General features: G+C 38.9%; 3 protein-coding genes across 3 annotated transcripts; all 3 read left to right on the top strand.

Annotated features, from left to right (window-relative positions):
* The first annotated feature begins 6,578 nt into the window (after positions 1-6,578).
* Positions 6,579-24,734, top strand: LOC118594279 (cell surface glycoprotein CD200 receptor 2-like). The gene is made up of 5 exons (XM_036204114.1): positions 6,579-6,642; positions 16,435-16,752; positions 16,867-17,115; positions 24,422-24,540; positions 24,669-24,734. The coding sequence occupies exons 1-5, from the start codon at positions 6,579-6,581 to the stop codon at positions 24,732-24,734; spliced, it is 816 nt and encodes a 271-aa protein (XP_036060007.1).
* Positions 24,735-38,500: 13,766 nt separating this feature from the next.
* Positions 38,501-48,879, top strand: LOC118594280 (cell surface glycoprotein CD200 receptor 2-like). Its single transcript, XM_036204115.1, has 5 exons — positions 38,501-38,564; positions 42,781-42,927; positions 44,582-44,899; positions 45,008-45,256; positions 48,758-48,879. The coding sequence occupies exons 1-5, from the start codon at positions 38,501-38,503 to the stop codon at positions 48,877-48,879; spliced, it is 900 nt and encodes a 299-aa protein (XP_036060008.1).
* A 10,523-nt stretch (positions 48,880-59,402) lies between these two features.
* On the top strand, positions 59,403-69,546 carry LOC118594281 (cell surface glycoprotein CD200 receptor 2-like). Its single transcript, XM_036204116.1, has 5 exons — positions 59,403-59,531; positions 62,325-62,397; positions 65,737-66,054; positions 66,163-66,411; positions 69,425-69,546. Exons 1-5 carry the CDS (start codon positions 59,403-59,405, stop codon positions 69,544-69,546), a joined length of 891 nt encoding a protein of 296 aa, XP_036060009.1.
* The last annotated feature ends 2,543 nt before the right edge of the window (positions 69,547-72,089 follow it).

The following is a 72,089-nucleotide window of genomic DNA, read 5'->3' on the forward strand; positions in this document are numbered from 1 at the left end:
GAGAGTGTAAACTGGTGTGGTTTCTATGCAAGTAAAGCTGCCATATAACCCAGCTATACCACTCCTGGGCATATGTCTACAGGAGTCAATATCGTAACAAAGAGGTTTCTACATATCCGTGTCTATTGCTGAATTATTCATAATAGCAAAGAATGGAATGGGTCTTGATGTACACCAACAGAGGAAGGTAATGGAAATGATTCATGCATGCACAATGGAATTTTATTCAACTACAAAGGCAAATGAAATTTTCTTGAGTAGGGATCTGGAAAGTGGTATATTAAATAAGGTAACTTAGAAAACAACTAGTTTTTAATGTTTAAATGTATGTAAATAAAGGGGCCTGACTGTGAGTATGTAGGGATAGGAGACTATGGAAGGGAACGGGTAGTACTGAGAATGTGTGTGGGGGGTCACATGTGACATGAGAGTGGAAAGGAGCTTCCTGGGGGTGGCAGGATAAAAGAGGATGAATAAGAGTGCTGTGGAATGTCTTTCTGTGTGCTGTGAGTATGTGTTGCTCTGATTGGTTGATAATAAAGCTCCATTGGCCTATGGCAGGGCAGGATGGAGCAGGGTGGGAAAACCCAAGAGAGATGGGGTGGGGAGAAAGAAGAGAGGAAGGAGTTGCTGTGAGCTGCTGGCAGTTGAAGCAAGATGTGAAAATATCGGTAAGCCACAGCCACATGGCATCTTATCGATGCATAGAAATGGGTTAATTTAAGATATAAGAGCAAACTGGCAAGAAGCTTGAGCCATAGGCCCCTCCAGTTCATAACTGATAGAAGCCTTTGTGTGGTTACTTGGGGCCAAGCAGCTGGGGGATGCGGGTGGGAGAGATTCGTCCCAACCACAGGCCGGGCAGGACACAGGAAAACTTTTGACTACCGAAGAGGAGTGGAGGGAGGGGGAAACATCCAAACAAATGTTGTTTGAAAACCAACATAATGAAACGTAGTTCTTTGTATGATAATAAAAAATAATAATTGTGTTTGTGTATGTGACTTCTCTGGTAGCTCTCTGAGGAGTTGGCTCAGGATCTTGCCTTTATTTCTTCTGCTTTAGAACAATCCCAGGACTGAATCAGCCCCCTAAATTACATTGTGAAAAGCTGTTTACAGGTAGCTCTGTGGGTGAGGGATTAGAAATCCAGGGTAAGCAGGAGACAGATTAAAAAAATATGGGAAGGAAGAGGCTGGGAATTGAGAAAGCAAGCAGGAAGTGGAATATCAGGCACACATATAAACTTTCTAGTGACTAAGAGAGACACTGCCCACCTATAAAGGCTGGAAAATGCTTTCTTGGGATGGAATTGTCTAAGGAAATCATTGTCAAATCAGCAGCTGATTGGCCAGCTAAACAGATATGTCAGCAGGCACAAATAAAGAGGAGTATAAACTTTAAAACACAATTTAGAAAATTCACTAGACAAAAGGTACTGACCACAGCAACAAAAACCCCAGGGAGAGAGAAGAATTTGAATTCCAGGCAGCTGCATTATAACATAATATGCAAATGTTTGTTTTTAACAATTAAAAAAATGAAGAAGGCAAAGAAACAGGAAATCATGGCCTATATACAGGGAAAGAGGAAGTAGAAAATGTCTCTAAGGAAACACAGATAATTTACCTAATCATCAAAAAAATTAGTTTAAGCATTTTGAATACATTTAAAGAGCTGAAGAAAGCCACAGAGAAACAAAACCAGAAGAGTACAAAACCAAATGAAAGAACAAATGTGACAGACTTTTCTGTGAAGCAGGATTTTCTGAAGGGCCTTCCTACCTTGTCTTGGCAAGGTTCAGCAGTTTTTTCTTTTATGTCCTGCTTGTCCATTTGGATAGCATACTGTCAGCAGTCAAGTCAAAGGCACTTTCTTGCCCAGTGGCTAACTTTAGCCACAAAGAAAGTAAACTCCATATGGAGTTTCTTTGATACCCATCATCTTCTCTGAAGTAGATTGGTGCTGCCAGGAATAAACATGTCTCATTGTCATAAAAACAAAGAATCTATGTTATTAACATAACATCTTAAATGCCATATTCTGTAAATCTCTGAAGTGTTGACCTGTCTCTCTAAAATATATGTTTGACCTTGAAATATCCCTAACCTGACCACAAGTTTGATTGTAGTAGATGACTAACTACTAACCTGCGTTTCTTTATATCCTAATTAGTTTGTAATAATAACTTTCAAGGGCTGGAAATTTACATTACATTTTTAAATGAGCTGTATAGGTACAATACCTTGAACAAGATTAGAAGTGTATGTGCAGTATGTTCTAATGAAATTAATCTCAAACTTGTAGCAATATACAAAATTGTATGTAATATGTAAAAATCCAATCCAATGTAAAATATTTAAAATTAGTAGTTGCTTTTTAAAAGTAGATTCAATAATCTACCTTTTTATCTTATCATATCCATTTTTTTTCTTTCAGAGTAGATTAAGTAATCTATCTTTAGAGTAGAAATATATGTCTAGCATATCTAACAAAATTATTTCAAATTTGTATCAATATATAAAATACAATTTGTAGACAATATACAAAAATCCAATCCAATGTAAAATATTTAAAACTAGCAGTTGCTTTTTAAAAGTAGATTCAATAATCTACCTTTTTATCTTATCATATCTATATCCTCTTTTTTTTCTTTCCAAAACAAGAAACCTGAATCTAATTTCCTTTGTATAACTTTTTTCCTGACCATTGTCAATAAGAGAGTTGGCTCAGTGGTTAAGGGTACTTACTGATGTCCCAAACAACCCAGGTTCAAAACCCAGAGCCCGGCTAGCTCAGTCAGTAGAGCACAAGAATCTTAATCTCAAGGTCGTGGGTTTGTGCCCCACATTGGGTGCCAGATTTTGGTGAAATTATTAAGGCCACTCCACATAGTTAAAAGGGAGGTTTATTTTGTGGGGCAACTTTCAAGTGAAGGGATAGTTTACAGAGTCTGGGAAAGGTGTAGCACAGTCTGGCAGTGTTCTCTGGAGAACTCTGCTTGGTCTACCTCCAGCAGTGGTCGAGAGAAAGCCTGATCTGACCTAGTCTGGTGATCAGATGGCCAAACACCCTGACGGTCAGGCTGGAACTCTCATCCAGTGACTGATGGAAGTGGATGCAGAGATCCTCAGCCAGGCCCCAGGTGGAGCTCCATGTGTCCAGTTGTCGAGAAGGAGGTGGGACTGTGGGAACGTGAATTGTTGAGCCCAGGATTGGAAAAAGCATATGGACGAAAGGCCAGACAAATGGAAGCACATGAATTATGAACCGAAGGCTGTGGAGCCCCCAGCTGGATCAGGCCCTCTGGATAAGTGAGACAGTTGAGTGGCTTGGGACTGTTTGGGAGGCGTCCAGGCTGTGGGATCTGGACCTGTCCTTAGTGCATGAGCTGGCTGTTTGGAACCTGGGGCTTACACAGGGACACTTTGCTCAGCCTGGAAGAAGGGGACTGGATCTGCCTGTACTGAATCCACCAAGTTTAAATGAATCCCCAGGGGAGTCTTGGCTCTGGAGGAGATGGGAATGGAGGGGAGGAGATGGGGGGAAGGTGAGGTGGGGGCGGGAGTGGGGAGGACAGGGGAACCCATGGCTGATGTGTGAAATTAAAACACAAATACAAGAAAAAAAAAGTGAGAAAAAAAAGAAAAGTTTTAAGGAGTCAAAATAAAACCAAAGGAACATGAGATTAGTAGCAATAGAACAGTCCCTAATTTTGGTTTTTCTTCCGTCCCATATCATGTCCCACATCTGACACAAAACAGAGATTTTGCAGTTCCCTTTAACAAGCACCTTGGGTTTAGAGAAGGAGAGAGCCACACTCTAACTCTAAAGCCAGCTTTACTTTTTAATTGAACTCAGACTACATAAAGACCATTTCTGTTATGTGTCTCTGGAGAACAGCAGAAACAAACATTTAGGAATATTTATGAGATTTTATCCTCTTAGATATGTGATATACCAATAGGCCAATTTACTTTTATTTTCAGACTTTTTTTTTTTCTGGACAATTTGTCCTTTTTCTCCAGATGTCTCATTTGCTCAATGTTCTTCAGATTCTTTAGCCTTCATTATCCTGAAAGACAAAAACAAAAACCCTTCCCCAATCCTAATTTCAGGGAGGTTCTAAATCTAATCTTTATCAATTTTTATTTATGGTTTCTCCTGAAGTTTTTGTTCTCTCTTGTTCAGCTGTTCTATCACCCAGAGCAGTACAGTTTTTTTTACAATAGGCATTAGGTTCTTTAATTGCTCTGTGAAGGAGTTTCTTCTAGGACGACAGGAAAAGAATGAGTAGAATTTGACATGGGGGCCTTTGAGAGGCTCCTAGGGTGTTTCCACGATGGCAAAGGGAAAGGATTACCTTCTCTGTCCCTTGTTGATCTACATACACTAGTCCAGTGCCTGCCTTCTCTACACCTTCTGTATAGTCCAGAAAGGGGTAGGGGGAGTTCTATTGGGATTATTCCTTGAAAAAAACAAATTGTTTCTAGGAATGCCATTTACGGTCTCTTTTTAGATCACCTTGCTTACTACAATTGAAACATGACATTACTCTTTCTCTGCAAACCTCTGGAAGTCACCTTTCCTATCCAAGCATCATCATGGTCATAATGTTCAATATTGATTGTATCTTGGATCCACTCCTCCAAGGGTGCTGATCTTCCCTTTGCATTGTGCATTAGCATTTTCAAAAGCTAGAGATTCAATTATTATTTGTCTAGCTTCTGAATTTGGTATCATTCTACTTACTTCTGAAGTCAATCTTTGTAAGAAATCAGTGAAGGTTTCTTTTGGGCCTTGTATAACTTTTGCAAATGATTCAATTTTTTTTTTTTTAAACCGAGACTGAATCATCAAGTACAAGGCTACAGGGTCTTCTGTGTTTATATTATAGCTTTCATTTTAGTATTTTTATGGGATTTCTGAATATATGAACAAGTAGGTCTCTGATTCTTGTATCTTCTCTTGGGACTCTTTTCCTTCGGCTGATTGCCTTGTCCAGCCTCAGTGTGGTGGTTTTTGGTTTATCTTATTATATTTTATTTTGTTATGTTTTGTGGTTATCTCTTAGAAGCCTATCCTTTTTTAGTGAGACACAGAAAGGAAGTGGATATGGTTGGAAGGATGGGTGGGAGGAACTGGGAGGAGTAGAGGGAAGAGAAACTGAAATCAGGATATACTGTATGAGAAAGTAATCTATTTTTAATAAATGGGGGGAAATACTATCCTAAAGACAACCATGCCTAGGATCTTTTGAGGTTATTGAAATTAGACAACCCTGCAGACCTACTTCTCATCCCTACCCCTTGCTTTTCACACATAAGCTATCCGCTGCAGATCCAGCTTGCTGTTATCCTGCTGTTTGTGATCCTGCATTGCAGCTTTCTCTTTTTTGGAGTTATAAGTAAGTAACTCTCTAAGTGCCTTTATGCTGTGGTTTGTCATCACAGGACTCTAAATTTTCTAATACAGGAAGGAAGAATCTGATCTTTGCTTTTTTTCTAGATTCTGGGGGCCTGATGACAATCTTTGTTGGTTCTTAACTTGTAGAAAAAACACACCTCTGTCCTTGCCCTTGTGTTCACATGAATGTTTCTCTATATGTATGCTGATGCCCATTCTTCTTTACAAATGGATACCAGTTACACTGGACTATAGGGTCCAAACTATCCCAATTTCATTTTCATTACTTATAGATGAAATTACCTCATTTAAGAATAAGGACACATTCTCATGTATTGATACACAATTTTAAAATATAAAGGAGACGGCAGACAGGCAAGTTAACCTGTGACAGGAAGGATTTGTTTAAAGTCACACTATCATATCCATCACCTTTATTTATAGGTTTATATCCAAGAAAATGGGCACCATAAAGACCAAAAAGCTTGTGCAAATCAAGTATTCTCATAGAATCTTTATATATGTTATTCACCAAATAGAACAATTTAAATTCATAGAGAAGCTGATGAATGAATTATGATATATTCCTTGGTAAGTCCAAACCAGCATGCAGGGATGAACTCAGCAGTGCATTTCATTTATGTGGAGCTCAGTAACTGACAAAATGGGCAAATGGTGATAGATATTAGAGCTGTGTTTGCTTCTTGAGAAGGAAAACCAAGGAGGAGCATGTTGGAAACTTTGAGTAGCAAAATGTCAGCACCTTGGTTTGGAAATGTTGCAAATACTTGTCCAATTTTATGTAGATGTACAGATTCATCAACTCTACACACAGTATTTGCTCATTTTTCAGGACATGATTAATTCTATAAAAACTGCACTACAAGAAGGATTATCATAAAGTGTATCTTAATGTTTGAATATCATGAGAGAATGAATGAGTTAAGCATTGGCTTCTTTATCATTCAGAAAACATCATTGCCAATTTTTCCTGTGCAGGCTTAATCATCCAGCAGCATGTAGAGTGGAGTGGAAGATAAAGAAAGGCGAATGAGGAAAAGTCACCCTTAAATCTGGTGAACTGAGAACAAGCACGGTTGACATCGAGCAACAGCTCACTGAGTCCATCCAGGGATTCATGGTGACTTGTGTTTAACTAGAAACCACTCTAGATGTATGCTTTCGGGAGGACTCCGGCTTTGGGGTTACTGATCTTCATTTCTATTCTGGTGCCTGGTAAGTGTGACATTCTGAGGTTTTTAGGAAATGAAACCATTCTTCAGGCTAACTTAGGACTATGATAATCCTTCTGCCTCAACCTTCTGACTCCTGGCATTACAGACACACACATTTGGTGCAGGCTCACAGGGCCACTTTAACACTCTTCAGGTTACTTTAAAGCTGATTACTTTTAATAAGCAGGTTTTCTAAACATATTCCATGGAGTAGATTATTTTATTAGTTGTCATAATGAATTTGAAGATGAGTGACTGTCTGAAAAGAAATGTCTTACTGGACTTCTTGCTTGTCCTGTCTTTAAGGTTGACATATATAAAAAACAAAAACAAACAAACACACAAAACCCCAAAACAAACAAACAAATAAAAGACTAGAACAATCTCTGAGAAGGGAAGCAGTGGGATCCAGAGTAAAGTGGAGGCACTGAACTTAGACAGGAAGGGACAGTCCTCCTTTATTGTAAGGGATAGAGGGACAAGGTGGCCCGTAAGTGGGGCAGCTCATGAATTGGTGTCATAGTTACAGAGTCTGTCTTAAAGCATTAGAAATAAAGCTGTTAGAAGTTGCCAGCAGAGAGAGGGGGCAAGATAAGGACCAGAGTCCATGAAACACCATTACCCGATGGACATGCCAGCCTGCTGGCTGAGGTGGTAGAACTCTACTCTTAGTTCTATTTGAGCAGAACCGTGGTTCTTTAGAAAACTGACCAACGTGAAAGCAAATTTACTTTTCCACAAATACAAAAATACCAGCGTATTTTCTTCTACTTCAAAATGTAAAAAATATGTTTGGTGTAAAGTACACCATTAACGGTCCATTTCCATCAGTTAAGAAAGCATGAGAGGTCTTTATATGAGTTTAATTTAACCGTCTTCAAATTTTTAAAAAACTACATATGTATGTATTTGTGTGTGTGTCGAGGTCACAGCCTTTGTGTGGGGTCACAGGGCAACTCTAGGAGTTGTTCTCCTTTTCTATGTAGGTTCCAGGGTTCAAACTCAGGCCCCTAGGCTTGGCTGCACATGTCTTTACCTGCCGAGCCATTGCTGGCCCCAACTTTAAATGTAGAGATTTGTTTTGTGATCCAGCACAAAATCAGCTTTGATAAATGTACCTAGGTCACTTTAAAAAATATACATTATGTACATTGGAATTGTTTTATGAATGTCTCTTTGGTCACTATAATTGATACTGTTATTAATATATCCTATGTCTATACTACGTTTAAAAGTTCTGATTGCTTGATCCATTTCTGAGGAAGATGTTTCAAAACCATCATCCGTGATGTGAAACCACCTGCATGTCTCTTTAATGTAGTTAAATTTTGCTTTATGTGGTTCGAAGCTTCATTACTAGGTATGTACTTCATCATGACAATTAACACTGTGTGATTTTTAAAGTGACTAGAAACATTTTTTGGATAATTTTTCTGTTGTTAACACAGACTCTAGTTTCTTTCTTTCCCTCTCCTTCTCTCTTCTCCTTCCTTCCCCTCTCCCATTTGTATATAGTTAATTTTTTATTTTATAATTTAATTTAATTTTATATATCAGCCATGGATTCCCCTGTCTTCCCTCGTCCTGCCCCCAATCTTCCCAGCCCACCCTCCATTCCCATCTACTCCAAGGCAAGGACTCCCCTTGGAGATTCAGCTCAACCTGGTAGATTCAGTCCAGGCAGGTCCAGTCCCCTCCTCCCAGACTGAGCAAAGTGAAGTGGGGGAGGGACGGGGAGTAATCACAAGGCAGGTCTAGGGACTGGAGCTGAAATACCATGTAGTCAAGGTCTTGACCTTCAGGGAGCAGCCTGGACTTTTGATGGTCTTTCTGAGGGGAGCAGGATTTTGAGAGGGTGGAATGGGGCTGGAGTGGGGCTGAAGTGGAGTTTCAAGGTGGAGGTACCAGATGAACATCCCAACCTTCTTGGATGTATGGGCACTGGTTCAAGTCTGGCTACTTTCTGTTGGCATGGCGGGGGAGGAGTCAGGAGTTGGTGGGCTTATGCTCAGCAGGAGGTATGGGTGAAGAAGTATTAACTGTCAGGCCTCAGGAATCTGTTTCTTAAGGAAGCAGGGAAGGCAAGTTGCTAGGAGAAAAAGTAGATTACTAACACCAGCCTTATGAATGGGGCTAGCCATGGGAAGAGTGAAGACTGCCAGAAAGAATGGAATGGAGATGTGCCCTGGTTATACAGAAGAGGCAAGGGTGAATGAGCTAGACACAGAGCAAATATGCCCTTTATTGGGGACATTTGTAAAAACCTGGAGGGTGGGGGGGGGTCTCAGTTGCTAGACAGACCATTTATTCTGGATAGGTGCTGGCTTGAGCCTGGAGAGGTGGTATCAACATTTATGTTCCAGGAATTTGGGGGGATGGCATGCCAAATTGGGGGATGTGTTCCAGGAGAACCTGAACCATCACATTTGCTGTTTCCTTGGAGGTGAGGAGTGCCTCCATCTATTCTGTAAAGATGTCAGCAAGAGTTATAAAAGATAATGGAGCTTTCTATGAGTGAAGTCAACCTACCAGCCCTCAACAATTGGTATCCTTGGAGCTGGTGCAGGAGCTGGCCTATCTGGAGGGCCCCTATGTGTGGGTCTTGGCATATGTCTGGCAGAAGAATTGGACCTATAAAATATGAACTCAAAGATGAATGGGGTCCAAGGGGCCTCTAGAGAATATTAGTATCTACTAGGCCAGATTCCTTGATACAGTAGCAGATTCTTTCCCCAGGAACATGCAGGTGTCTGTAAAACAGCTGGAACAGACTTACATCTTGGTGTTGTAGTAAAAGACTATGGCTTTGGTTAAAACATTTTTCCTAGGGCCTGTTTTTAGCCTGATGAAACATGCAGTTCATTGCTTTTAAGGTCTTTTTCTTGTGCTTCAGATATGTTCAAATATTCAGGGCCTGCTACGGTAGGAGAGCTGGGCTCTAATATGGACATATTGTCCTGTCTGTTATTGATTGTGCTCTTCTTCTGGCAACTAGGCAACTGGGTTTGGGGTGAGTATAGGTCCAGGTGCTTATTTTTGTGTTTGTCTTTGTTGGGTGGCTATTTTTTCTTTGGTTTCTGTTTTCTCTCTGGGTTTTCAGAGTGTGATGATTGTGTGTTGCCTGTTTTACTGGCCTGCTTGGCTGGTGTGCTCACAGGGCATGTCTGCTGGTGTGGGAGGCTGGGTTGCAGTAAGGATTTGGGGAAGGGAGTCCAGGAGGGCATGGTCAATGGAATCCACAGAGGCATAAACCTGGGCATAGGGAGGCTGTACCTGGTGTTCTATTATAGTGCTAGGGAGGAACCTGAGGCATTGGGTTTTGGAGAACAGAGTGATAGGGTTTTGTTGTTGTTGTTGTTGTTGTTGTTCATTTACTTTTATGTTTTTAATAGGAGATTTGTGTACTTTTGTTGTCTCTTGTTATTTAGCATAAGAGTTCTTTTCCTTTTATACTTGAGAAGTGCATTTATAATTAGTTCAATTCTACTATTAAAAAACATGATAGTGCTTCATAGTAGCATAAGTACATTAGGATAACAAAATAATTCTATTCTTTTCTTCTTGTCTCTTAATTATTTCTTGGAAAGCATTTGTCTTAGCCAGTGTTCTATTGCTGTGAAGAGACACCATGACCATGGTAGCTCTTACAAAAGAATGCATTTAATTGAGACTAGATTTCAGTTTCAGAGCCTTAGTCCATTATCTTCATGGTGGGGAAAATGGAGGCATGCAGGCAGACATGGTATCTGGGAGTTCTACATTTGGATCTGGATCCAAAGGCAGCAGGAAGAGGGAGGCACTGGGCCTAAGTTGAGCTTTTGAAACTCCAAATCCCACCCACAGTAATGCACTTCTTCCAACAAGGTCATACCTACTCCAACAAGGCCACATCTCCTAATTCCTCTCAAATTGCCCCACCCCCTAATGACCACTCATTTAAATATATGAGCCTCTGGAGCCATTTCATACTCAAAGCACCACAGCATGAGGTGTGGTAGATCAATTTTTCAGAAATGGAATTTGAAATTAATAAAGACTATTTTTTGTTTCTTTTCCTAAAATAGTGTATCACTCAGGCTGGCCTCAAATTACTATGTGGGCAGCTACTCTGAAATTCATGATTTTCTTGCTGCTGTCGCACCACCCTGCACAAGCCTGATCTTGTCTTATCCTGTAAGATGTTTAGGCCCATCCTGGTTAGTACTTGGAGGTGAGACATTTTAAAGCAGCGATTCTCAACCTTTGGGTCTCAACCACCGGAAAACACATAATTTCTGATGGCCTTAGGAACTGAGACACTGCTCAGTAGCAAAATACAGTTATAAAGTAGCAATGAAAATACATTTATGGTTGGGTTTCCTAAGACCATCGGAAGTATGTGTTTTCTGATGGTCGTGACCCACAAGTTGAGAACTGTTGGGTCCTGCCCCAATTGAAACTTAGGTCCCCTGAGAAGGGAGACCTGGAACCCAGGAAAGATAAGTGTTGCTGCTTGCCTGTTCTCCAGCCTCCCTATTTCCCGGGGAGACATTCAGAGGAAGCAAGGAGCCAAGTCAGGCAAGGTCTCATTTATTTAAAAACAACAAGTTCCTTTTAAAGCATAAAGAAAACAAGAGGGGAGGGGCAAAGACCCATTGGGCCATTAGCTTAAAGATTACCCAATCACACACCTAGTCTACAGTATTTACAGTGTTGTCTATGAGGGAATCATGGACTGACATCATCTTTCTTCGCCTGAAGCTCCAATCATATCTTTTTGTAAACAACTTGGGTTCCACCTTCTACACTTTCCCTGGGGCCAGCTTTACTAGCATCCACAGAGAACTGCTGTTTTATGGTATTATCTAGATTATGTTCTTAGTGTTTAAGAGTGTTGACAAATTTTTCATTCTGAAAAATTTCAAGAATGCAATCATTAAAAAAAAAAATCATTGCATGTTTGTAACATAGATTAGCCCAGAATACTTTTGAACAATGAGAAGCTAGTAGTTTATTTTCTGTTCTGCTATTTCCAAAATTTTTGTTTGGAGGGGGTAACTTTGAAATTAAACTTAGACATTAATAGATTTTTAAAGAGCAGTTTTAGATTCACAGAAGAATTCAGTGGAAGGTACAGAAAATGTCCACATCTGTTTCCCTGCCCCTGCCTCTGTACGTGGGAAGTCTTCTAGTTATCTGCAGTCCCCACTAAAATGATGCATTATTACAGCTCATGAATTTATACATTTGCACCTTAGGGTTCACCCTTATGCTGTGTATTCTATGGGTTTAAGACAGCAATGTCTAAGATCAGAACATCATATGGAGTCATTTCATTGCCCTAAAATCATCTTTGCTTTGTGTGTTCATCTTTTCTGTTCCTCTAAACCCTGTTGTTCACTCTAGCCACAGCTTTGCTTTTCCCACCAAGCCATGTGGCAGCAGTAAGTGTGCAGCTTTTCTGGTTTTTCTTTAAACTTAGTTGTGTGCATTTAATTTCTCTTTGTGTCTTTTAATGACCCAATAGTCCTCTCCCTGCTTTCTGTAACTTAGGATTTCCAAATGTGGCCAAGGGTGCCCTTGAACTTTCTAGCTGTCCATCATCTACCTCTGAATTGCTAAGATTACATGAGTCTATTATGTCCAGTTGTGGTGGTATTGTGTTCCCCAAAATACTGTGCACCTTAATAAATTTATCTGTGGTCAGAGACAGAACAGCCCCAATATTAAACGAAGAGGTTGGGCAGTCGTAGCACACGCCTTTAATTCCAGAGGCAGAAATCCCATCTGGATCTCTGTGAGTTCAAGGCCACACTGGAAACAGCCAGGCATGGTGACACACACCTTTAATCCCAAGTAGTGAGCCTTTAATCCCAAAGAGTGATGGCAGAAAGAGAAAGATATATAAGGCGTGAAGACCGGAAACTAGAAGCATTTGGCTGGTTAAGCATTTGGCTGGTCAAGCTTTCAGGCTTCTAGCAGCAGTTCAGCTAAGAGCCATTCTACATGAGGACTCAGATGCTTTCAGTCTGAAAGAAACATGATCAACTGAGGAACTGGCAAGGTGAGGAAGCTGTGGCTTGTTCTGTCTCTCTGATCTTCTAGCATTCACCCCAATAACTGGCCCCAGATTTGTTTTTATTAATAAGAAATTTTAAGATTCATGCTACATCCAGTTTCATGCAGGGCTGGGGATTGAACTCAGGGCTTTGTATATTCTAAACAAGCTCTCTACCCACTGAGCTATGTCCCCAGCTCTGATAATTTATTTCAAGCACTGAGTGATAGTGTCACTTCCAAATGTGACATAATATATTTGCCTATTTGTTTGCTAAAGAATGTCTTGTTACTTTCCAAATTTTGGCAATTATGATGGGAGCTAATTCACATTCTTAGCAGCAATATATAAGGGCTCTCTTTTCTCTGTATCCTTATCTGCATGTGTGTGGTTATCTTCCTTTTCTTTTTTGTTAAATTAAAATTTCTATTTTTTATTCATTTAAAATATTATTACACTATTTCCCCTCCCTCTTCTGCCTCTAACTTGTAATTGTTTTCTCGATGATTATCATTCTGACTAGTATGAGATTTAATCTCAGTATGTTTTCAATTTACATTTCTCTGATGGCTAGTAATAGTGAACATTTTTTATAGGTTTATTATTTATTTGCACTCCTTTTTTTGAGAACTGTCTGTTCACTTCATTAACTCATTTCTTAATTGGGCCATTTAAATTTTGTCAATTTTTTTTATATTCTATGTGTTAGTCCTCCATTATATATCTAGTTAGCAAAAATGTTTCTCACATTCTGTATGCTGTCTTTTCACTCAATTATTTCCTTTGCTATACAGAAACTTAATTTAATAAAAATCTCTTTTGTCAATTGCTTACCTTATTTCATGAGTGATTAAAGTCTTTGTCTATTGCTATATCTTAAATGTTTCTTTTACTTTTTCTTCTAACTTTTGTGTCTTTGTTAGAGTTTCTATTGCTATGCCATGACCATTCTTAATAAGAAAGCATTTAATTGAGCTGCCTTACAGGTACAGAGGTTTAGTCCATTATCCTCATGGTGGGAAGCATGGCAGCGAGCAGGCAGACCTGATGCTGGTGAAGGAGCCAAGAGTTCTATGTCTGGATCATCAGGGCTGCAGAAAGGGGGAGTGACACTGGGGATGGCTTGAGCATTTGAAACCTGAAAGCCCACCCCCAGTGACACACTTCCTCCAACAAGGCCACACCTCCTAATAGTGCCACTCCTTATGAGACTATGGGGACCATTTTCATTCAAACCTCCACACAGCAGCAGTGTTCCAGAGGTCATAGTAATGTCATTGCTCTATTTGAAGTTGATTCCTGTAAGAGGTGAGAGATTGGAATCTGCTTTTTCTCATTTACATAGGGATATCCAATTTCCACTGCACTATTTCTTGACAAGGTTATATTCCTCCAATACATATTTTTGGCATGTTTGTTAAAAATCATGTGGCTGTATTGCTAAGGCTGTTGGTTGATCTCCACAAATTGACAGTAGGCTTTATTGCTGAAGAAAACATTCATGTAACTCAATGACCATGCAGAAGTTGAGCTCATGCTTACCTAGAGCCTTCACCCCTATTGACTAGTGTTCGTGTTACTGGAAGGTAATCTGCATGATACCCCAGGAAAAATGTAAAGCTTAGTCTTAAATGGGTTGTCTCCATCAAATCCCTCCTCCCAGGGCTCAGGGAACTGTGGAAGAGGAGGCAGAAAGAGTGCAAGAGCCAGTGGAGAGGGAAGACACCAAGGAAACAAGGCCTTCTTGACACAGAGGGACTGCCACACATATGAACTCACAGAGATCGTGGCAACATGCACAGAGCCTGCACAGGTCTAAGCCACATGGGGTCCCAACGCAGAGAGAGGAAGTGGATAGATCCCCATCCCTAACCCAGAAGCTATCTCCAACTGATAACCACTCACAAAGGAAAATTCAATTTTCTCCAATGAAGTCTCACTGGGTATACAAACCATACTTCAGAGTGGGCACCATGCCCAGCCAACACATCATAAACTCAATGGTATTTTTGGAGGGTTTTATTTATTTTTGTTTTGGTGTCTTATAACTTTGGCTGGGCATTTTTTTTCCTTACATGTCTTTTGTTTATATATTATGGTTTCATCTTTGTGTTTTTATGAAATTCTGTGTGTGCAAATGTGTGTGTCTCTGTGTCTGTATGTGTTTCTTGTGATTTTTCTTTGGCTATTTTTTTCCAGTTTGTTTTGTCCTGTTCTGACTTATTTGTTTTTATTTTATCTTACTTTATTACTACCAATAATTTTTAGATGGCGGCTGTTTGTTTTCTAATGATAGAGAGCAGGAAAGGGTGTGGATTTGGGTAGGCGGGAGGACCTATTGGGAGTTCAGGAAGGGAAAAACCATAATTAGAATCTATTTTGTGAAAAAAAAAAAAAGCTGCTTTCACTGGTTTGGGACTATTATAATTCTGAGACAATCTACAGAACTCAAGGAAGGAATACAAACAGGTTCCAGGAACTGTATAACAAGAAAGTGGACAGAGGAAAGGACACATACCCTGTTCCTACCTCTGTTCTGCTTCACTTCTGTTGATCATTCTCAAGGCAGAAAGTAGGAAGAAAGAGAGAGGGTGAACTCTTTGTGCTTCTGTTTCTACAGTTCTCTAGAGTGGCTCTGTTTCTTCGTAGTGTGAAGTGTTCATTATTGGACCAAACGTCTTTAACTAGGTGATGGTATCTGGAGAAAGGAGTTTAACCAAGTCAGCTCATGTGGTATGCCTCCACTGGACCTGCCAAGGGGCTGGAAGAAGAACGGCAGAGCTACCCTACAAATGATTTGGCTAAATAAGGTCACTCAAAAGTGGGAATAATTGATTAATATCCTATAAATGTAATTTTCAAGATGATGACATATCAGTGATAATTAAACTTGGAATTATTATCTTAAAATCATGTAAATATTTAAGTGCTCTTATTTAAATATTTTCTAGTGTCAAGTTGTGTGAATGGGAATCAAATGGCACAGAAAAGTTCATGGCCTTTGCCAGAAGGTACAACTCTTCTTTATCTTTTGGACAACATTTTGGAAATGGGGAATTGACCTTGCTTAGAAATGGTAACTAATGCTTTGGCTGCTTGACAGATTCAGGATAAATGGAAGAATCTGGTGATGTGAGGGGTATGGTATGAGGGACTCTGAACAGTTGCCTCTAAACCTTAGTTGTCTTAGAGTAAAAAAGGCTATGGATTTAGCACCCTTCCAGGTCTGTGTTGAAGAACTCTTCATCATCTATTTAGATGACCTTTATTGGATGTGATTTGTGAGGACTTAAGGAGTCCAAAGAGGCAAGTGACATAGAAACAGGATAATTGAGATAGTTAATGCAATGTTTTTCAGAAGCAAGGCTTATTCACAGAGATTTCTGTTCCTGTTATAGTGATGACATTATTGACCCTTTTGTCACAGGTGATTGTAACAGATAATTCTGTTGAGTAATCACCACTCAGTAAACTTGTATCCATCATGGACTCTTTACGTCAGTGTACAGGCAGTGTGAGGTTTTATTGTGCAAAATATATGTAACCCACAGGCCTTGAATTTTTACTCTAGAAGGTGAATGATGTACTTAATTCTGATAGCTTGAACATACATAAAGTAGAAATGTGAGAATAATCTGATATTTCTGGAATACACTCATTAGTCAAGCAATGCTCTAGTGTAACTTCAGACAAGCTGCTGTGGACAGACTTAACACACAGGTTTCCTTCTCTCCTTCTCTTTGTGTGTGTGTCCAGTTAGCACTCCAGTGTCTGTACAGATGGGTACAAAGGCTCTGCTGTGTTGCCCTGCTATTCCACTGATGAAAGCATTATTAATAACATGGGAAATAGCCCCAAGAGACCAACCTCCTTGCAGAATATCCTACAGAGCAGAAACTAGGGAGACCAATAAAACCAACTGTACAGACAGGAGAATCACCTGGGCCTCCACACCTGACCAGAGTCCTGACCTTCAGATCAATGCAGTGGCCCTCGATCATGATGGCAATTACTCATGTGTTATGACAACATCTAGTGGAAATTTCCTAGACAGACATGACCTCCAAGTTCTAGGTAAGCAACAATGTCAAACTTTATGGTATTTCAGGTCACCAGATTTTAGATAGAAAACAAATGCCTTTGTAATTTGTGACCAGACTGAATCTTTTCTCCCTTCTTTCTCTACAGTCCCTCCTGCAGTAGCCCTGTCTCCAGGGAAAAATAGAACTGCAGTTTGTGAGGCGACTGCAGGCAAGCCGGCTGCTCAGATCTTCTGGACTCCACATGGGTACTGCAAAACAAAGAATGAACCTCACAGCAATGGCACCATGTCTGTCAGGAGCACATGCTACTGGGAGCAGAACAATGTGTCCAGTGTGTTCTGCTTTGTCTCCCATTTGACTGGCAACCAAACTCTGTCCATACAATTGAATCAAGGTGAGTATCCTTTAAAAAATAATAATTGATATATAATATATTCTTCCATGAAAGATAAATGTTCTATTTACATTATTTTTGTGACAAATACTGTGGCCAAATGCCACTTAGGGGAGGAAAGAGGAAAGTCAAGACAGCTTAAACAGAAACCATGGAGCTGCTTGCTAGCTCCTCAGACCTGTGCAAACCTATCTCACCTGCCGAGGGATTGGTGCCACCCTCAGTGTACTGGGCTCTTGGGTAACTTTAAGCTGTGTCAAGTAGACAGTTAAGCTAACTAGGACAACAGACCCACTTCAGACACTAGTAACAAGTTTTCAGTGATCTGTCTCCTGAAGTTCTTATAAAAGAACTGTAAATTCTGGATGTTTCTACCATCTGTGTATCAGGTTCAGTGATTTGGTAGAATGGTTCATGGAACTGAGGATGCACTTTCTTACCATTACTGGTTTATTATAAACACTGCAACATGGGGACAGACAAATTGAAGAGATTCATAGGGCCCTCTATTGAGGAAGGGGCATAGAGCTTCCTGCTAGATCAAGGATTTCTGTCCTTCTAATTCCCCATATGGAAGCTTTTCAAGCAGTATTGTTTATGATTGCTAATAAGATTTTGTAACCTAGTCATGATGGCTAATCATTGATCATTGGTGATGAACTCAATCTCTAGCCACTCTTCCTTCACAAGAGGTTCAGTGGTGGCGATGGTGGTAGTCTCTGGCTCCAAGTCCCAACTCTCTAACCACAGTTTTGCCTTTCTTGTTATAGTCTCCACCATGAAGCCCTCTAAGAACTTCTAGACACCTGTCATTTTACTGGCATACCAAAGATATTTTTATTATGGTGACAATTCTTCTAGGAGCTGTGTTCCAGGAGATAGAGAACAAAGATCATATATGTATTTTAATTTTTAATTTTAAGTTGTTTTTTGTTTGTGTGAGGTAGGATCTCACTACATAGTCCTGGCTGCCCTGTAACTCACTACTATGAAGACCAGGCTAGCCTGGAACACACAGAGATCCACCTACCCTCCGCTAGGATTAAAGGTGTGAGCCATCATACTGGTTTCTTATTTCTTATGGTATCTGAAAGATCTACTTCTCTGCCCCCAGTATAATGAGCTCCTTAGGAGTAAGAACAATGTTTTTCAATTCTGCATTTCTCAAGTCTGACACATCACCTGACACACACACACACCTGTAATTAGGTTCTGATCATCATAGATCGGATCTCCACATTTCCCTTTCTGTGTTCCAAAAGAGGATACAGGTTAATTCATTCTCAGACTTTTTTTGTTTTTTTGATTCAAGGTAGCTCTATGTAGCCCTGGATGTCCTGGAATACACTTTGTAGGCCAGGCTGGCCTAGAGCTCAGGGATTCCCCTGCCTCTGCCTCCCAAGTGCTGGGATTAAAGACATGCACCAAGGCCCAGCTCAGATGGTTTTTCAAGTTGCTCCTTTCCTCTAAAAAGTCCTTTCCCCTAACTCCTTCACCTAGTAAACCAGCAAGACACTATCCTAACCCCACTTCTCTGTGACCCAGAGCTAGTGCTGAAGAACTATTCTCATTCTTCAGATGTTTAGAGCATGTCCTTCTTGCTTAGCAATGTTTGACGTTTACAAGTCATCTAGAACAATCCCGACAAAAGCAACAACAACAACAAACACTGGAAGTATCATCAGACCAAATTTCAAGCTGTGTTGTGCAGACAAAGTAGCAATTCCACAATGGTACCAGCACAAAACCAGACATATTGGTCAATGGAACAGAATCCAGGTCCCACAGATAAGTCCATGCATCTATAGCCGCCTGATTTTTCACAAAGATTCTAAAACCGTCACTGAAGAAAGGATAGCATCCTTAGTAAATGGTGTTGGGAAAACTGGCTATCTGCATGTGGAAGAATGAAACTTGATTCTTCTCTTTGCACACAAATAAAGTCTTAATGGAGCAGGGATCTCAGTGCTAGACCTGAAGCTTGAAAACTAGCACAAGAGCAGCAAGTCCACTGAGTACACTGCAGGGTATAGGCTCAGGTAAGGGCTTTCTAAAGAGGACTCTGGCTGATCAGGAAGAAAGATTAAAAACCTGCAAGTGGGACTTCATGGGATTAACAAGTTTCTGTTCTGCAAAGGAAACTGTTACCTGACTGAAGAGGCACCCCACAGATCTGATGGAGGATTCATATCTAGAATATGCAAGTCATTAAAAAAAAAACCCAAAACACTAGGAAAACAAACAGCCAAACTGAAAAATGAACATTTGAGCTGAATAGAGAGTTCTCAGAAGAAGAAATACAAATGGCCAAGAAATATTTTGAAAACTGTGCACCACCCTAAGCCATTGGTGAGATGCAAATTAAAACTGCTTTGAGATTTTTTATCTTACTCCAACGAGAATGGCTAATATTAAAATAAGAGACAGTGGATGTGGGGAACCTTCATGCACTGTTGCTGGGAGTTCAATTGGTGCAACCACTGTGGAGATCAATGTGGCTGTTCCTAAGAAAACTATGATATGACCAAGCTCGCCAATCCTGAGAACATACCAAAGTACTCTCACAACATAGATATATGGCCATCCATGTTCATAGATGCTCTTGTCCTAATAGCTAGGACATGGACATAGCTTAGATGTCCATCAAATGATGAGTGAATAATATCCATGGGTGAAATAATGCCATGGATATTATAGAGGTTACTAACTGTTTCCAATTGGATTTAAGCCACACGATGAAACATGTACCTGGTATTTTAATTGTGGCCAAGAGCCCATGGATGGGGAGTGTTAAAGAATTCTTTTATCATTTATTAAAGTGTAAAATCCATGTGCAAATAATAAAGAATAAATGGGGAACCTGAAAAAAATCACAAACCACTGCTTACACCCACCACTGCTTATTCCTCACTCAAAAAAAAAAAAAAAAGAGAGACCTTCCCCTTCCCTTCCTTGGTCACATCTATCCCCAGTGAAAACCTCATCTCTTGAGCCAAAATGCTCCTCTCAATTGACTAGTGGACCAGTGACAGAATTCCCATGACAGGGGAGCTCAGAGGCTATTATTCTGCAAAATGGACATTCAAACTACCCTCTAAATTTGTATCATTCTACCCATAGATACTGGAATTCTCATGCCTCTTCAGAGAAGGTTATTTTGTAAGTGAATAGTAGTTAAAGTGGAAACTCTCACCTGGTGAAGGGGATAAGCAGAAAGATTGTAAAAATCAGAGGTCAGGGGAGACCAGAGGAAACAACTTCTGCACCTGGTAGGGTCTCTAAACTCCCAAGCTCATAGCAATGTAGTTTCCTGCATAGGACCTGCACAGGATGAAGCCAATCAATATTTTAGCATGGAGTGGAAAGGAACTCCCAAGTCCCTGCCCTGTCAAATGAGGCGTACAGACAATTAATGGTTTTTTGAGGAGAGAGAATCAGTTATTTTTAAGGGTATTCTTCTCATAGGCCCCATCCCCAGGAGTATATGGGCAACATAAACAGAAGCCAGTGAACTACAAAAAAAACCATGAAAATTTGGTGGGGGTAACAGATTGGTGTGGATCTGGTAGGAGATAGGAGGAGGAGTTGTAGGCAAATATGATCAGGATAATTATATGAAATACTCAAAACTGGGCAAGCCTCAATGACACATTTCTCTATTAGGATAAGAATTTATACTATATCAAGCTGATAACAGAAACATGAATAAATTAATAAAAAATTAAAAATAATCTTTCAAAAGACTAAAATTTTCATGGGATGTACTTCAGACAGAGGACTCAGAGGATCTTAGCTGGATTTGACCCGAAAACCTCCTCCCTGAGGACTAACTTTCATCATCATCAAAGGTGTTGTACCAGTTGCTCCAATAGGGAAACAACTGGTAGTATCACAAAGCTATGAAGCTTAAGAACCATAATAATGACAATCAAGACTAGTCCCTAAGGTACAATAGCATAACCATAACAGCAACCAATAGCTGTCTAATTATATTCAAGGTCCACTCAACAGGAGGAAGATCAAGCCTGGTACTGGAAACCTACCCAACCACTCAAGGTTGGTGAGGCCATTGATCTTAGATATGAACCTACTACAGCCCTTCATTAAACCAGCACAATACCTATCTGAATTCTACATACCCTTATGTCCACCAATAAGTGTGGCTCTTAACCCTTACCAAACAAACTTCTCTGTGTAACAGACAGAAACCATTACAGAATGCCATAAATGGTCAAAATGCAGAGAAAACTGATCATGCCATGTCCAACCCCCACGGACACATCTACAACATAATTCCTACACTTAATGCTAAGAGAACTTTGTAGAAGAAGGGGCAGAACATTACAAGAACCATAGGACCAGGAAATCTACTATAAGATTGTGTCTCCTCAACTTCCTGAATAGAATGCCAGTAGCACAGACACTAAAATGGACAATTAACAAATGGGACCTTATGAAATTGAAAAGCTCTGTAAGGCAAAGGATGCTGTCATTAGAACAAAATAGCAACCTACAGATTGGGAAAAGATTGTTACCAACCCCATATCAGACAGAGAGCTGATCTCCAAAATATATAAAGAACTCAAGAAACTAGACATCAAAAAACCAAATAATTCAATTAAAAAGGGTATATGGATTTAAACAGAGAATTCTCAATAGAAGAGTTTCATATGTCAGAATACATTAAAGAAATGGTCATCATCCTTAGCCATATGGCAATGAAAAATCAAACTGACCCTGAAATTCCATTTTACAGCTGTCAGATAGCTCAGATCAAAACCACAAGTGACAGCTTATGCTGGAGAGGATGTGGAGCAAGGGAAACACTCCTCCATTGCTGGTGGGAGTGCAAACTTGTACAGCCACTTGGGGGATCAATTTGGCAGTGACTCAGATAATTTGAAATCAATCTACCTCAAGACCCAGCTATACCACTCTTGGGCATATACTAAATATGCTCAGTCATACCACAAAGACAGTTGCTCAACTATGTTCATAGCAGCAATATTTGTAATAGCCAGAACCTAGAAACAATGTAGATACCCTTCAACTAGTGAATGGATAAAGAAAACGTGATATATTTATACAATGGAGTATTACTCATCTGTTGAAAACAATGACATCAGGAAATTAGAAGGAAAATGGGTAGAATTAGAAAGAATCATCTTGAATGAGGTAACCCAGACCCAGAAAGACAATCATGGTATGTACTCACTCATAAGTGGATATTAACTGTAAAATAAAGGATTCCCATGCTACAACCCATATACCCAGAGAGGCCAGGTAATGAGGAGGGTCCAAGGGGAGATACATGGATCTCTTTGGGAAGGGGAATAGAAGAGATCTCCTAGGTAGACTGGGGTCATGTGGGCACAGAACTTGAGGGATTGGTTTGGGGTGGGTGGGTGGAGGTAGAGAGTATTGAAAGAGATGACTGGAAAGGGGGGATTTTGGGGACCAGGCAGAAACCTGATGCAAGGAAAATTCCCATAAATCTACAAGGATGACTGAGCTAAGACTCCAAGCAATAGTGGATACATAGCCTGAAACAGCCATCCCCTGTGATCAGATTGGTGACTACTCCAATTGTTATCAGAGAGCCTTCATCCAGTAACTGATGGAAACAGATGCAGAGATCCAGAGCCAAACATTAGGATGGGCTTGGGGATTCCTGCTGAAGAGAGAGAAAAAGGTTTGTAGGAGGCAGAGGGGTCAAGGACATCACAAGAAAATCCACAGAAACAACCACCCTGACTCATAGGAACTCACAGAGTCTCAACCAACAACCAAGGAGCCTTCATGGGACTGACCTAACCCCTCTCTATATATCTGACAGTTATAGTTTACTCTATTTGTGGGACTTCTAATAATGGGAGCAGGGGCTGTCCCTAACACTTTGGCTGGCTTTTGGGAACCTACTCCTCATACCATACCTTGCCCAGCCTTAATACAAGGGGAGGAGCTTAGTCTCTTGGCAACTTGATATACCATGCTTTGTTGATACCCATGGGAGGCCTGCCCCTTTATGAATAGGAAAAGGGGAGGAAAAGATTGGGGGGTGGTGTAGAGGAGGTGAGGGAAGAAAAGGGAGGACAGGAGGGAGGGGAAATAAACAAATATTATTTATTGGGCTGTAATAATAATAATATATTATTATCATTGTAATGATCAGGATGTAAAATAAACAATTAATAAAATAACAACAACAAAAGACTATTAAAAAAAGATTATGTCTCCTGGAAATGAAAGAAAAGGTTTACCCATGAAACCTCAATAACATTGCTGCCTAAACAAAACCAAAACAAGTAAACCATCAATAGTGATGCAAACATGGTAGGGGAAAATCTTATGGGTCCACACTCCTTGTGGTAGTTTAAATGTAACTGGTCCCTATAATCTCATAGGGAGTGGTATTATTAAGAGGTGTGGCTTTGTTGGAGTGGGTATGACCTTGCTGGAGGAAGTATGTCATGGTGGGGGTGGGCTTTGAGGTTTCCTATGCTCAGGATACCACCCAGTGAATCAGTTGACTTCCTGCTGCCTGCAAGAGGTAGGACTCTCACCTCCAACACCCCATCTGTCTGTTCACTGCGATGTTCCCCAACATGATGATAATGGACTGAACCTCTGAAACTGTAAGGGAGCCACCCCAATTAAATGTCTTCCTTATAAGAGTTGCTGTGGTTATGGTGTCTCTTCACGGCAATGAAAACCTTAACTAAGACATTAATAGACAAAGATCTATAGTTAACTAAGGGGTGCTGAGAGGGGGGGAAGTATTCTCCCCTCAGAGATGGCCCCTAATTGGTTATCTAATATCAACTCGTCAGTCCTGAAATCATGTATATGCAGGCAACACAGGATAAACTAAGCAGATTTTATTTACATATTATGTAAAAATAGGCGACACCACCAATTTAGGAACAAGAGGCTAGGGATTTGAGAGGGAACAATGGGAGGTGGAGACCATGGAGGAGGTTGGAGGAATGGATGGAAATGATGCAATTATATTTTCATAAAAATAAAGTTTGCCTTATGTAGCTGGGGAGCAGTAACAATAATTAGTGTGCATTAATTCACTTTAAAATATTTTTTTAACACCTATCAACCACAAAAGTTAGACTTGATTCTTAAACTTGATCCTTAAATAATGTGTGTGTGGTATTTGAATTATAATTGAGTTTCTGATTTTGACATCTCTAAAAGTTTAGGAATATTGTAAGTGATTCTTAAGCTGTTTCCTCTACTTTCTGGATTGGAACTATTATTGACCTGACCTGAATTTTTACCCTTGCCCGTATTAAAGGTGTCACCAGCATGTCACTGCATTCCTTGCTGACCATTGTCTATGCGAAACTTTCCCTTTGGGGAATCATTTTGCTCATCGTGGGATTTGCTTTCTTCCAGAAGAAAAAATTACTTCAGGTAGGAACAGAAAACTGAAATGTTAAGACTCATTAGAAAGAAAACATTGCCATGAGTTTGAGCTCACAGTGGACTGGGAAAGTATGTTATATGGCCCCATCAAGGTTGTTCCCTCAACCCTTCTTCAGCATCTGGCTGTTTTAAACAATGGAGCCCACAGCTCTGACAACAGGTCTGCCTTGCTGCAGATCTAACTGAGCAGGGACTTAGCCGGCCCTCTCTTTCAGGAATCAGTGGTAGAAATGAAGTTGCTGGAGCTTTATGAGTTAATTTGCAAGTTTCTTGACTTCTGGGGGTTTCTGTTCATTCCTGCCTAATCATATTTTTTGTTGTTTTTGTTTATTTCTAGAAAATGAAAATCTAGATTTCTGAAGCCTATTAGTCTGGTGACACAATACAAGAAAACAGCTAATTGCAGTCACTTTCTAGTTGACACCCAGCCTACCTGTTCCTGATGTCTCCATGTTTGCTAGAAGACCTGTGACAGCTGGCAGTCATGCAGCATGAATGTACAGGCAAAAGCTTGGTGCTCACCACCACACGTGCTATCAATGACCACATGCTCTCTCCCGTCCCTGCTTCTCACGCCAAAGAGGAAGATGGCTTAGCAAATGTGAACAACACTGCTGGGTGCATTTCCTTCACCCAAGTCTTCCTGGAAGGGCTTCCATCTACTTCCTCTTTGTTGGTTCATTTTACATGATCATAAGAGTTGCACTGTCAGATGCCATGAGAAGCAAAAATCTTCAAATCAGCCACTAGCTGGCCATCTTTCCTTGCTTGCTTGCTAGCAAATAAAATTAAATACAAATTAAAAATTGAATACATGACTAGAAACCTTTTTTTTTTTTTTTTTAAGCAGTATCTCTGTGCCTTAGTAGAGGTTTAAAGTTGAACCCAGAGAAGACATTGCCAGTGTCATGGAGGTAACATTGAAAATCCCCTTACTCTTTAGAGCCCCAGTGTCTCAATTCCCTTTGCTGTCCGCATGGTGACTCACAGGTGTTGAGATGGATCAGGGAGGGTAAGGGTAAGCCACTGGTAAACCCTGCTAACTGGAAACCAAGACCTTGTCTTCACTTGATACAGACAGTAATCCTATAATAAAAACTATATTTTTAATTAAAAGGATTATTTCTTGGGTAAAGTATCAAGTGACTTGGGCTATTATTTTTGTTTTTAGTAAAAGTCTAGGGAGAAAATGAGTGTATGATACTAGAGGACACCTGGATGGTAGCCTCAATTTGTTCTTTAAAAGTTTGAGTCTTGTCCATTTTATAGTTAATGTAGTTGGTCAAGCCAGTGCAGAGGATAAAGGGGCATTTCTCTAAACCAATGTTTTATTCTACAACTCCATTCTCTGAGTAGTTTCTATTCAGCAGGTGACTAGGGAGAGGGTAGATTGTATGGGGGATAATTTATGAGTCAGTCTTGGAGTAGTAAGCACACCTGCTCAGATTCCATGAGTAGTACTCAGTAATATGACCCCACTAACTTGTAGGTAGCCTACACAATGTAGAGTTGTTGACTTGAAGAAAAAGTTTGATGGTTGGTGCACACTTACCAAATTTCTGCACACAATAAAGAGCAGGAACAGTGCTAATATCAACATTAATGTCTACTTTAATAGTAGGAAATTACCATGTGTCAATCAGTAAATCCATTCATAATTGTCACTCAAACACATCTAGGGTATGAGCTCTTTTTTTAATCTCCTATTTCATTACAACATCTTCATTTTTAAGTCAGGACATTGAAGCACAAACTTAATTAGTCTTGACAGTAAAAACCCAGAATCAGATATTGGTCTGAAAGTTAAAAGATCAGAGAAGCAGAGCAGCAGCTACTTAGAGACTTCTTACCTCTATGAATTCTTAGACTGAATGTGGGGGTGGTGGTGGTGAGATACTGTCTTCACTCTCCTTATGTTCCTGTGTCCACCTCCTTGGTTCTGAGATTAAAGGGATGTACCACCACTGCCCAGCTCTGTTTCTCTTTTAGACTGGATCTATCTTGTGTAGCCCAGGGTGGCCTTGAACTCCTGATATTCATGCTTCCTCCTCCCAAGTGCTGGGTGTGCACCACTGCCCGGCCTCTATCATTAACTAGTGGCTAGTTCTGCCCTCAGGTCTCCAGGAAAGCTTTATTTGTCAGAACACAAACAAAATATACATTTACCCCCTTTTAATCTAAAATAAAGTAAAGGGAAAAAAGTGAACTAACATAGAAAAACTATGTACAATAAGTACAATAACTATATACAAATATATACTGGCAATAATTATGTTAACAACGTCTAGTCCATTAGTATTTGTCAAATTCAGAGAGAATACTCCATTATCTATCCTGTCTTAGTGAGTCCAAAATGTTGTACCTAATTCACTTTCTATCTTAATTTGCATTACCAATGTAGAAGTATCTTTTTATGCATCTCAACCTTATACACTTTGCACCTCTTTTGTGAGTGTCTTTTCTGAATTTGTTAAAAAGGAAAACTATAACTATAAAGTCTTCAACTCCATCAGAGACCCGAGGATACAACATTACTTGAGTAAACAGAAAGTGTAGAGCAAACAACTTCCAAAAAATGTAAAAAATGCTAGAAATAGCTGGCTGCTGAAACAGTCACCCAAGTTTCCTCTGCAATGTTGGGGCATCTGTCTTTAGCCTACAGGCCTAGCATGTTTGATAGACTTTTCTGTGAAGCAGGATTTTGTTGTTGTTGTTTGTTTTTGTTTCATTTTTTTTCCAGACAGGGTTTCTCTGTGTAGCTTTGCACCTTTCCTGGAACTCGCTTTGTAGACCAGGCTGGAATTGAACTCACAGAGATCCACCTGCCTCTACTTTCTGAGTGCTGGGATTAAAGGCGTGCATCACCACCACCCATCAGAGCAGGATTTTTGAAGGACTATCCCACCTTGTCTTGGCAAAGTTTGACAGTCACTTTCTTTTCTGTTGCTTATCCAGCAGTTTCTTTCCCAGTAGCCTACTTTTGCTACAAAGTGAGCAAACTCCATATGAAGTTCCTTTAGTGCCCTTCATTTTCTTTGAAGTAGATTGGTGCTGCCAAGAGCAGACATGTCTCTTTGTCATAAAAAAGAAACTTATGTTATTAAAAATCTTAAATGTCATATTCTATAGATCTCTGAAATATTTGAAGCCCACTTGCCTATCTAAATTATATCTGTTTGACCTTGAAAACATACCTAACATAACTGCAAGTTTGATTGTAATAGATGACTGACTACTAACCAGAATTTCTTAATTATCCTAATAGTTTGTAATAATAACTTTCAAGGACTAGAAATTTACATTATATTGTTAGATGAGCTGTATAGTACAATACTTTGAATAAGAGTAGAAACTTATGTACAATATGTTTTAACCAAAATAACCTTAAGTTTGCATATAATATATAAAAATCCATGCCAATGTAAGATATTTAAAACTAGTAGTTGCTTTTTTGGTTTAAAAGTAGATTCAATAATACACCTTTTATCCTATTATTTTTATAACATATATGTAGTATAGCAAAAATAACTTCAATTTGTATCAATATACAAAAATCCAAGTCAATGTAAAATATTTAAAACTAATAGTTACTTTTAAAAAGTAGATTCAATAATCTACCTTTTTATCCTATTTCTACATCCTACCTTTTTCTTTTGAGGAGATGCTTGAATCTAATCTCCTTTGTTCAGCTTTTTTTCCTGACTGTTACCAATAACAACTTATAACCAATCCTCCTAAATGATGACAAATATCCATAACTCACTAAACAATCAAAACCTGCCCACCCCACATCTTGGGAATATAGGTGTCATGTTCTTAAAATTACTTCCTGCTGTTTGGGGACAATGATATCTTAAGTGGACCCTGAAAAAATTTTGGTTTAATTGTCAAGTCCTGGGAGAGGTAGTTGTATCATTTGTTGTCCTGTCTCTGTGCAATGGTAAAGTGCAGGGCTTGTTTCAAGTCCTGACTAGAATTGTCTATGAGGCTGGATCATCTCAGATAACCCCCTTGAAATTGTCCTGAGCAGTTTGTAGTCTAAAGCCAATCCATAGGTGGTGTTTGTCAGCTTAATGGCATTACTATAGTCCAGGTGGAATCATCATTATGGGATCCCATCATCTTTTTGGAGATGTCAGAGATTTCATTACGTCAGATTATTCCTTTTCTTGATAATTTTTTTTCTAGGTAGTTCTCCCTTCTTCTTTGGATGTTTATTTATCCAAAAGTCTTTTTAAATTCCTCAAGACAGTTGTTTTTATTTTCCTGGAAAGACAAAAACAAAACCCTGCCCCAACCCTAACTTTGGGGAGTTTCTTTTTTGACAATTTATATCTGATCAAATAAAAAATGCTTGTTAGTCTTGTAAATTAGTTTAGATTGAATCTAATCAAGAGGTCTCTCTTGTTCAAATCTAATCTCTATCAATTTTGATGATATCCATAGTTTTTCTTCTCCTGTGGAAACAAAAGCAAAACCTCTTCCCCAATGTAACACATATCCTGGTTTCCATTCTGAGGTCAACACATCTTTAAAGTATACAGGCTGATTTAATTCAGTAGTTTTTTTTTTTTTCTATTATCCAGTGTTTATCTGTAGCTGTCATTGCTTTCTCATTAGCATTTAGAACATTTAAAGTTAATAAAGCATTATGCAATCTACTTCCTGGGGTCTTTATTACCCCTTCCTTTTTGTTAAGCATATCTTTTAGAGTTTGATTAAATCTTTCTATAACTGCTTGACCTGCATGATTGTGTGGTATAGGCTTTATGCTGTAATATGAAAAATGCTGTTTCATTTTACTAGAGACATATGCAGGTAAATTGCCAGTTTTAATTTGTATAGGAATTTCCATAATGGCCATGACTTCTAATAGATGTGCAATTACAGAATTAGGCTTTTTGGAACGCAAAGCAGTTGCCCATTGAATTCCCGAGTATGTATCTATGGTATGGTGTACATATTTTAATTTTCCAAATTCTGCAAAATGAAACACATCCATTTGACACATTTTATTACTTTGAGTACCCTTTGGGTTACTTCCTCCATGCAGTGTGGTTTGATTATACAAGGAAAAAGTAGGACATTTCTTATAATTTTCTTAGTTGGTTGCCAAGTGATAGAAAAATCCTTTTTCAAACCCTTGGTGTTTTTTTTTTTAAATGAAATTCTGAGGCCTCCAGCACATTTCCTGTTAATAACTGATCAATTTAATCATTAACTTGTGTGAGAGGGCCTGGCAGACCAGTATGGGATCTGATATGTTTATATATATATGAGATTATTCCTATTCTTGACTGTTTCCTGTAATCATATAAATAAAGAAGTTAATTCTGATTCATCAAGATGTGTGCAAAACATTGCAATGTGCAAAACAACTCTTTCTGCATATTGAAAGTTGGTGACTATATTGAGAGGTTCTGTACAGTCCATTAGTACCATGAGAATAGCATATAATTCTGACTTTTGAACAGAATCATAAGTACTTTTGAGCCACTTTATTCAAATTTTCTGATTTGTAACCTGCCTTTCCTGATTTATTTGTATCAGTATACAATGTAGGGGCTCCAGAAATTTGTGTTCCCTGTACAATGTGAGGAAGGGTCTAGTAAGTTCTCTTTATAAACTGAATTCTCTTGCTTTGGGGATATTTGTTGTTAATATCTCCAAAAAATTACTGCAAGCTCTTTGTCAATGTCCATTTCCTGCCCATAAGGAGGAAATTTAAGCATTAGTAAAAGGTACTAAAATTTCTGTTGGGTCCATTCCTGTCAATTGATGAAGTCTTAATTTTCCTTTTAGAATCAACTCAGACCCTTTTCCACCTATGTCTATAATTTTTTACTCTGTGTGGTAAAAATATCCATTCTAAGATAATATCTTCCCTTTGCATTAAAATCCCTGTGGGGAATGCATAGACCATAAAATAATCAGAATGCAATCAAGCTCCAGATCCAAATGATCCACACGTGCATCTTGTAATTTCTTTTCCATCAAAGCCAATTCTCTCTCATCTTCAGCTGGTAATTCTCTTGGATTATTTAAGTCCTTGCCACCTTTTAAGATTTGAAACAAATTACCCAGTCCTTGAGTTGTTACTCCCTGTAGATGGGCAATGTCTCCCAACAATTTTTGAAAGTCATTAAGAGTCCACAATTGATCTCTCCTAATTTGTACTGTTTGGAGCTGAATTTTTTGTAGACCTATTTTATATTCTGAGTAATTAATAGAATCTCTTATTTGTATTTTTTCAGGAGCAATTTGTAAATTCTAGCAAAGTAGTGTTATCTTTACTTCTTCAAACATTTTGCTAAAGTATTTACTTTTGAATCAGCTAGTAAGGAAAGATACCTAACACCATAATTTTGTAACACACTAGGAAATAGAGGGACAGGTGGCAAATAGCTTGGTACATTGTCTATCTTCCCTGTTCTATTTGTGGAAGACAATTCTCTTCATGACTAAATTTTCATCCCACTTCTCTTGTCATGTTTTAAGTAGATATCAAAGGTCTCCCTCCAGCAGGCTAGGCCTTCCTTGAAGAGTTCATGGGCACTCTTTAGTCACTCCAAGTAGTTTTTCTCTGGTCAATAAAATGATTAAAAAATGACATTTTTTTCAATTTTGTGTTTGGGTCTCAAAAGGTCCCAAGTGTTTCTACTTTCCATTCTTTGGGAAGATGGAAGGCCTAGGCTGCTGGAGGACGGGAACAGAACACAGCTGATCCATGTCAGCCAAGCCATTCATCTCTCTCTTGAGATCAGTTCAAGGATCCAGGAGTCAGCTTTCCATTAGACCCTAAGCAAGCTCAATCAAAATCATGAGACATGAGCCCATACTGATCCTAGACAAATGAACAGTCATTGTCACAGAGCTTCTGTGGTTGCTTATCAGGTAGCACATTTGAGTGTTAAGTAACTCATACGTTGCTCCACAACCCAACTCCAATTTTATAAGTAACTCATATATTGCTCAATAACATACCTCTCATTTTGTCAGGACAGACATAGCTAATAGTCTCTTTCAGTTTCCCTTGTATCTGAGCCTGACCATTAGCCCTGGCAAATGAGATGTGTGATGTTTTCAGGACAACCCCTTAAAGAAAAGGAAGGATTTTCTTTTGCTTTCCAAGTTATCTGTGGAACTGCAGTGTTGGTGTGATGTCTAGAGGTCCCAGAGCTACTTTACATGGATAATGCTGAGGATGGAAGCTACTAATTAAGTGGAAAAAGAGAACAATGGAAGGACTTGGGCCTGATGACCATTGATTTACCCAACCGGCTCTCAACCATCCATTTGTTGTCTTGTGTGATAGAGAACTATGTTTTTCACAGCAATGCTATTTGGGATTTTACTTTGCACATAACTGAAATCAATTATAATTGAAACAAATACTTAGTTCAACAGCTGGGAAATTTACTCTCATAGAAATTGGTTATATCTTACTCAGCATATTCTGGATCATTTTTGTTATTACTTAAAGGTATTGTCTTCTTTATTATTATTATTATTATTTTTTGCTGTGAAGAGATAACAGGTCCATGGCAACTATTATAAAGTAATACATTTAATTTGGTTGGTTTGCTCACACTTTCAGAATTTCACTCCATTATCATCATGGTGGGGAGCATGGTGGCATACAGGCAGATGTGGGTGCTGGAGTAGTAACTGAGAATCCTACATCTTGTAGGCAATAGGAAATTGAATGACACTGAGCTAAGCTTTAGTAAAGGAGACCCGAAAGCCTGTCCCTACATTATCACACCTCCTCCAACAAGGCCACACCTACTTCAACAATACTCTACCTCTTAATAATGCCACTCTCTTTGAGATTATGGGGGCCAATTACATTCAAACTACCACATTCCACTCCTTGTCCCCCCAAAACTTGTAACAATATCATAACACAAAATTGTGCTGGGATTAAAGGTGTGCCCCACCACATCCAGTTCTAAGCTTTTCTTTAGTTCATTTTCACAAGTTGGAAGTGTATCTAGGTAGGATCTTGCCCGAAGCCACCCTCCCTTTATCCTATTTCTTAATCTGTTTATCTCCTTAAACACAGAATTTATCTCCATTCCATTTTCTGGTGGACCTTTTCTCCTCAAAGCAAGTGGTGACAGTCATTTTAATATCTGACATTATATAGACTTCAAACCAAAAGTAATCCAAAGAGATGGGGAAAGACACTACATACACATCAAAGGGAAAATCCATTAAGAAAACATTTCAATTCTTAGCATCTGTGCCCCCAAACATAATGGGATTCAAGTTTGTAAAAGAAACATTACTATAGCTTAAATCACATAGTGACCACTCTTACAAACTGGTCATCAGACAAAAACTGAACAGAAATACTGGAGCTAACAGACATTATAAACCAAATGGACCTAACAGCTATTTACAGAAGATTTCACCCAAACACAAAGAATATACCTTCTTCTCAGTACCTCATGGCACTTTGTCCAAAATTGACCACATACTCTGATACAAAGCAAATCTCAATAGATACAGGAAAAGTGAAATAACTCTCTGAATCTTGTGAGATCACCACAGATTAAACATGAATATCAACAAGTAGAGAAATAACAGAAAGCTTATAAACTCATGGAAACTGATCAACTCTCTGCTGAATGAAAAATGGGTAAAGACAGAAAAAAAAGGAAGAAATTTAAGATTTTATAGAAATGAATGAAAATGAATACACAATATACCCAAATTAATGGAACACAATGAAAAGTGGTGCCTATATTAAAAAAAATCTAGAGAGATCTCCCATTAGCCACTTAACAGCACACTTGAAAGCTCTAGAACAAAAAGAAACAAGCTAACTGTAGAGGAGTAGAGGGCAGGAAATAATAAAACTGAGAGTTGAAAATCAATAAAATAGAACTAAACAAAGAATCAATGAAAGAAAGACTTGGCTCTTTGAAAAACATCATTAAGATTGATAAACCTGACTGGGTAGTGATAGCGCATGCCTTTAATCCCAGCACTTGGGAGGCAGAGGCAGGTGGATCCCTATGAGTTCAAGGCCAGCCTGGGCTGCAGAGTGAGTTCCAAGAATCGTGCAAAGCTACACAAAGAAACCTTGTCTCTGAAAAACAAAACAAAACAAAACAAAACAAAACAAAACAAAACAAAACAAAAAAGATTGATAAACCTTTATCCAGATTAACTAAAAAGCATAAAACATATCCAAATTAACAAAATCAGAAATGAAAAGGAGGTCATGATCACAGACATGAAGGAGGTCTGAGAATCATAATGACATACTTTAAAAACCTCTACTCTGCCAAACTGGAAACCTATAAGAAATAATGTTCTTAATAAGTACCACTTATCAAAGTTAAATCAAGATCATATAAATGATTTAAAGAGACCTTAATTCCTCCTAATGGAAGCAGTCATTAAAAATCTCCCAAACAAACAAATAAAAACCACCCAGCACCATTGATTTTAGTGGGGAATTCTACCAGACTTTCAAAGAAGCATTAACAGTAATACGCCTCAAATTATTCTGCAAAAGAGAAGAAACCTTGCCCAATTCATTTATGAGGACACAGCTATGCCCACACCACATAAGACCCAATCAAGAAGGAGAATTACAGACCATTTTCCCTTATGAACATAGATGCAAAAACACTCAATAAAATACTGGCAAACCAAATCCAGGAACACATCAAAAAGATCATCCAACATGATCAAGCAGACTTCATCTCAGAGATGAGGGCAATATATAAAAATCAATAAATGTAATGTGCCATATAAACAAATTGAGAGAAAAAAAACTACATCTCATTAGATTCAGAAATGGCCTTTGACAAAATGCAATGCTCTTTCATTATAAAAGTCCTGAAGATTCTGGAGGTATGGTACACACCTTTAATCTCAGCACTTGGGAGGTAGATCTCTGTGAGTTCCAGAACAGCCTGGTCTACATTGTGAGTTCCAGGACAGCCAGAGCTGGAAACCCTGTTTTGAAAAAAAAAAAAAAAAAGAAAAGAAAAGAAAAAGGGAAAGAAAGAAAGAACAGACTTTAGAATATGAAAAGATCTTCACCAATCCCACATCTAACAGACAGCTGATCTCCGAAATATATAAAGAGCTCAAGAATCTACACATCAACAAAGAAAATAATCCAATTTAAAAATAGGATACAGATCTAAACAGAGAATTGTCAATAGAGGAATCTCAAATGACTGAGAAACACTTGAAGAAATAAATGTTCAACATCTTTAGCCCACAGGGAGATGCAAATCTGAACAACTCTGAGATTCCATCCTGTCAGAGTGGCTAAAATCAATAACCTAAGTCACAATTATGCTGGAGAATATGTGTAGCAAGGTGAACACTCCTCCATTGCTGCTGGGAATTCAAACTGGTATAGACACTGTAGAAATCAGTATGTCAAAAAAGGAATTGACATACCTCAAGACCCAACTATACCACTTCTGGATGTAAACCCAAAGGATGTTCTACCATACCACAAGGACACTTGTATAGCAGGAAACTTAAAAGTTCTTATTAGTAAAAACAAACCTGAGGCCAGTTATTGGGGTGATTGCTGGAAGATCAGAGAAGCAGAACAAGCCACAGCTATCTCACCTTGCTAGTTCCTCAGGTGATCCTGTTTCCTCAGGCTGGAAGCTTCTGAGTCCTCCTCCACATGAATCTCAGCTGAACTGTGCTGCTCCAAAGCCTGAACGCTTAACCAACCAAATGCTTAACTACATGCTTTTTCTCCTTTAGTTCCTGGTCCTCACGCCTTATATACCTTCCTCTTTCTGCTCCCACTCCCTGGGATTAAAGGTTGGGTTTCTGGGATTAAAGGCGTGGGTCACCATGCTTAGCTGTTTCTAAAGTGGCCTTGAACTCAGAGATCCGGCTAGCTCTGCCTCCCAAGTGCTGGGATTAAAGGTGTGTACCACCACCGCCCAACTTCTGTTATGGCTTACTCTTTCCATTTTCTAGCCACCATTTTTGGCTTTGTTCTAGTGGCTGTCTGTTCTCTGACCCCAGATATGTTTATTTCGGGGAACACACAATATTTTGGGGAACACAATACCACCACACACTTGCCCAACTATGCTCATAGCAGTTTTATTTGTGATAGCTAGAAACTGGAAACAACCTGGATGTCCATCAGCTGAAGAATGAAGAAAGAAAATATGGTACATATACACAACAGAGCATTATTCATCTGTAAAAACAATAACATCATGAAAATTTCCAGCAAACCAATGGAACTAGAAAAGATGATCCTGAGTGAAGTAACCCAGAGCCAGAAAGGCAAACATGGTATGTACTCACTTATAGGTGGATATTAGCCATAAAGTAAGGAATAACTGTGCTACAATCTATAGACCCAGAGAAGCTATGTAGCAAAGAAGGTTCAAGGCAGGGACACATGAATCTCACTGTGAAGGGCAAATAGAACAGACATCACAAGTGGATGGGGAAGAGGTCTGGATTAGGGGATAGGCATGGGAACAGGAAGGATCAGGTTGGGGGAGGATGGAGGAAGAGAGTACTGGAATAGACAACTGGAGTCAGGGCACTTCTGGGATGAGCTGGAAACCTAGTGGAATGGAAACTCCCAGGAATCTATGAAGGTGATCCTAGCTAAGACTCCTAGCAATGGGGGATATGGAGCCTGAATTGGCCATCTCCTGTAACCAAGAAGACTTCCATTGGAGTGATTGGGACACCAACCCAGCCACATAGTCTTTGACCTAAAATTTGCCCTGCCTACAAGGCATGCTGGGACAAAGAAAGAGCGGAAATTATGGGTGTGACCAACATAATTTGACTGGTCCAGCTTGAGACCCATACTATGAGAGGGATCCCACCTCTAACAAAGGATAGAGGGCCAGAACCCAGAACTAGACAGCCTAGAGACCTAGGATAGAACCAAACTGGCAAAAGAAGGGAAAAGTGAATGACATGAAACCTAATGATATTCTGCTATACCCATAAGTCATTCCCTAGCCCAGATTTTAGGCTTCATACAGATGCAGAGCCACAGCCAAACATTAGGAAGACCTGGGGAATCCTGTGGAAGATGGAGAGGAAGGATTATGGGAGCCAGAGAGGCCAAGGACACCACACACACACACAAAAAAAAAACCAAAAAAACCAAAAAAACCAAAACCCACAGAATCAACTAACCTCGGCTCAAGGAGCTCACAGAGAGTGAACCAACAACCAGAGAACTTGCATGGGACTGACCTAGGCCCTCTTCACATATGTTACATTTGTGTTGCTTGGTCTTCATGTGAGACTCTAACAGAGGAAGCAAGGGCTGTCTCTGACTCTGGTCCCTGTTTTTGGGACCCTTCCCTCCTACTGGGTTGCCTCATGCAACCTTAATAGGAGAGGAGGTGACTAGTCTTACTGCAACTTGATATGCCATGAATGGCTAATATATATGGGAGGTCTACACTTTTCTGAAATTGAGGAGAAGGAGTGGAAGTGGGGGGAAGGGGACAGGCTGGGGAGAGGACCTGGGAAGAGAGGAGGGAGGGAGGGGAAATTGTGATTGGGCTGAGAAAAAATATTTATTAAAAAAATAAAATCCTGGAAATCTTAGGGATTAAAGAGGCAACCTTAACATAATGAAGAAGTTTACAGCAAGCCTGTAGCCAACATCAATTTCAGCAGAAAAATTCAAAGCAATTCCACTAAAGTCAATAATAACACAAGGTTCTCCACTCTCTTCAATATAGTACCTGAATTCTTAGTTAGAGCAATGAGACAACTGAAGGAGATCAAGAGGATACAAATTAGAAAGGAACAACTCAAAGTATCTTTGTTTTCAGAAGATATAATAGTATACATAAGTGACCCCCAAAATTCTACCAGGGAGCTCCTACAGCTGATAAACGCCTTCAGTGATGTGGCTGGATACAAGATTAACTCAGAAGGAAATCAGAAGTCCTCCTATACACAAATGATAAATGTACTGAGAAAGAAATCATGGAAACAATACCCTTCACAGTAGCCTAAAATGATACAAAGTATATTAGGGTAACTCTAACTCATCAAGTGAAACCCTTATGTGACAACAATTCAATTATTTGAAAAAAGAAAGAGAAGATATTAGAATATGAAAGATAGCACATGCTCATGGATCAGAAGGTTTTTTTTTTTTTTGTTGTTGTTGTCTTTTTTTAAACAAAGCAAAAAGGTCATCCTACTAAAGGATTCAATGAAATCCTCATCAAAATTCTAACACAATTCTTGATAGAGCTTGAAAGGTCAATTCTCAGCCTCATATGGAAAAAGAAAAAACCCAGGACCCAGGATTGCTAAAACAATCCTGAACTATAAAAGAACTGCAGGAGGTATCACCATTCCTGATTTCAAGTTGCACTACAAAGCTATAATAAGAAAAACCACATGGTATTAGCATAAAAACAGACATGTTGATCAATGGAATTGAATTCAAAATCCATGCATAATGTACTTACCTACGGACACCTGAGTTTTGATAAAGAAGCCAGAAATACACACTGGAAAAAAGACAGCATTTTCAGCAAATGGTGCTGGTCAAACTAGATTTCTGCACATGGAGAATGCAAACAGATCCATATCTATCACCCTGCACAAAACTCAACTCCAAATGGATCAAAGACCTTAACATAAACCAGATACACTGAGTGTGATAGAAGTGAAAGTGGGGGACATTGAACATCGTGGGAGAATGAATGAGTTAAACTTTGGCTTCCTTATCACTCCGAAAACATTACTGCTGTTTTTTCCTGGGCAGACTTAATCATCCAGCAGCCTGTAGAATGGAGATGAAGATAAAGAGAGGCGAAATGAGGAAGAAAAGTCACCCTTAAATCTGGTGAACTGAGAACAAGCACAGCTGACGTCGAGGGACAGCTCACTGCGTCCACCCGGAGATTCATGGTGACTTGTGTTTAACTAGAAACCACTCCAGATGAATGGTTTCAGGAGGACTTCAGCTTTGGGGTTACTGATCACCATCACTATTCTGGTGCCCGGTAAGTGTGACATTCTGAGGTTTTTAGGAAATGAAACCATTCCTCAGGCTAATTTAGGACTATGATAATCCTTCTACCTCAACCTTCTGACTCCTGGGATTACAGTCATATATACCTTTGTTGCAGGCTAACAGGACAACTTTAACACTCTGTAGGTTACTTTTAAACGAATTATATTTACTAAGCAGGTTTTATACAAATATTCCATGGAATAGATTATTCTATCTGTTGTTATCATTTGAATTTGAAGATGAGTGACGGCCTGAAAAGAAATGTTTTACTAGCTTGCTTGCTCATCCCATCTTTAAGGGTGAGATGTACCAAAAAAAAAAAAAAAAAAAAAAAAAGAAAGAAAGGAAGGAAAACCACTGAGAATGGAAGCAGTGGGATCCAGAGCAAAGTGGAGGCACTGAACTTAGGCAGGAAGGGACAGTCCTCTGTTGGAAGGGAAAGAGGGACAAGGTGGCCTGGAAGCGGTTCAGCTCATGGATTGGAGTCCTAGTTATGGAGTCTTCAGCATTAAAGTAAAGCTATTGGAAGTTATTAATGGAAGGAGAAGGACAGATAGGGATGAGAGTCCATGAAACACCGTTACCCAGTGGACAGACCAGCCTGCTGGCTGAGGGTGTAGACTCTAGTCTTAGTTCTGTTTCCGCAGAACCGCAGTTCCTAAGAAGACTGACCAACGTGAATGTAAATTGACTTTTCTTCAAATACAAAAACATAAGTTTATCTCCCACTACTTCAAAACGTATAAAAAGATAAAAATCTTAGATCCAGTATATCATTAGTAATCAATTAAGGAAGCCTGACAGGCCTTTGTATGAAATTAATTTAACCTTCTTTAAAATTTTAAAAAGTATAAATGTATGTATTTAATGTATGTAATTTGTGTGTGTGTCCATGTCATAGCATTCATGTGGGCGCCATAGGACAATTGTAGGAGTTGTTCTCTATCTCTTTTTTTAAATGTGGGTTCCAGGGTTCAAACTCAGGTCCTCAGGCTTGGTCGCATATGTCTTTACTTGCTGAGCCATCTTGCTGGCCCCTAACCAAATGTAAAGATTTGTTTTGTGACCCAGCACATAATCACCTTTGATTAACATACCTAGAGCACTTGAAAACTATGAATTATTACATTAGAACTGTTTTATATGTGTCTCTTTGGTCACTATAATCGATAGTCATTAATATATTCTATGTCTATACTACTTTCTAAAGTTCTGATTATTCTATTCATTTCTGAGGAAGAGGTGTCACAACCTCCATCTGTAACTGTGAAGCCGTCTACGTGTCGCTTTCATCTAGTTAAGTGTTGCTTCATGTGGTTTGAAGCTCTGTTACTAGGTATATACTTCACCAGGACAATGAACATTGCACAATTTCAAACGTTTCTAGTAACATTCTTTGTTTCTGAAGAATTTTTCTGTTATTCATATAGACTCTGCTTCCTTTCTTCCCTTCTCCTCCTCTCTTCCCCCTCCCTTCCCCAGTGTTTCACTTTGAATAAATTTAGGCAGATTGTGTCATTCAAAGATTTTGTCTGTTTCATCTGGATTATCAAATTTCTTGTCATAGAATTCTTTATAGTAGTTCCCACTATTCTTTTCATGTTCATTGAAATTCAAGTAAATTCACTCTTGTTATTTGATTTTAGTAACACATATCTTCTGTTTTTTTTTTTTTTTCTTAGTTTGGCTAATTGATTAATTTTCGTAACTCTTCAGACTAGTTGATGGTCAGCTTTACTGATCCCTTTAAAGAATCAGCTTTAGTTTGCTGGTTTTCTCTGTTCTCCTGTGTTTCCTGATTCTGACTCTAATTTCTCTTCTGTTTATTTTGTGTTTGATTTGTTATTCTTTTTCTAGTTTCTGGAGGCTTAAGTTTAAATGATTGATTTTTAGATAATTTTTCTTTTCTCATACAAGCAGTCAAGGCTAAAACCTTCCCTCTAAGCATTGCTTTTTAGTATTCTACAAGTTACGATAGTTTCTTTTTTACTTAGTTCAAAATTCATTTAAAAATTACCTTAAGAGTACTTATAACCTAAATTGTTACTTAAAAATCATCTCCAAATGCTTGTGGGGTCTATTTACTGTTACTGATGTCTAGTTTAATTTCATTATAATCAAGGAGTAGTTGTGGTATGATTCCATTCTTTAAAATGTGTTAATATGTTGGGCTAGAAAGATAGATCAGTGGTTCATAGCACAGGCTACCCTTTTAGAGGTCTTGGGTTTGATTCCCAGTATGCACATGTTGGCTCAAAACTATTTGTGACTCCAGTTCCAGGGAATCTAATGTCCTCTTCTGGCTTCTGAGGGCACCAGACATGTAAGTGGTGCACATAGAAACATACAATCAATATACCCATGCACATAAAATAAATAAAAAAATTGTAATATGTGTTTTATGGCTCAGGATATAATCTATGTTCATGAAAGCCCCATATGAGCATGGAGAAAATATATATTCTATTATAGGAAGTCACCTGTAGAGACATAAATAATACTGAGCTGGTGACAGAGTTGTTACACTTGGTTATGTCTTGCCTGATTTAGTGGCTATTGTTTTCTCTCTTTCTGATAGAGGGATGTTGAAATTTCTAGCCTAAATAAGTATATTTACCTATTTCTTCCACCAGTTTGTAACAGGTTTTGCTTCTTATCTTAACTCTCTGTTGTTAGGTATGTATTTGTTCTTGGAAGAGAATTGATGGTGTATCTTTCTACAATGCCCATCTTTATCCTTGATATCCTTCCTTGAACTCAAATTTTCTCCATTTAAAATTAATATAATTAGCCACCACCTTTTTTACTCTGTTATCATTGAATTTGAAATTCATCTTCCATCACACTCAAACATCTGAGAAAGGAAGAAGAATGATTTCTCAAAGATAATTTCCAACAAGAGTAGAAAGGGTGTAGAGTTCTGTGTAGCAGTATATCCACTAAAGTAGCAGAGGCCATGACCTCATTGTTTTCCTAGAATAGAGAATACATATGCTGTAACTGCAAAGATCAGCAAAAACTAAGTTAACTGCATAATGCATAGATTATTCTTATTGCTAAGTATTCTACAGAATGCAAAAGAAAGAATTGCCAACTGGAATCTCTATGGAACTAGAAGGTAAAGTAGACATGAATTCTCTTTTCAATTCTTCCTTGCATTTCTGTTTTATTTTTTCTTTTTGTTCCCAATAACAAAGTAGGAAATATCAAGGAGGAAGTGAGCTAACAGAAAAATCATTTTAAATTTTGGTTCTAAATTCACTGAAAAACAGCTCTACATTGTCTTGGTGAGATGCTTACCACATGATTGAATAAAATTAATTAGAGTGAGGTATATGGAAAAGTTTTACGAGATCGTCTTGGATAAGGACCTTCGCATTGACTAAGGCCATACCTGGGGATGTGATTAGGACATGGAGAAATGGAAGGGTTCCCTTGTAAAACATTTTTGGTCCAATGTGTAGATGAATTGCTAAAGGTCTTGTTAATAATAAGCTTGGAGCCAGAAATTGGGGTTAAAGCCTGAGAGATCAAAGGAATAGGAAAAGCCACAAGCTAAGCTCACCTCACCGACACCTCAGTCTTCAAAAGACCTACTTCCTGTATACACATGCCTATATGCCTTTCTGTTCTGCTATATCATTTGCTCTCTCTGTCAGGCTACATCACTTCCTCTTCCTGTCTAGCTGTGTCACTTCCTGTCTGTCTGTACAGACCTCCAGACCTCCATGGTTAGCTTGTGTTGGAATTTAAGGCATGTACCCCCAGGCCTGGCTCTGTTCCCAGTGTGGCCTTAAAGTCACAGAGATCCAGAGAGATCCCTGCCTCTTGAATGATAGAATTAAAGGTGTGGGCTACCATAACTTCTATGTTTAATATAGTATTTTATTTTTAAATTTAATGAATTTTTCCTCTAATCCTCAGATAACTTTATGCAAGGACATAGATAAAGTATCACTACATAAATGAGTTGTCTTATAAATAAGAAAATGTCAATCAATACCACATAAATGTGAATGTCAAGATACTAATATACTTTTATCCCCAGATATCAAAAAATCTAATGTTCTATAGTGTTTTTGGTGGGTAATTTTAGTCAAGGTTAATGGTTATCTATTATGTTGAATAAGACTTCATTGAGAAAGAAGGCTTTTACTCTATATGAATATATAAAATAGATTTTCTCTTTGTTAAATATTTTCTAGATTCAAGTTGTTCAAGTAAGGGAAAGGTGCAGGAGCCAGGGGGTTATCAGCCACCTAAGCCATGGGATTATCAGGTGCAGGAGCCATTGGATGATCAGCTGCAGGTGCCACTGGATGTTCAGCTTCAGGAATCACCTTCCCCAGATGGTAATATTTTTCCATATATAGTGGCCATCATAGAAGAGATGGATATGGGTCTTGGTTAGAAAAGTAGCTGGTACCCTGGGTGCAGTATTCCAGCCTTTCTCTTAGTAGGAGTATCTAGAGGTCTAAGTGCTGTCTTGGGCCTGGCAAGGGATTTTGAAACTTCAAAGCCCACTCCTGTTGACACATTTCCTCCAACAAGGACACACCCACTCTAATAAAGCCACACCTCCTAATCCTTCTAATCTTTTACAACAGTTCTACTCCCTTGTAATTTAGCATCCAGATACTTGAGCCTATGGGGGCCATTCCCATTCAAATCACCCCAATGGATTTAAAGTCTCCATTTTTTGTTATCTTGTTATATGTCCTTTATTTGGCCATAAAATGTGAGGCTTGCTTGTGTGCCTAGAGGAGGTAAGTGACTCAATAACAAGAAAGGGGAGAGATTTTAGCAAAGCCAAGACTCTTCATACAATGAATTTCTCCTTCATATAACTGTTTCTGACTATGTTAAAGTGAGGTTGTCCTGACACCCACATTTGTCACAGGTGAGTTGGAACAGATGTTTTGACTGAATAAACATCCTCCAGTAAACTCTTATCAGTCATGGTGTCTTTTGCCAATGTATGGATTGCGTAAGATTCTAAGTAGGAGAAGCTTGCAGATGCTGGGGTTTAAGTTAAACTTTCTACAGATGAGCACAATGGAATACATAAACATAGAATACAGAAACAAAATCTATGGGCAAAATTAATGGCTGAGCTGTCTATGAATTTATATTTTTCTAATAGGAAGGAAGGAGAACATATGTATTATATTTGATAATTTTATATATTTTCAGTAAAATTATGAATTTTTCATGTTTTTAAAAGCATTCATATGTTCTCACTAGAAGTAAATATCTCTAAGTATCTTCTGCCTACTGATTATTATTTTTATTCTTCATGAGATTGTCAGGCTGGGAAAGTTACACAATATTTAAAATTCAATTGATTTCATTTGTTTATAACCTATAAATAAAATAATTTCTGACTAGTTTAATGTAAAGGCTATGAGTTACTTTTAATGACAGTGTCTTTACATTTTGCACATTAATGCTTATCTCTATCCTTAGAAGAAGGTTTGCTGATTATATTACTACTTATCAAAGCTTAAGAGGAGATAATCACATGATTATTTTATTTTGTTTCTTGAGGAGCATAAATCGTACGATGACACCAATATTGTCTACCATCAAAATATTAGACTTAGAACACTATTTTTGTAATTTGATGTAATTTTACTGTGTTTTTATGTCTGTCTTGCTTGATCTTAGTTCAAAGACTGCTAAACAAGAGTCTGTCTCTAGATAGCAAAACTGTTATGTTAACTTCAAATACTTTACAATACACACTGATCCACCAGAAATGTATATGAGAGGACACAATTGGTTAGTATTTGAATTTGTTTTAAAAATGATGCATATTTTGTGAATTATAATTTATTATTTACACACTTTTTAGGATATTTTTGCCCAAATAAAAGTCATTCAACTAATACAACTTTATGTAATCTACTATAGATAAATTGAACATGCCAAGTCCTTTATTAACGTCTCTTTCTCTCTGTCTGTGTGTCTGTATGTCTCTCTCTGCATGTGCATGTGTTTCTCCAGTTAATATTACGAAATTTGTACAGATGGGTACAAAGACTCTGCTGTGCTGCCCTCCTGTTCCACCAACAAAAGCAGTACTAATAACATGGGTAATAACCCTCAGAGGCCAGCCTCCCTGCAAAATATCCTACAGAGTAGAAACCAAGGACACCAGTGAAACCAACTGTACAGACAGGACAATCACCTGGACCTCCACACCTGACCAGAATCCTAACCTTCAGATCACTGCAGTGGCCCTCGATCATGATGGGCATTATTCATGTGAAATAGAAACACCTGGTGGGAATTCCTATGAAAGATGGAACCTCAAAGTGCTAGGTAAGCAACAAGTTTATCTACTGTGGTGTTTCACCAGATTTTAGATAGAAATGAATACTTTCATCATTTGTGACAAGACTGAATCTTTTTTGCCTTCTATCTCCACAGTACCTCCTGCAGTAACCCTGTTTCCAGGAGAGAATAGAACTGCAGTTTGTGAGGCAACTGCAGGCAAGCCGGCTGCTCAGATCTTCTGGACTCCAGATGGGGACTGTAAAACTATGAATGAATCACACAGCAATGGCACTGTGACTGTTAGGAGCACATGCCAGTGGGATCATAAGAAAGTGCGTGCTGTGCTCTGCTCTGTCACCCATTCTACTGGCAACAAGATTCTGTCCATACAACTGAATCAAGGTGAGTACATGATTTTTCTTAAAAAAATTGATATTTAACTCATTCTTCCATGAAAGATAAATATTTGAAGTTCATCCTGTTTGTGATAAATTGACCAAAGGGCTCTTAAGGGAGTAAAGAGGAAAGTCAAGACAACTCAAGCAGAATCTTGATGCAGAAACCATGGATGAATGCTGCTTGCTAGCTACTCTGACCCATACTAAACTGTCTATATATCCCAATCACCTATCTATCTATCTATCTATCTATCTATCTATCTATCTATCTATCTATCTATATCTTTCTACTTATCTATGTAACTATCTATCTACCTCTCTCACATGTCTAGTGATGGATGGCACCTAATTGGTATCTCTTGCATGGCTTTAAGCTGTGTCAAGTATACAGTTAAGCTAAGTAGGACAACAGACCCACTTTAGACACTAGTAACAATTTTTCAGTTATCTATCTCCTGCAGTTTTTATAAACTAACTATAAATTCAGGATGTTTCCACAATCTATATATCAGGTTCGGTGATTTGTTAAAATGGTTCACAGAACTGAGGATGCATTTTGCTTACTCTTATTGGTTTACTATAAGGATTGTTACATGGGGACAGACAAACAGAATATATTCATAGGGCCCTCTATGGAAGAAGGGGCATAGAGCTTCATGCTATCTCAAGAATTTCTGTTCTTCTAATTCCCCATACAGATGCTTTTCAAACAGTAATGTTTATGATTGCTAATATGATTTTGTTACATGGTCATGATGGCTAATCATTGATCATTGGTGATGAACTCAATCTCTAGCCACTCTTCCTTCACAAGAGGTTCAGTGGTGGCGATGGTGGTAGTCTCTGGCTCCAAGTCCCAACTTTCTAAGCACAGTTTAGTCTTTCTGGTGATAATCTCCACCATGAAGCTAAGAGCTTCTAGACACCTATCATTTTACTGGCATACCAAAGATACTTTTATTATGGTGACAACTTTTCTAGGAGCTGTGTTCCAGGAGATGAACAAAGACCATCTATGTATTTCTTTTTTATTTTTAAAATTCTTTTTTTTTGTCTGTTTGTTTGAGATAGGATCTCACTACCTTGCCTTGGCAGTCCTGTAACTCACAATGTAGACCAGGGTGGTCTGGAACTCAGAGAGATCCACCTCTCTCCCCTCCCAATGCTGGGATTAAAGGTGTGAGACACCACACTGATTTTTTATTTCTTATTGTATCTGAAAAACTACTCTGCCTCAAGTATAAGAAGTTCCTCAAGAGTAAGAACTATGTTGTTCAATTCTACATTTCCCAAGTCTGACTCACCATCTGACATACACATCTGTAATTAGATTCTGATCCCAGATCTGATCTCCACATTTCACTTTCTGTGTTCCCAACAGGATTCAGGTCCATTCATTCTCAGATGGTTTTTTTTCATGTTACTCCTTTTGTCTGAAAACTTCTTATCCCTTAACTTCTTTTATCTAGGCCAGCAAGGCACTTTCCTAATCTCATCTCTCCCAGACCCAGAGCTAGTGCTGAGTAACCTTTCTGATTCTTCAGATATTTAGAGCATGTCATCCTCACCTAACACTTTGATGTCTTGTAAGTCATCTGGAATACAACAATACAACCTCCCTGGGATATTAAAAAAAGACACAAAGTTAATGGGTTAACAAAGTGTGGTGTGAATCTGGTAGGAGTCACAAGGAGAAGATGCAGGTAAATATAATCAAAATACATTGTATAAAATTCGGAAAGAAATTTTTTAAATAAAAAAAGAATAATGCCTTTCAAAAGACTAAGATTTGCATGAGATGCACTTCAGACAGAGGACTCAGGATCTAAGCTGGATATGACCTGAAAATTTCCTCTCTGAGGATTAACTTTCGTAGTCATCAAATGTAGCTGAAGGTTTTCCTGTGTCCTGCACAGTCCCTAGCAGCTCAGACCCAAGTAAACACACAGAGGCTTATATTAATTAAAACTGCCCAGCCAGTAGTGCAAGCTTACTACTGACTAGCTTTTACACTTAAACTCAGCCCATTTCTGTTAATCTGTATGTCACCACATGTTCCGTGGCTTTACCTGTGAGCCATGCTGCTCCCTAGATGGTGGGCTGGCATCTCCTGACTCAGCTTTCCTCTTTCCAGTATTCTCCTTGTCTGCTTATCCTGCCTGTACTTCCTGCCTAGCTACTGACCAATCAGTGTTATATTAAACCAGTGTACAAAAGCATTATCCCACAGCAACCAAAGGTGTGAAAGCTTCCTCAAGAGGGAAGCAACTGGTAGTACCATCTAACTTTGAAGCTTATGAACCACAACAATGACAAGCAAGGCTGGTCCCTAAGGTTCAATAGTGGCAATCATATCTGGGTAGCAACCAATAGCTATCCAATTATATTCAAGGTCCCACTCAATAGGAGGACAGTCATGCCTGTTATTGGAATCCTAGCCAACTACTCAAGGTTAGTGAGGTCATTGATCTTAGAAATGAACCTTCTACAACCCTTAACTAAATAAGCAAAATACCTATCTAAATTCTAAATATACATATGTTCACCAATAAGTGTGGCTCTTAACCCTTGTCAAAGAAGCAGCTTCTTTCTGTAACAGACAGAAATCATTATATAACTCCACAAATGGTCAAAATGCAGAGAACACTGATCATGTGATGTCCAGCCCCCATGGATACATCTACAACACAATTCCTACACCTAATGTTCAGGGAGCATTGTAGAAGAGGAGGCAGAAACATTAGAAGAGCCATAGAACCAGGAATATAATATTGTGTCTCCTGAAAAATGACTGGGAAGCTTCAGCCATGAAACTTCTATTATATGGCTGTCTAAACAAAACCTGAACAAATAAACCAGCAGTAGATCTGCAGACATAGAAGGGGGACTCTCATGAGGCCTCACCCTTAGACAAAGAACTTTAGTCAACTAAAAGGTACTAAGAGTGGGGGAAGTAGTCTTCCATCAGGAATGATTCCCTAATCCATTATCTAATACCAAGTGGTCAGTCCTGAAATCATGTACATGCAAACAACACTGAATGGACTCAGTAGACTGTATTTACACATTAAATATAAATATGCAACAATAACAATTTAGAAGAGGTTAGGAATTTGAAAGGGAGCATTGGGAGGTGGGGACAAATGGACGAGGTTGGAGGAAGAAAGAGGAATGGATGGAAATGATGCAATTATAGTTTCATAATAATAAAGTTTGCATGGAAACCTTTCCTTAAATAACTGGGAAGCATTAACAATGTTAGTGTTTATTTATTCACTTTTGCATTTGTTAGTGACTGTCAAGCATAAAAGCTGGACTTGATTTGTAAACTTCATTCAGAAATGATATATGAGCGGTATTTGAATTATAATTGGTAAGGTTTTCTCATTTTGACATCTCTAAAAGTTTAGGAATACTGTAAGTGATTCTAAAGCTGTTTCCTCTAATTTCTGGATTGGGACTATGATTGACCTGACCTGAATTTTTACCCTTGCCTATATTAAAGGTGTCACCAGCATGCCACTGCATTCCTTGCTGATCATTCTCTATGTGAAACTTTCCCTTTGGGGAATCATTTTGCTCATCGTGGGATTTGTCTTCTTCCAGAAGAGAAATTACTTCAGGTAGGAACAGAAAACTGAAATGTTAAGACTCATTAGAAAGAAAACATTGCCATGAATTTGAGCTCACAGTGGACTGGGAAAGTATGTTATATGGCCCCATCAAGGTTGTTCCCTCAACCCTTCTTCAGCATCTGGCTGTTTTAAACAATGGAGCCCACAGCTCTGACAACAGGTCTGCCTTGCTGCAGATCTAACTGAGCAGGGACTTAGCTGGCCCTCTCTTTCAGGAATCAGTGGTAGAAATGAAGTTGCTGGAACTTTATGAGTTAATTTGCAAGTTTCTTGACTTCTGGGGGTTTCTGTTCATTCCTGCTTAATCATATTTTTTGTTGTTTTTGTTTATTTCTAGAAAATGAAAATCTAGATTTCTGAAGCCTATTAGTCTGGTGACACAACACAAGAAAACAGCTCATTGCAGTCACTTTCTAGTTGACACCCAGCCTACCTGTTCCCGATGTCTCCATGTTTGCTAGAAGACCTGTGACAGCTGGCAGTCACGCAGCATGAATGTACAGGCAGAAGCTTGGTGCTCACCACCACACGTGCTATCAATGACCACATGCTCTCTCCCGTCCCTGCTTCTCACGCCAAAGAGGAAGATGGCTTAGCAAATGTGAACAACACTGCTGGGTGGATTTCCTTCACCCAAGTCCTCCAGGAATGGCTTCCATCAACTTCCTCTTTGTTGGTTCAGTTTACATGATCATAAATGTTGCACTGTCAGATGCCACGAGAGGAACACCTTCAAGTCAGCCACTATCTGGTTTTCTTTCTTTGCTTGCTTTTGGACAGTTATCTTTTGTATTAATCATTAAACACATGGCTGGGAGCCATTTTTTGGCAGTATCTCTGCACTTTAGTATAAATTAAAAGTTGTGCACAGAGAAGGCACTGTCAGTGTCATGGAGGCAACATTGAAAATCCCCTTACTGTTTAGAGCCCCAGTGTCTCAATTCTCTTTGCTGTCTGCTGTGATGCATCCATTACAGGGGATGGGATAGATCTGGGAGAGTAAGGGTAAGATACTGGTGAACCCTAATAACTGGAAACCTTTTCTTCAATTGATACAGACAATAATCCTATAATAAAAATATATTTTTAGTTAAGAGAATTATTTCTTTGTTACAGTGGCAAGTGATTAGCTAGTAGTTTTGTTTCTAGTAAAAGTTTAGAGAGAAAAATGAGTATGTTATACTAGATGATACTTGGATGATCACCTCAAGTGGTTCTTTAAATGTTTGTGTCTTGTCTATTTCACCGTCTAACAAGTTGATCAGGGCAGCCAGAGGATAAAGGGTATTTCTGTAAGCTATTGTTTTATTCTACAATTTTAGTCTCTGTGGGGGCCCACAGAGACTCCGTAATGTGGTCCTATTCCATCTTGACTCAGGGTCTGAGAGTCTGAGTTTGTTTTGCCCCACAAGGCTGCATACTAGGATGTTTTGGCCAAAGCCTTGGTTACCAGTGTCTTATCCTTCAAGGCCTAATTACAAGATGCTTCACTGTAAGGAATGGTTACCAGGTATTTTGGAAATTAAAGAATGGTCTACACTTGTTTGTATTTTGTCCCTTGACCTTTCTGGTGTATAAAAAGCTCACCAGGAATAAATTGGAGGTGGCTGTGGTATTGACCCAGATCTTTCCCACAGCTTTCCTGTGTCTCTATCTTTTTATTTTACATCTACATCTCTATTTTTCATATCTTTATTTCTCAATCCTCACTCCTCACTTTAAAGACTGGTTGATAGTCAGACTGGCCCCAACAATTCTCTGAGTAGTTTCTATTCAGCAGGTGACCAGGGAGAGAGAAAGATCATATGTGCAATACTTTATGAGTCAGTCCTGGAGTAGTAAGCACACCTGCTCAGATGCCATGACCAGTACTCAGTCATATGACCACACTAACTTGTAGGAAGCCTACATAGTGTTGGGTAGTTAACTTGAAGAAAAAGAATGAGGCTTGGTGCACACTTAGCAAATCTCTGCACACAATAAAGAGAAGGAGGAGTGCTAGTATCAAGATTAATGCCTGCTTTAATAGTAGGAAATCACCATGTGTCAAGCAGTAAGTCCACTCATAATTGTCACTCAAACACATGTAAGGTATTAGCTCTTTTTATCTCCTATTTTACTATAATGTCTTCATGTTTAAGTCAAGACATAAAGAGAGAAGAGATCTTGCACTATAATTCTGTAACTGACAGAGTCATAGGAAATACAGGGACAGAGATTGCAAGGAGCTTGGTTCATTGTCTATCTTCCCTGTTCTACTTGTGATAGACAGTTCTCTTCATGATTAAATCTTCATCCTACCTCTAGTCTTGTTTTCAGTAGATCTTAAAGTTCTCTCCATAAGAGTTCATGGGCACTCTTTATTCACTCCAAGCAGTTTTCTCTGGCCAATAAAAAGATACATAAATGACAGTTTGTCAGTTTTGAGTTTGGGTCTCAATAGGTCCCAAGTGCTTCTACTTTTCATTCCTTGGGATGGAATACCCTAGGCTGCTGGAGGATGAGAACAGAACACAGCTGATCCATGTCAGCCAAGCCATTCATCTCTCTCTTGAGACCAGTTCGAGGATCCAGGAGTCAGCTTTCCCTGAGATCCTAAGCAAGCTCAATCAAGATCATGAGACATGAGAACATTCTGATCCTAGACAAATGAACAGTCATTACCACAGAGTTCATGTGGTTGCTTATCAGGTAGCACATTTGAGTGTTAAGTAACTCATACATTGCTCCATAACCTAACTCCAATTTTATAAGTAACTCATATATTGCTCAATAACATACCTCTCATTTTGTCAGGACAGACATAGCTAATAGCCTCCTTAAGTTTCTCTTGCATCTGAACCTGACCATTAGCCCTGTCAAATGAGATGTGTGATGCTTTTAGGACAACCTTTTAAAGAAAAGGAAGGATTTTCTTGTGCTTTCCAAATTATCTGTGGAATTGTAGTGTTGGTGTAATGCCTAGAGGGCCTAGAGTTACTTTATCCATGGATAATGCTGAGGATGGAAGCTACTAATTAATGGGAAAAACAGAACAATGGAAAGACTTGGGCCTGATGACCATTGATTTACCCCCACCAGCTTTTGACAATCCATTTGTCATCTTCGTGTGATAGAGAATGAACTGTGTTTTTCATACAGTGTTATTTGGGGTTTTACTTTGCACATAGCTAAGTTTAATTCCAATAGAAACAAATACTTAGTTCATTAAGTGGGGAGTTTCCAATTATAGAAATTCGATGTGTCCTACTCACATGCATGTTCTGGATCATTTTTTTCTCTCTCAAAGGTAATTGTTTTCATTAGGGTCTCTATTGCTGTAAGAAGACACCAGGGCCATGGCAAATCTTTTAAAGCAAAACATTTAATTGAAGTGGCTCACTTGCTTCAGTTGGTTATCATCCTAATGGGGAGCATGGTAGCATGCAAGCACATGTGGTGCTTGAGTAGTGCCACAGAATCCTACATCTTGAAGGCAACAGAAGGTCAACCTACACTGAGCAAAGCTCCAGCAAATGAGACCTCAATGGCTGCTCCCACAGTCATACACTTCCTCCAACAAGGCCATACCTACCTCAACAATGGTACACCTCCTAATAGTGCCACTCTCTTTGGGATTATGGGGGCCAATTACATTCAAACTTCCACATTTCTTTCCCTGACCTCCATAAACTTGCAACAATATTGTAATGCAAAATTCATTTAGTCAAGCTTGAAAAGATCCCAGAGTTTATCACAGTCTCAACAGTGTTTTAAAGTCCAAAGTTTGAAGTCTCTTCTGAGATTCATGCAATCACTTAAAAGTACTCACCTGTAAAGATCAAAATAAATACACAGATCACATACTTCCAACATATGATGGCACAGGATATACATGACTATTCTAAAACATAGGATAGGGAGGATAGACTCCAAACTCTGCATTTCCATGTCTTATGTCAAAACACTCTCCAGATCTCCAGCTCTGTTCAGCTTTGTTGACAGCAACCCATTTCTTTCTATAGGCTGGTTCCACTCCCTGGTAGCAGCTCTCCTTGTCAGATATGCCTCAATTCTGACATTTCTAAAATCTTGAGTTCTTGAATGCAGTGTAGGCTTTACTAGGCCTCCATTCGGGGACACCCCAGACATATGCCAGTCCTCAGCAGCTTTCTTTAGGTAAAGAGGCAAATTCCATAACCTGTTTCTTCTCTTCTATATCTAAAGCCAGAAGAGAACCATGTGGCCAAAGCTGCCAAGTTCTGCTGCTTACTGGGGCTGGAACATGGCCTCCTCATTCAATCATATCTTCACCAGCTCTCTGTCCTTCACTGCCTAAGCTTGGCTGTCCTAGAACTTGCTTGCTCTGTAGACAAGGCTGGCCTCAAACTCAGAGATCCTCCAGCCTCTGCCTTCCCAGTGTTGGGATTAAAGGATCAAAAGGGCCCAAGAACACCCAAGAAAACCCACAGAATCAACTAACCTGGGCTCATAGGGGCTCACAGAGACTGAACGCCAAGCACAGAACTCGCAAGAAACTGACCTAGGTCATCTCCACATATGTTACAGTTGTGTTGCTTGTCTTCTTTTGAGTCTCCTAACAGATGGATCAGGGGCTGTCTTTGACTGTGTTGCCTGCATTTGAGACTCTGTCCTCCTACTGGGTTGCCTCATGCGACCTTAATAAGAATGGAGGTGACTAGACTTACTCCAACTTGATATGCTATGGCTGGCTGACATACATGGGAGGTCTGCACTTTTCTGTAGAGAAAAGAGAAGGAGTAAAAGTGGAGGGAAGAGGACATGCTGGGGAGAGACACTGTGAAGAGAGGAGGGAGGGGAAAGTGTGATTGGGCTGAGAAGAATTAATTAATATAAAAATAAAATTCCTGGAGAGATTAGGGAAAAAACAGACATAACACAATAAAGGCAGTTTACAAAAAGCCCATAGCCAACATCAACTTAAAGAGAGTAATTCAAAGCAATTACTCTACAGTCAAGAATAACAAAATGTTCTCCACTCTCTCCATATCTATTTGATATAGTACTTGAATTCTTAGTTAGAGTAATAAGACAACTGAAGGAGATCAAGGGGATACAAATTGGAAAGGAAGAGTCAAACTTTTGCTATTTGCAGATGATATGATAGTATACATAAGTGACTCCCAAAATTCTACCAGTAGCCCTACAGCTGATAAACATCTTCAGTGATGTGGCTGGATACAAGTTTACCTCAAAAGGAAGTCAGAAGTCCTCCTATACACAAATGATAAATGTACTGAGAAAGAAATCATGGAAATAACACCCTTTACCATAGCCTAAAATGATACAAAACATTTTGAGAGAACTCTATCTGAGCAAGTGAAACCCTTGTATGTCAAATATTCAATTTTATTTTTAAAAGAAAGAAATAGGAGGCGATATCAGGAGATGGAAAGATATCCAATGCTCATGGATCAGTATGTTTTTAAACAAAGTAAAAAGGCCACCCTACTAAAAGAAATCTACAGATTCCATGAAATCCCCATCAAAATTATAACACAATTCTTGACAGATTTTGAAAGGTAAGTTCTCAGTCTCATATGGAAAAACAAAAAACCCAGGACCTACAATTGCTAAAACAATCCTGAATAATAAAAGAACTGCAGGAGGTATCACTATTCCTGATTTCAAGTTGTACTACAAAGCTATAGTAATAAAAGCTACATTGTATTAACATAAAACAGATGTTGAACAACGGAATTGAATTCAAAATCCATACATAATGTACAAACCTACAGACATTTGAGTTTTGATAAAGAAGCCAGAAATACTGGAAAAAAAGACAGCATTTTCAACAAATGGTGCCGGGCAAACTAAATGTCTACATGCAAACAGATCCATATCTATTGCCTTGCACAAAACTCAACTCTAAATGGATCAAAGATCTTAACATAAACCAGATACACTGAGTGTGATAGAAGTGAAAGTGGGGGACAGTCTTGAACACAATGGACCAGAAGATGTTCTGAACAGAACACTGGTAGCACAGGCAATAAGATCAACAATTAATAAATAGGACCTCATGAAAGTGAAAAGTTTCTGTATTGAAAGGATACCATCATTAGGACAAATCAGCTGCCCACAGAATGAGAAAAGAGTTTTGCCAACACCACGATTGATAGAGGACTAATCTACATTGAGAATTCTCAATAGAGGAAAGTCAAAGGGTCAAGTAACACTTAGGGAAATGTTCAATATCCTTAGACATCAGGGAAAAGCAAATCAGCACTACTTTGAGATATTAGGCCTGTTAGAATGGCTAAGATCAGTAATACAAGTGATGGCTAATGCTGGCCAGAATATGGAATGAGGGCAACACTCATCCATTATAGGTCGGAGTGCAAACTCAGTATGCTGGTTCCTCAGAAAGATGGGAATCAAACGACCTCAAGATCCAGCTATACCACAATTGGGAAATACCCAAAGGACACTTCATCCTATCACAAAGTCACTTGTTACCCCATGTTCATTGCTGCTATATTCAGAAGAGCCAGAAATTTGGAAATAACCAAAGTAGTCCCTCCAGTGAAGAATAGATAAAAAATGTGATACGTTTACACAATGGACTTTTACTTAGCTGTTTAAAAAATGATATTAAGAAACTTGCAGGCAAATGAATGGCTCTGAAAAAAAATCCTGTGTAAAGTAACCTGGACCCAGAAAGATACCTATGGTATGTATTCTATTCATTTATATATGGATATTAGCCATTAAATAAAGTGTACTAAACTACACTCTGTAGACCAAGGGAGCTTAGGTACAGAGGAATCAACTAGGGGGAAACATGGATCTTCCCAGGAGGAGGAAACAGATAGATTTTATGAGTGGACAGGAGTTGGGGGCAATGGGAACTGTTGATCAGGTGGGGAGACAGGGAATTCAGGGAAAGACAGCTAGACATGAGGGTAAGTATGGAAACCTAGTAGAGGAGAAACTTCCAGAAAGACATGAAGGCAATCCTAATGAGGTTTCCAAATAATGAGGAAGACAGAATATCTTGTCATCAAACAAAACTTTCAGTATTGGAATTGGGTTACATCTAACTGAGTTGTTGGCCAAAGGAGCCTCATGAAACTCCCTAAACAACCTAAGCTGTAGCCAAGACAATAAGCTGCTCTTCATAAACTGACAGCAAGGCCCCACTGTTGAAGATAACACCCACACAACTAATAAATATGGAGAAGGTGAGCTGGTGCCTGTGTAGAACCTTCTCTCCTACATTCTAGTGTCTTTGTTATGGGAAGGCATTCTGTAGCTAACAAAAGAGAAATGTAAATACCAGTCCAGGCACAAAGCTTTTGATCTACAATCCCTCTTGTCTGCAAAATAGGCTAGGACATTGGTGGTACAGAGCTTGTGGAGTAAGCAATAAATGTCTGACTTGACCTAAGGTCCACGCCACCAGATGGAACCCATACCTGATACGGCTGGGTGACCAAGAACCAGACTAGCTAGCCCACAGACTTAGGGTAAAACCAAATATTAATGGTCTAAAAAAAAAGTAAAAATAAAATGACTCCTAATGATATTCTGCTATACTCATAGATCACAGCCTTATCCAGGAATCACCAGAGACACTTTCTCTTGCCACAGAGGAATAAAATATAGAAACCACAACCAGACTTTACACACACACACACACACACACACACACACACACACACACACACAAAGAGAGAGAGAGAGAGAGACAGACAGACAGACAGAGAGACAGAGAGAGACAGAGAGAGAAAGAAAGAAAAACTTTAGAACACACAACTCTAAATGGAATGTCTCCATCAAATGCCTCCCCTCAGTGCTCAGAGATCCCTGCCTTTTAGAAGGTAAAAGCCAGAGGGATGAAAGCACCTGGAGAACAAGCCTTCTAAATTAGCTAGGCAAGGCTCACATGACCTTACAGAGACTGAAGTAGCAAGCACAAGGCCTACAGGAGTCTGCACCAGGTCTTCTGTTTATATATGATAGCTTTCAGGTTAGTATTTTTATATGAATCCTGAATATGTGAACCAGTAGGTCTCTGATTCTTATGCCTTCTCTTGGGGCTCTTCCTTCTCTTGATTCACCTTGTCCAACTTCAATGAGATATTTTTTGTTTCATTGTATTTTATTTTGTTGTTTTTTGTTGTTAAGTGTTATAAATGTGTTCTTTTCTCATGAGAGACAGAAAGGGAATGGATCTGGATGTTAGATGGGGTGGGGAGGAACTGGGAGGAGTAGAAGAAAAAGAAATGTACTCAGGATATACTGTATGAGAAAAGAATCTTTATTATCTATCATCTATCTATCTACCTATCATCAATCAATCAATCAATCAATCATCTATCATCTATTTATTTTTGGTTTTACAAGACAGGGTGTCACTGTGTAGCCCTCACCATATTGGAACTTTCTCTGTAGACCAGTCTGGCCTGGAACTCAGAGATTCACCTGCTGGGATTAAAGGCATGTGACACCACTGCCTATCTGAACCTATTTTTAATAAAAGGAGAAAAATAATATCATAAAGACAAACATGCCAAGGATCTTGTGAGGTTATTCAAACTAAACAACCTCGGAGACCTACTCCCTACCTCTACCCCTTGCTTTTCACGCATGAGCCATCCCCTACAGATCCAGCTTGCTGTTTCTCTGCTGTTGGGCACAATGTCTTTCCGACCCTGCATAGCAGCTTTCTCTTTCTTGGACTTGTAAGTGAAGTTCTGCCTTTTGTCTCTAAGTGCCTTTGTGCTGTGGTTTATCGCCACAGGACTCTAAAATTTCTAATACAGGAAGGAAGAATCTGGTCTTTGCCTGCTTTCTAGCTTCTGAGTCCTGATGACAATCTTTGTTGGTTCTTAACTTGTAGAAAAAACACATCTCTGTCTTTGTCTTTGTGTTCACATGAACGTTTCTCTGTATGCATGGTTATGCCCATTCTTCTTTTCAAATGCCAGTTCCACTGAACTAGGGCCCAACCTATGCCAAGCCTATATAGTTTCATTTTCACTAATTATAGATGAAATGACTTCATTTAAAAATAAGGCCACTTTCTCAGGTATTGGTACACAATTTTAAAATATACAGTAATGGTAAACAAGCAAATTATCCCATGACAGAAAGTATTTTTTTAAAGCCACACTATCCTATGATCCATCACATTTATTTGTAGGTATGTAGCTAAGAAAATGGGCACTATAGAGACCAAAAAGCTTGTGCAAATCAAGTATTCTCATAGACTGTTTATATATGTTAGTTACCAAATAGAGCAATTCAAATTCACAGAGAAGCTGATGAGTGAATTATGATATATTCCTTGGTAAGTCCAAACCAGCATGCAGGGATGAACTCAGAAAAGCATTTCAATTATGTGAAGCTCAGTAACCAATACAATGAGCAAATGGTGATAGATATTAGAGCTGTGTTTGCTTCTTGAAAAGGAAAACCAAGGAAAAGCATGTTGGGAACTTGGAATAGCAAAATGTCAGCACCTTGGTTTGGAAATGTTTGCAAATGCTTGTTAAAGTTCATGTAGATGTACAGATTCATCAGCTGTACACACAATATTTGCTCATTTTTCTGTATATGATTTGTCCTTTTAAAAACATTGCTTTAAATGGGGAATTGTCATAAAGTATATCTTAATGTTTGAATATCATGAGAGAATGAATGAGTTAAGCTTTGGCTTCTTTCTTTATCACTCAGCGAGCATCATTTCCTCATTTCCTGTGTACACTTAATCATCCAACAGCTGGTAGAAAGGAGACAAAGATAAAGATAGGCAAAACGAGGAAGAAAAGTCACCCTTAAATCTGGTGAACTGAGTGAGAACAAGCACAGCTGACATCGAGGGACAGCTCACTGCGTCCACCCGGAGATTCATGGTGACTTGTGTTTAACTAGAAACCACTCCAGATGAAGGTTTTTGGGAGGACTCCGGCTTTGGGGTTAGTGATCGCCATCACTGTTCTGGTGCCTGGTAAGTGTGACATTCTGAGGTTTTTAGGAAATGAAACCATTCTTCAGCTAACTTTGAACTATGATAATCTTTCTTCTTTAACCTTCTGACCTCTGGGATTACAGGCATATACATTTTTGCAGGCTATCAAGACAACTTTAACACTCTACAGGTACTTTAAAGCTGATTTATATTTACTAAGCAGGTTTTCTACAAATATTCTACCAAAGAGATTATTCTATTTGTCATTAACATGAATTTGAAGATGAGTGATGGCCTAAAAAGAAATGTTTTACTAGACTTCTAGCTCATCCCATCTTTAAGGTTGACATGTTAATATGTTAAAAAAGAAAAAGAAAAAGAAAATGAAAAGAAAGAAAGGAAGAAAAATCTCCAAGAATGAGAGGCACTGAACTTAGGCAGGAAGGGACAGTCCTCTGTTGGAAGGGAAAGAGGGACAAGGTGGCCTGGAAGCGGTTCAGCTCATGGATTGGTGTCCTAGTTATGGAGTCTTCAGCATTAAAGTAAAGCTATTGGACGTTATTAATGGAAGGAGCACAATGGGGACGACAGTCCATGAAACACGATTACCCGGTGGACAGACCAGCCTGCTGGCTGAGGTGGTGGACTCTAGTCTTAGTTCTGTTTCCGCAGAACCGCAGTTCCTAAGAAGACTGACCAACGTGAATGTAAATTGACTTTTCCCCCAATACAAAAACACAAGTTTATCTCCCACTACTTCAGAACGTATAAAAAGATAAAAATCTTAGATCCAGTATATCATTAGTAATCAATTAAGGAAGCCTGACAGGCCTTTGTATGCTATTAATTTAACCTTTAATTTTTAAAAAGTATATATGTATGTATTTAATTGTGTGTGTGTGTGTGTGTGTGTGTGTGTGTGTGTCCATTCCATAGCACTTGTGTGGGTGTCACACAACAACTGTAGGTATTTTTCTCTTTTTTAAATGTGGGTTCCAGGGTTCAAACTCAGGTCCTCAGGCTTGGTCGCATATATCTTTACTGCTGAGCCATCTTGCTGGCCTCTAACCAAATGTAAAGATTTATTTTGTGACCCAGCACATAATCAACTTTGATTAACATACCTAGAGCACTTGAAAACTATGTATTATTACATTAGAACTGTTTTATAAGTGACTGCAAGAAGCAGTCTTTTAAATCCATAACTATGAGAGGCCATCCTTTAGGTAACAGAGTAGGCAAAGGAATTCCAGATTGTAGAGAGCCCATTGGCTGAATTACTGTTAATTGCTCTAAGGTCTGTTACCATTCTCCATTTACCAGATTTCTTTTTAATAACAAATACAGGAGAATTCCAAGGGCTGGTAGATTCCTCAATATGCTGAGCATTTAACTGTTCTTCTACCAGCTCTTCTAAAGCCTGGAGTTTCTCTGTTGTTAAAGGCCATTGATGAACCCATACAGGCTTGTCTGTTAACCATTTTGAAAGTAGAGCTGTTGGTGTCTTTGGGAGATCATCAGTTTCTGTTATTTAATGATATTAACACATATTTTCTGATTTCCTCCTCTTAGTTTGGCTATTTGATTAATTTTCCTAACTAGTTTGGCTAGTTGATGGTCAGCTTTTCTGATCCCTTTAAAGAGTCAGCTTTAGTTTGCTGGTTTTCTCTGTTCTCCTCTGTTCACTGATTCTGACTCAAATTTCTCTTCTGCTTATTTTGTGTTTGATTTGTTCTTCTTTTTCTAGGTTCTGAAAGTTGGAGTTTAAATGATTGATTTTTAGATAATTTTTCTTCTCTCACAAAAGCAGTCAAGGCTAAAACCTTCTCTTTAAGCACTGCTTTTTAGTATTCTACAAGTTTTGATAATTTCTTTTCTACTTAGTTCAAACTACTTAAAAATTTTCTTTAAGAGTTCTTATTTGGCTAAATTGTTATTTTAAAATGATATGACATCATCTCCAAACTACTTGTGGAATCCAATTCCATTATAGTTGAGGAATAGTCATGGTATGACTTCACTCTTTAAAATGTGTTAATATGTTGGGCTGGAGAGATGGATCAGTGGTTTGCAGCACGGGCTTCTCTTTCAGAGAACTTGGGTTTGATTCCCAATATGCACATGGTGCCTTAAAGTATTTATTACTCCAGGTCCAGGGGATCTAAAGTCTTCTGGTTTCTGAGGGCACCAGGTATGTAAGTGGTCCACAAAGATACATAAAAGCAATATACTCATACACATAATGTAAGTCATAAATTTGTAATATGTGTGTTATGACTCAGGATATAGTTTATGTTCATGAAAGCTCCATATGGAGAAAATATATATTCTATTATAGGAAGTCATCTGCAGACACATAAATAACAGTGACCTGATAACAGAGTTGTTTCATTGAGTTATGCCTTGCCTGATTTTGTATCTATTGTTGTTTACCTATTTCTTTCAGCAGTTTGTAACAGGTTTGCTTCTTAACTCTGTTGTTAGGTATGTATAAGAGATTTGTTCTTCAAGGAGAACTGATGGTGTATCTTTCTACAATGCCCATCTTTATCCTTATCTTTTCTTCTTTTCAAATTTTCTCTATTTAAAATTAATATAATTAGCCACCATCTTTTGTTTACTGTTAGCATAGAATTTGAAATTCATCTTCCATCACACTCAAACATCTGAGAAAGGAAGAGGAATGATTTCTCAAAGAGAATTTCCAACAAGAGTAGAAAGGGTGTAGAGTTCTATGTCCACTAAAGTAGCAGAGGCCATGACCTCATTGTTTTCCTAGAATAGAGAATACGTATGCTGTAACTGCAAAGATCAACAAAACCTAAGTTAACCACATAATGCATAGATTATTCTGATTGTTAAGTATTCTACAGAATCCAAGAGATGTAATTGCCAAAGGGAATCTAGAGCTATGGAACTAGAAGTCAAAGTAGACATGAATTCTCTTTTCAATTCTTCTTTGCAGTTCTGTTTTATTTTTTCTTTTTGTCCTCCTGTTGCAAAATAGGAAAATCAATGAGGAAGGAAGTTAATGGAAAATCATTTTAAATTCTGATTCTAAATTCACTGAAAAAAGCTCTATATTGTCTAGGTAAGATGCCTACCATATGATCAAAAAAATTAGTTAGATTGAGGTATATTGAGAAAGTTTATCAGATCATCTTGGATGAGGACATACACACTGACTTAAGCTGTGTTGGGGGACATGATTAGGTCATGAAGAAAGGGAAGGGTCCCCTTGAAAAATACTGTTGGTCAAATGAGTTGTCTTATAAATGGGAGACTATTAATTAATACCTCTTAAATGTGAATTTCAAGATATTTATATATTTTCATCCCCAGATGTCATAACATCTGATGTTCTATAGTGCTTTTTGGTGAGTAATTTTAGTCAAGGTTAATGGTGATCTATCGTATTGAATAAGACTTTGTTGAGCAAGAAGGTTTTTACTCTATATGAACATATAAAATAGATTTTCTCTTCTTTAAATATTTTCCAGATTCAAGTTGTTCAATTAAGAGACAGCATCAGGACCAATGACTTTATCCAGTGCCGGAGCCATGGGATGATGAGTATGAGGGCCCACGTTTCTCTCAGGGTAATATTCTTCCTTATGTAGTGGCCATCATTAGTAGTTTGATGGAGAGTGGATTTTAGTTAGAAAAGTACCTGGTACCCTTGGTGTAGTATTCCAGCCTTTCTCTTAGTAGGGGTATCTAGAGGTCTAAGTGCTGTGTTGTGACAGGTCCTGAGTAAGTGACTGCTAGTTGTTTCCCAAACAATTTGCATCCTTATTTTCCTCTAAGCCTTTGTAAACTTGCAGTGATGGGAAGACCGTGGGTATCTTAGTTACTGTTCTGTTTCTGTGAAGAGACACCATGACCAAGGGATAGTGCTTAGCTATTCCATCTTTGATCTGGAAGTTCCAACCCCCATTGAGGCTTCCGTAACTGTCACGCCTACAAGGCGGGGCCAAGAGAGGACCCTGAAGACCCGAGATCCAGATGCACTGGCTCTCTTGGTTCCTGGACCCTGGATGTTGGAGGTTGACTGAGCAGAGTTCTCCAGAGAATACTGCTGGACTGCGCTACACCTTTCCCAGACCCTGTTACCTATCCCTTCACTTGTAAGTTACCCCACAAAATAAACCTCCCTTTTAACTATGTGGAGTGGCCTTAATAATTTCACCAATACCAAGGCAATGCTTATAAAAGAAAGCGTTTAATTGATGACTTGCTTACAGTTTCTGAAGTTTAGTCCAATATCATCAGAGTGGGGCCATGGTGGCACTCATGATACAGATACATCCTGATCCATAGGCAGAGATAGAGATAGAGATAGATAGATAGATAGATAGATAGATAGATAGATAGATAGATAGATAGATTGGGCCTGGCAAGGGATTTTGAAACTTCAAATGTGTCCTGATGACACATTTCCTCCAACAAGGCCACACCCACTCTAACAAAACCACACCTCCTAATCCTTCTAATCTTTTCCAACAGTTCCACTCTCTTGTGATTTAGCATCCAGATACATGAGCCTATGGGGGCCATTCCCATTCAAATCACCCCAATGGATTTAAAGTCCCCCCTTTTTTGTTATCTTGTTACATGTCCTTTATTTGGCCATAAAATGTGAGGCTTGCTTGTGTGCCTAGAGGAGGTAAGTGACTCAATAACAAGAAAGGGGAGAGATTTTAGCAAAGCCAAGACTCATTCATACAATAAATTTCTCCTTCATATAACTGTTTCTGATTATGTTAAAGTGAGGTCGTCCTGGCACCCACATTTGTCACAGGTGAGTTGGAACAGATGTTTTGACTGAATAAAACATCCTTCAGTAGACTCTTATCAGTCATGGTACCTTTTGCCAATGTATGGATTGCGTAAGATTCTAAGTAGGGGGCCGGGCGGTGGTGGCTCACGCCTTTAATCCCAGCACTCGGGAGGCAGAGCCAGGTGGATCTCTGTGAGTTTGAGGCCAGCCTGGGCTGCAGAGTGAGTTCCAGGAAAGGCACAAAGCTACACAGAGAAACCCTGTCTCAAAAAACCAAAAAAAAAAAAAAAAAAAAAAAAAAAGATTCTAAGAAGGAAAATATTGCAGATGCTGGGGTTTAAGTTAAACTTTCTACAGATGAGCACAATTGTCAACTTGTGTATTTAATTCTCATAGAATGCAGAAACAAAATCTATGGGCAAAACTTATAGCTGAGCTTGTTAGGATTCTGCCCCCACTCCAGCTATGGACAGTTCAGGGTCTTGCATCTTACATCATCAGTGTGCACTAGAAACTAATATGTGCCTTAAAAGCCGGATGCAGACCCCTCCCTCTCTCTCTCGGCTCTCTGCTCTCTCTTTGCTCTGCTCCTGCCCCCCACACCATCTTTCTCTCTCCAGGCCTGGCTTTCCTCTTTCTTCTCTTCTCCTTTCCCTCCTAATAAAGCTCGGAAAACTAACTAACCGTTACCTTTCCACGAGGTAACGAGCGCGGCCACCAGCGCCCATTATCCTCCTTTCAGAGCTGTCTGTGAATGTGTACTTTTCTAATAGGAAGGAAGGAAAACGTATAAACGTATTATATTTGATAATTTTGCTTATTTTCAGTAAATTTATAAATTTTTCATGTTTTTAAAGCATTCATACCTTTTTATTGCACAAATCCTAAATGGTCTTATAATAAAATCCCAGAGCCTGATATTGGGGTAAATGCTGAAAGATCAGAGGAAACAAGCCACAGCCACTTCTCACCCTACCAACTCCTCAGCCGATCCTGTTTCCAAGAATCCTCAGACTCACTGCTCCTGAGTCCTAAGCCAAAAGGGCCTCTAGTTCCTGTCTCCTCATGCCTTATATTCCTTTCTCTGCCCAGCCATTTCACTTCCTATCTCAGTCCTAGTGCTGGGATTGATGGTGTGTGTGCTTCCTGAATACTGGGGTTAAAGATGTGTGCCAGCACTGCCCGAGCTGTTTTTAACTCTGTGGCTGGCTCTGTCCTCTGATCTTCAGGCAAGCTTATTTCTTAGATTACAAATCTCACCACACTTTTTCATCAGGCGGTGGTGGCGCACACTTAAATCCCAGCACTCGGGGAGGCAGAGGCAGGAGAATCTCTGTGAGTTTGAGGCCTGCCTGGGCTACAGAGTGAGTTCCAGGAAAGGCAAACAAATATTACACTTTTTCCATGGAAGCAAATATTTCTAAGCATATTCTGTTTCTACTGATTATTATTTTTATTTTTTTCATGAGATGGTCAGGCTGGGAAAGTTATATAATGTTATAAATTTCACTTGTTTGTAGTCTATAAATAAAAAGAAAACTTTCTAACTAGTTCAATGTAAATGCTATGAGTTACTTTTAATGACAGTGTCATTAAAATGCTTATCTCAATCCTTAGGAGGAGACTTGCTAATTATTTTGCTACTTATAAAAACTTAAGAGGAGACAATCACATGATTAATTATTCCATTTTGTTTTCTGAGGAGCATGAATGTATGATGACACCAATACTGTCTACCATCAAAAAATTAGACTTAGAACATTATTTTTATAATTTAATGTAATTTTATTGTGCTTTTATGTCTGGCTTACTTGATCTTAGCTCAAAGACTGAGAAGCAAGTGTCTGTCTCTAGAGAGCAAAACTGTTATGTTAACTTCAAATGCCTTACAATACACACTGATTCACCAAAATGTATATGAGAGGATACAAGTGGTTAGTATTTGAATTTGTTTAAAAATAATGCATTTTTTTGTGAATTGTAATTTATTAATTACACAGTTTTTAGGGTACAATTGCCAGAACAAAAGACACTCAACTAATACAACATTATGTAATCTTCTATAGGTAAATCAAACATACCAAGTCCAATATTAATGCCCTTTCTGTATCTGTCTCTGTCTCTGTATGCAGTTAATATTACAGTGCCTGTACAGATGGGTACAAAGGCTCTGTTTGCTTGCCCCTCTGTTCCACCAACAAAAGCAGTACTAATAACATGGGTAATAACCCTTAGAGGCCAGCCTCCCTGCATAGTATCCTTCAAAGTAAAAACCAAGGAGATCAATGAAACCAGCTGTGTGGACAGGAGAATCGTCTGGGTCTTCACACCTGACCAGAATCCTCATCTTCAGATCAATGCAGTGGCCCTCGATCATGATAGGCATTATTCATGTCAGATAACAACATCTGATGGGAATTTCTATGCAAGATGGGACCTCCAAGTGCTAGGTAGGCAACAAGTTTACCTACTGCTGTATTTCACTGGATTTTAGATAGAAATGAATCCTTGGGTTATTTGTGACACAACTGAATTTTTTTCCCCTTCGATCTCCACAGTCCCACCTGCAGTAACCCTGTTTCCAGGGAAAAGCAGAACTGCAGTTTGTGAGGTGACTGCAGGTAAGCCAGCTGCTCAGATCTTTTGGACTCCAGATGGGGAATGTAAAACTATGAACGAATCACACAGCAATGGCACCGTGACTGTCAGGAGCACATGGCAGTGGGAGAAGAGCAATGTGTCTGCTGTGTTCTGCTTGGTCACCCATTCAAATGGCAGCGAGATTCTGTCCATAGAACTGAATCAAGGTGAGTATCTGATTTTTCTTTAAAGAAGAAATAACTGATATTTAACTTATTCTTCCATGAAAGATAAATATTTGAAGTTCATCCTGTTTGTGACAAATGAGGCCAAAAGCCACTTAAGGAAGTAAAGAGGAAAGTCAAGACAACTCAAGCAAAACCTTGAAGCAGAAACCATGGATGAATGATAGCTACTCAAACCCATACTGTTCTCTCTCTCTCTCTCTCTCTCTCTCTCCATCCATCCATTCATCCATATACCTACCTATCTATCTCACCTGCCCAGGCATTGATGCCACCCAATTGGTGTCTCTTGGGTTGCTTTAAGCTGTGTCAAGTAGAGAGTAAAGCTAACTAGGACAATAGTTCCACTTCAGATACTAGTAACAATTTTTCAGTTATCTATTTCCTGCACTTTGTATAAACTAACTATAAATTCAGGATGTTTCTACAATCTGTGTTTCAGGTTCAGTGATTTGGTAGAATGGAGGAAGGGGCATAGAGCTTCATGTTATCTCAAGAATTTCTGTTCTTCTAATTCCCCATACAGATGCTTTTCAAGCAGTATTGTTTACGATTGCTAATAAGATTTTGTAACATAGTCATGATGGCTAATCATTGATCATTGGTGATGAACTCAATCTCTAGCCACTCTTCCTTCATAAGCGGTTCAGTGGTGGCAATGGTGGTAATGTCTGGCTCCAAGTCCCAACTCTCTAACCACAGTTTAGTATTTTTGCTGATAGTCTCCACCATGACACCTGTCTTCTAGACACCTGTCATTTTACTGGCATACCAAAGATATTTTTATTATGGTGACAATTTTTCTAGGAGCTATGTTCCAGAAGATGAACAAAGACCATCTATGTATTTCTTTTTAAATTAAATTAATTTATTTTTGTATTTTGAGATAGGGTCTATTTAGATAGTTCTGGCTGTCCTAAGAACTCACCATGTAGACCAGACAGGCCTCGAATTCACAAAGATCCACCTGCTTCTGCCTCTTCAGTGCTGGGTTTTAGGCATGTGCCACAATATGGGCTTTGTATTTCTCATTGTACCTCAAATAGCTACTTTTCTGCCCCTGGTATAAAAGCTCCTCAAGAGTAAGAACAATGTTTTTCAATTCTGCATTTCCTAAGTCTGACACATCACCTGACATAAACACCTGTAATTAAGTTCTGGTCATCATAGATCTGACCTCCACATGTCCCTTTCAAAATTCCAAACATGATTCAGGTTACTTCATTCTCAGATTTTCTTTTCAAGTTGCTCCTTTCCCCTGAGATGTTCTTCTCCCCTAACATCTTTCATCTAGCAGGTCAGTTAGGCACTTTCCTAATCCCATCTCCCCAGGAACTACAGCTAGTTCTGAGTAACCTTGCAGTCTTCATATATTTAGAGTTTGTCATCCTCACTTAGTACTATTTGATGTCGTGTAGTCATTTAGAACAACCCTGACAACAAAACAATATCAGTGAGTTATCAAAAAAAAAAAAAAAAAGACACCAAGTTAATGGGATAACAAAGTGGGGTGTGGATCTGGTAGGAGTAAGGAAGAGGAGTTGTAGGTAAACATGATCAAATACATTGTATGAAATTCTCCAAGAAATTTTTTAAATAAAAAAATAATACCTTTCAAAAGACTAAGATTTTCATGGGATGCACTTCACACAGAGGACTCAGAGGATCTAAGCTGGATTTGACCTGAAAACCTCCTCCCTGAGGATTAACTTTCGTAGTCACCAAAGGTGTGAAAGCTACCGCAATAGGGAAGCAACTGGTAGTACCACCTAATTATGAAGCTTATGAACCACAACAATACCAGCAAGGCTGGTCCCTAAGATTCAATAATGGCATTCATATCTGGGCAGCAACCAATAGCTGTCCAATTATATTCAAGGTCCCACTCAACAGAAGAAAAATCATGCCTGGTATTGGAACCCTAGCCAACTACTCAAGGTTAGTGAGGACATTGATCTTAGAGATGAACCTACTACAGCCCTTAACTAAATAAGCAAAATACCTATCTAAATTCTAAATACCCTTATGTCCACCAATAAGTGTGGTTCTTAACTCTTACCAAAGAAGCAGCTTCTTTATGTAACAGACAGAAATCATTATAGAACTCCACAAATGGTCAAAATGCAGAGAACACTGATCATATGATGTCCAGCCCCCATGGATACATCTACAACACAATTCCTACACCTAATGTTCAGGGAGCATTGTAGAAGAGGAGGCAGAAACATTAGAAGAGCCATAGAACCAGGAATATAATATTGTGTCTCCTGAAAAATGACTGGGAAGCTTCAGCCATGAAACTTCTATTATATGGCTGTCTAAACAAAACCTGAACAAATAAACCAGCAGTAGATCTGCAGACATAGAAGGGGGACTCTCATGAGGCCTCACCCTTAGACAAAGAACTATAGTCAACTAAAAGGCACTGAGAGGGGGGAAGTAGTCTTCCATCAGGAATGACTCCCTAATCTGTTATCTAATACCAAGTGGTCAGTCCTGAAACTATATACACACAAGCAACACTGAATGGACTCAGCAGACTGTATTTACACATTAAATATAAATATGCAACAATAATAATTTAGAAGAGGTTAGGAATTTGAAAGGGAACATTGGGAGGTGGGGACAAATGGACGAGGTTGGAGGAAGAAAGAGGAATGGATGGAAATGATGCAATTATAGTTTCATAATAATAAAGTTTGCACAGAAACCTTTCCTTATATAACTGGGAAGCATTAACAATAGTTAGTGTTTATTTACTCCCTTTTACATTTGTTAGTTACTGTCAAGCATAAAAACTGGACTTGATTTCTAAACTTCATTCAGAAATAATGATATATGAGTGGTATTTGAATTATAATTGGTAAGGTTTTCTGATTTTGACATCTCTAAAAGTTTAGGAATGCTCTAAGTGATTCTAAAGCTGTTTCCTCTACTTTCTGGATTGGAACTATTATTGACCTGACCTGATTTTTTACCCTTGCCCATATTAAAGGTGTCACCAGCATGTCACTGCATTCCTTGCTGACCATTCTCTATGTGAAACTTTCCCTTTGGGGAATCATTTTGTTCATCGTGGGATTTGTCTTCTTCCAGAAGAGAAATTACTTCAGGTAGGAACAGAAAACTGAAATGTTAAGACTCATTAGAAAGAAAACATTGCCATGAGTTTGAGCTCACAGTGGACTGGGAAAGTATGTTATATGGCCCCATCAAGGTTGTTCCCTCAACCCTTCTTCAGCATCTGGCTGTTTTAAACAATGGAGCCCACAGCTCTGACAACAGGTCTGCCTTGCTGCAGATCTGACTGAGCAGGGACTTAGCCGGCCCTCTCTTTCAGGAATCAGTGGTAGAAATGAAGTTGCTGGAGCTTTATGAGTTTATTTACAAGTTACTTGACTTCTGGGGGTTTCTGTTCATTCCTGCTTAATCATATTTTTTGTTGTTTTTGTTTATTTCTAGAAAATGAAAATCTAGATTTCTGAAGCCTATTAGTCTGGTGACACAATACAAGAAAACAGCTAATTGCAGTCACTTTCTAGTTGACACCCAGCCTACCTGTTCCTAATGTCTCCATGTTTGCTAGAAGACCTGTGACAGCTGGCAGTCATGCAGCATGAATGTACAGGCAAAAGCTTGGTGCTCACCACCACACGTGCTATCAATGACCACATGCTCTCTCCCGTCCCTGCTTCTCACGCCAAAGAAGAAGACAGCTTTGCAAAAGGTGAACAACACTGCTGGGTGCATTTCTTCCACCCAAGTCTTCCTGGAAGGGCTTCCATCTACTTCCTCTTTGTTGGTTCATTTTACATGATCCTAAGTGTTGCAGTTTCAGATGCCATGAGAGCAACACCTTCAAGTCAGCCACTAGCTGGCCTTCTTTCCTTGCTTGCTTGCTAGCAAATAGCTGGGCAGTTGCCTTTTATATTAAACATTGAATACATGACTAGGAACCATTTTTTTAACAGTATCTCTGTGCTTTAGTAGAGGTTTAAAGTTGAATCCAGAGAAGGCATTGCCAGTGTCATGGAGGTAACGCTGAAAATCCCCTTACTGTTTAGAGCCCCAGTTTAGAGCTCCTTTGCTGTCTGCATGGTGACTCACAGCGGTTGAGATGGATCAGCAAGATAAGGATAAGACACAGGTGAACCTTAGTAACTGTAAACTAAGACCTTGTCCTCACTTGATACAGACAGTAATCCTATAATCAAAATATATATTCTTAGTTAAAAAAATATTTCTTGGGTAAAGTATCAAGTGATCTAGGCTATTACTTTTATTTTTAGTAAAAAATCTATGGAGAAAATAAGTGCACAACCCTGGGAGATTTATTGTAGGGTCCCAGAAAGCTGAGCTATGTTCCATGCTGAACGGCTTGGTCCAAGATCTCAGCATCCAGAACCATGAGGTAGCCAAGAGAGGCCAGCATACATGTATCCCAGGTCTTAAGGGTCCCCCGTGGCCATACACCAGAGGCTTGTTCCTCAAGGTCCTAGGCAGGTGTAACAGCTACAGCTGCCTCACTTGGGGTGGTGCTTCAGGGCGTGGCTCAAATAGTTACCCACTACAGATGAATGGGCATTTCTCTAAACTACTGTTTTATTCTACAACTCTGTTCTCTGAGTAGTTTCTATTCAGCAGGTGACCAGGGAGAGGGAAAGATTGTATATTTTATGAGTCAGTTCTGGAGTAGTAAGCACACCTGCTCAGATGCCATGACCAGTACTCAGTCATATGACCACACTAACTTGTAGGAAGCCTACATAGTGTAGGTGGTTAACTTGAAGAGAAAGAAAGAGGCTTGGTGCACACTTAGCAAATCTCTGCACACAATAAAGAGAAGGAAGAGTGCTAGTATCAAGATTATCATCTACTTTAATCGTAGGAAATCACCATGTGTCAAGCAGTAATCTATTCATAATTGTCACTCAAACACATGTAAGGTATTAGCTCTTTTTATCTCCTATTTTACTACAATGTCTTCATGTTTAAGTCAAGACATAAAGAGGGAAGTGATCTAGCATTATAATACTGTAACAGACTGGGAAATACTGGGGCAGAGATTGCAAGGAGCTTGGTTCATTGTCTATCTTCCCTGTTTTACTTGTGATAGACAGTTCTCTTCATGATTAAATCTTCATCCTACCTCTAGTCTTGTTTTCAATAGATCTTAAAGTTCTCTCCATAGAGAGTTCATGGGCACTCTTTATTCATTCCAAGTAATTTTCTCTAGCCAATAACAAGTTACATAAATGACAGATTGTTAGTTTTGAGTTTGGGTCTCAATAGGTCCTAAGTGCTTCTACTTTTCATTCCTTGGGAAGATGGAAGGCCTAGCCTGCTGGAGGATGAGAACAGAACACAGCTGATCCATGTCAGTCAAGACTTTCATCTCTCTCTTGAAACCTGTTTGAGGATCCAGGAGTCAACTTTCCATTAGACCCTGAACAAGTTCAATCAAGATCATGAGACATGAGCCTGTGCTGATCCTAGACAAATGAACAGTCATTACCACAGAGTTCATGTGGTTGCTTATCAGGTAGCACATTTGAGTGTTAAGTAACTCATACATTGCTCCATAACCTAACTCCAATTTTATAAGTAACTCACATTGCTCACTAAGATACCTCTCATTTTGTCAGGACAGACATAGCTAA

Source organism: Onychomys torridus, chromosome 12 (assembly GCF_903995425.1).
Source record: "Onychomys torridus chromosome 12, mOncTor1.1, whole genome shotgun sequence".
NCBI classification, from domain to species: domain Eukaryota; kingdom Metazoa; phylum Chordata; class Mammalia; order Rodentia; family Cricetidae; genus Onychomys; species Onychomys torridus.

Bases quoted from the DNA above. Each gene is read 5' to 3' on its own strand.
- LOC118594279 (XM_036204114.1), top strand. From the start codon at position 6,579: ATGTATGCTTTCGGGAGGACTCCGGCTTTGGGGTTACTGATCTTCATT. The intron at 16,753-16,866 runs GTAAGCAACAAT...CTTTCTCTACAG, and splicing joins ACATGACCTCCAAGTTCTAG to TCCCTCCTGCAGTAGCCCTG. The intron at 24,541-24,668 runs GTAGGAACAGAA...ACCCTTCTTCAG, and splicing joins AGAAGAAAAAATTACTTCAG to CATCTGGCTGTTTTAAACAA.
- LOC118594280 (XM_036204115.1), top strand. From the start codon at position 38,501: ATGAATGGTTTCAGGAGGACTTCAGCTTTGGGGTTACTGATCACCATC. The intron at 38,565-42,780 runs GTAAGTGTGACA...AATATTTTCTAG, and splicing joins CATCACTATTCTGGTGCCCG to ATTCAAGTTGTTCAAGTAAG. The intron at 45,257-48,757 runs GTGAGTACATGA...CCTATATTAAAG, and splicing joins GTCCATACAACTGAATCAAG to GTGTCACCAGCATGCCACTG.
- LOC118594281 (XM_036204116.1), top strand. From the start codon at position 59,403: ATGGGGACGACAGTCCATGAAACACGATTACCCGGTGGACAGACCAGC. The intron at 62,398-65,736 runs GTATGAGGGCCC...CTCTGTATGCAG, and splicing joins CCGGAGCCATGGGATGATGA to TTAATATTACAGTGCCTGTA. The intron at 66,055-66,162 runs GTAGGCAACAAG...CGATCTCCACAG, and splicing joins ATGGGACCTCCAAGTGCTAG to TCCCACCTGCAGTAACCCTG.